General features: G+C 52.6%; 2 protein-coding genes and 3 long non-coding RNA genes across 5 annotated transcripts in view; 3 read left to right on the top strand and 2 right to left on the bottom strand.

Annotated features, from left to right (window-relative positions):
* The first annotated feature begins 4,737 nt into the window (after positions 1-4,737).
* Positions 4,738-6,136, top strand: FOXE3 (forkhead box E3). Its single transcript, XM_039219771.1, has 2 exons — positions 4,738-4,808; positions 5,164-6,136. Exons 1-2 carry the CDS (start codon positions 4,738-4,740, stop codon positions 6,134-6,136), a joined length of 1,044 nt encoding a protein of 347 aa, XP_039075702.1.
* A 2,890-nt stretch (positions 6,137-9,026) lies between these two features.
* Positions 9,027-24,618, bottom strand: LOC120222085. The gene is made up of 3 exons (XR_005525959.1): positions 23,726-24,618; positions 13,137-13,417; positions 9,027-9,802 (listed from the first exon to the last, which is right to left on the bottom strand). It is a non-coding gene; the product is annotated as an uncharacterized LOC120222085 (long non-coding RNA).
* A 476-nt stretch (positions 24,619-25,094) lies between these two features.
* Positions 25,095-26,819, top strand: FOXD2 (forkhead box D2). The gene has a single exon (XM_039219785.1). It carries the CDS (start codon positions 25,095-25,097, stop codon positions 26,592-26,594), a length of 1,500 nt encoding a protein of 499 aa, XP_039075716.1. The 3' UTR covers positions 26,595-26,819.
* A 3,143-nt stretch (positions 26,820-29,962) lies between these two features.
* On the bottom strand, positions 29,963-31,650 carry LOC120222091. Its single transcript, XR_005525961.1, has 3 exons — positions 31,288-31,650; positions 31,088-31,168; positions 29,963-30,078 (listed from the first exon to the last, which is right to left on the bottom strand). It is a non-coding gene; the product is annotated as an uncharacterized LOC120222091 (long non-coding RNA).
* Positions 31,651-51,346: 19,696 nt separating this feature from the next.
* Positions 51,347-69,378, top strand: part of LOC120222087 — a 42,756-nt gene continuing 24,724 nt past the window's right edge. Inside the window, exon 1 of the long non-coding RNA XR_005525960.1 lies at positions 51,347-51,458. This is a non-coding gene — a long non-coding RNA (uncharacterized LOC120222087). The remainder of the gene's footprint in view (positions 51,459-69,378) is intronic.

Here is a 69,378-nt window from a genome sequence, read left to right as displayed (position 1 = left end):
AGAACTTTACATATATTCGCTCATGTAATTCTTAGTAGAAAAACATGGCAAGCCTTGGACTTCCCGGAATGGACCATATTCTTGCCTTCAGATCTTCACCTTCAGTTTTCTTGTTCTGGCATCCAGCCATCCCTCCAGCCATGTGATAGGTATTTACGGACCATCAGCTTATGCCAGGCCCTGAACTAAGTGCCTGGGATCCCAGTATGAGTAAGATGTGTACCTCTCCTTAATAGGTACAGTCTAGCGTGGGAGACAGAAACATGAAGAGTCAAGGTTAAGTGCAAAGTGATAGAGAGGATGGGGGCAGAGAATGAGCCCTAATCCAGACTGGGGGTGCCAATCTGGCCCACTGCTGCTTTACCCCATCCCGGAAGCCTTCCCGACTTTGCCAAGCTGGGTGAGGCTCCTCTTCTGTGCCCCTACAGTCCCTTCTCCTCCTGTACCTCAAACTGCCCACCGTGTATGGGAAGTGTCTGTGTGGCTGCCTCCTCCTGAGCCAGAGAAGGCAGAGGACAGTCTGACTCACCACTGCCATAGCACCTGAGGCAGCTGGACACGGGTCCTTATGATGTGCTGAACAGAAGTGCTTGCAGGATAAAGAGCCACAAAGAGGGGCATCCTCCACTTGCGCTGTTCCCTGGTGCTCTCCCCATGGTCAGGCCTGACCTGATTTCCTTTACTGAGCCCGGCTCAGGCCCCTCAACCCGGAGGGCACCCCACAGGGATCAGGCCCCGTGGGTAAGGGTGGGGCTGCTGCTTTCGTGAACTAGTCCAGGAGCAGCCTGGCTAGCAAAGGCCACACCAGAATGGGGGCCCAATGTACCCCCAGACAGATTGGAAGCATCTGGCCTGGGCTCCTGAGGAAGAAGCAGTATCCTGGGCAGCTCTAGTCTTGGGGGTAAGAGGGAGGAGGCCCCACAGCAGCCCTCAGGATCCCCTGGTGGTTGGGGTGGAGGTGGGGTGTCTCTGACCATTCCTTTGGTTCCTGAGCCCTTTTTGCAGCCTCTGGGCTATGGGATCCGTGGACGCTGTGATGAAGGGCGTCAGGGATATGTGACGCTAGAGTGGTCTCTAGGGGTATTTGCAGAATATTCCAAGTCTGGTGACAGCTCAGGCTGGCCCCTTGGACTCTCATTGGGGTAACACAGCTCTTTCTGCCCAGAGCTCTGGAGTAGCAATCACGGGCCCTCCTAGAGGGGCTGTGAATCGTGGGGCAAGGACCTGGAAGGACTCTCCCAGGCAGAGTGGTTGGGAAGCTCTGGCCCCTACCCTCTGCTCCTTGCCTCGAAGCCCATCTTGGCTCCTGGTGCCTCTGTAGGGGTGGGGGCTGGGGGCAGGGAGCCTTGGGGGCTGATGCTAACAGCTTTGGACAGGGTGGGAATTTCCATTCCTATCTAGGGAGCCATCAACGCCGTGTGCCCTGACCTGGGCCTTTGGCCTCCAAAGGGCAGTGGGAAGGCCGGCCCCAGGGCCAATCCCTGGCCATTAATCCCTCCTGCCAGCCTGAATATCCACCCAGCGTGGTCAGACAAAGGACTGCCCAGCCCAGCCACTGTGTTCCTCCCGCCCCAGGGGCTCCACTCAGACGCTGGGCCGCCTGGAATCCAGGCCCATGAGAAAGGGGCCGCCTTCACTGGCCATCTTATGCCCGGATGCTCAGCCGCATCCCGTCCGGCCCAGGGCCTGTGAAAAGAGGGCCCAGCCACGCTGAAAACACGGATTAGCCCTTGGGCCACCCCCTGACACCGGCCTGCTCGGCTCCGGGAAGCAGGCCCAATGGAGGGGGCCGGGCAGGCACAGAGAACTGGAAAAGTCTGGGTTCTCACCCCTTTGGCCCCGTTCCCTGCCCCCACCCTCCCCAGGATTAGCGTAGCCAAGTGCACATTCAGTATCATTTAGTGAACATGTACTATGTTCCAGGCTCTACACATGGATTGGAAAATTGAAAGTAAAGAAAATTGCTGTCTTCCATGGGAGGTAATAAAAGCCACTCTCCATAACCACCTTCTGCCTTCTGACGTGAGCATACACACACGAACCATATCTGTAGGTGTGAGACAGAGGCTGTGGTGGGGTTTTCAGGGCAGCCTTAGGCTCCAAGGGAAGGTGGGGAAGATGGTGGCTCTGATCTGGGCCTGAGTTCAGCTGCAGGGTTATGCTGCACCTGAGTGAAAATATGCGGGCTCTGAGATCACTTCTCTGGCTCTGACTCCTTCCTCCCCTTCCTGGTTTAATACTGGAAATGCCAACTGGGGAGTAGAAAGAAGAATCTCATGTTACCAAGTGCCATTGTGGGCTAAGCACCTCTCCTACATGATCTCATCTGAATCTCATGACAATGCTGACAAGGTTCATTTGGCAGGTGAGGAAACTGAGGCTCAAACAAGCACTGGCTCCAGGTGGCTCCTCTCGCCCAGCTAGATTCCCTGCGGCTGTAGTTGCTTGTCTTGTCTTACGTGAGCTGTTTGTTGTGCCTGTACCATCTTGTGTTCTGTAAGGCCTGGGCTCGGGCCATAGGGTGCAGTTCGGAGAGGGTACTGAGGGGGAAACTGTGCACATAAACCAGGCTGGCTCTTCATGGTTGTAGGGTTGGGGGGTCGTCTCCAGATCTCTGAGTGCCACCTTCTCCTTCCCTCTCTGCTTCTACAGCCCTCTCTGCCCACCTGTCTCATAGCTGTCATTGTCTGTGTGTCCACCTCGCCACCAGATCGAGAGCCTCTTTCTGTCTTCCCTGAGCACTGGCAGAGGGCCTGGCACAGAAGTGCTCAGTGAGTGATGTGAGCTAAACTGTGGCCAGGAGACCTCAAGGTGGGGTGGGTTTGTTGTCCACATGGAACTGACAGCACTTGCAGATGGTGGAGTTGTGAGGAGTGATGGGGGAAGGAGGAGCCCAAGATGGTGTTCATTATTTCTGCTCCCGGGGGATGAGGGGGCAGGAGGGCTGAGATCTGGAGGGCAGAAAGGGGAGCAGGATGGGTTGGGGTGCACTGGGTTGAGGCTGATGTCCAGTGGACACTGGAAATGCTGACCTGGAGGTCAGGAGAGAGGCTAGGCATCAACTCTGCAGCGAACATTGGGAGAGCCAGAAGAACTCCAGAGGAAGTCATTTCTACACTCCCAGCTTTAACATACGGTGTTTGTGGACGAGCCCTGATGCTGGAGTTGTGGGCTCTGGAGTTGATTCCAGCCCTGCCACTTACTAGCTGGGTGAAGTTAGGTAGGCCCCTTAACCTCTCAGAGCCCCAGTTTCCTTATCTGCAAAGCAGAGATCATGGAACAGCACTGACCTCACGAGGTGTTTGCCCTGAACTGAGATAATGCATGTGACTTGTGTGCCACAGACAAAGGCTCAGGAATGGTGGCTGTCACACTATCAGCTGAGACTGGAGCTGGGAGAGTGGGGCCCTCCAGCTTCAAGTTTGGATTTGGAAGCCCTAGACCACAGGCCTGTAGTTGCTAGCTCTGGTCATCTCCACCCCAGGGGCCCAGGACTAGGATCAGGCAACTGGGGCCCCCAATTTAAGGAGGCCCTGGCTCTCAAGTGCCGACCCTGCACTTACAGCACCTTGAAACTGAGTGCCCCCCCTTTTAAAAAATTTTTAATGTTTATTTATTTTTGAGAGAGATAGAGCATGAGTAGGGGAGGGGCAGAGAGAGAGGGAGACACAGATTCCAAAGCAGGCTCCAGGCTCTGAGCTGTCAGTACAGAGCCTGATGTGGGGCTCAAACCCATGAACTGTGAGATCATGACCTGAGTTGAAGTCGGATGCTTAACTGACTGAGCCACCCAGGTGCCCTGAAACTCAGTGCCCCCTTAAATTTAAGCCTTGGGCATTTCACTTACCTCACTTACCCCCAGCCCTGTTCCCTTGATCTCACCTCTCCCCCAGGACAAGCCTCTGAAAGGCCAGGCTTCTGCACTTTTTGGTTCCCTTCAAGCCAGGGCTGGCTGTCCTGTCACTTTGGAGAGATTTCTTGAAACTAGGCTGAGGGTGACATTACTTCTGGATGGTGGTGGTAGGTGGTATTTCCCAGAGTGAGTTTTTAATAAAAACCACTAAGATACCCCTCTCCACACACACACACCCTCAGGGAGATGTGAGTTTGGCATTTCTGGGCTAGTAAGCACTTTTCTCAGACCTCCAGTCTGTGGAAGCACTTAGGGAGTCTCTCTCTGGCCCAGCAACTGGTCCTTGGAACTTTGGGCTCTGTTGGCCTGTGTTGGTTGTGTTTTGTGCTTCTTCCCAGTGTGCATGCTGTGGGGGAGGGGGGGAAGGGGGAGGAGGGAGAGGGGAGAGGGGGGAGGAAGAAAAGGAGCTCTTGCTCTAGAACAGAAGGAGCACCGAGAAGAAGAGAAGAGGCAGCCAGAAAGGCAACTCTATGTTATGGACTTTCTGGGGGCCCTTGATTTAAAGCAGCCAATCCTCTGGTCCCCAAATGTGCTAGTTGGACCACTTTTCAGGATTTTGTTTTTTCAAAGGATGCTCACAAATGGCTTGGACAGGACAGGGTTGTGCAGGAGGTGTAGAGAGAGGAGATGGTGACCCTGGAACCACCCAACACGGTCCTCCCACACAAAGCTGGTCTTCTCGCTCTGCCATTGCCCCCACCCTACCATTTTAACGTCCAAGACCAGCATGGTGTCAGGACACTGAAGGCTGGCAAGGTGGTCCTGGGTGGCTCTCATTTCGGCCCCAGCTGGGGTAGGAAGGACCTAGAGGAGGCTAGGGGAGAATGATGAAGAGGCAGGACCAGGAGGAGCAGAATAGGGAAGGGGCCCCAAAGAGCACTGAAGGGATGGATTGGTGATTAGCATGGGCCCAAAGAGGAGGGGGTTGAGGGAGAGGCAGAAAGGGGGACGGGGCCAGGACCAGGACCGCACTGACCCAATGGACGTGAGGAAGGGATGAAGCTGGGTCTGGAAGGACTGACCCAAAGAGACAAGACCAAGGGAAGAGCGACATGTAGGTGGCGGGAGGGAAGAGGGGGGCCGTGAGCCTATTAAGGGGATTGGGGCAGCAAATCAGGGAGGAGGCGCTGGCCGGCGGCAGGGAATATCCGAGCCCTCTCCCCTGCCTGGGGGGTGGACGGGGGGAGGGGAAGGGGAGGGGGGCAGCGTCCATATAAGGCGGGTCGGCGGCCCCTGCTCTCTCCGAGCAGCGCGGGCAGGGGCGGCCGCATCCCCGTGACCGGGCGCAGCGACATGGAGCCGCCCGCCGCGTTCTCCGGCTTCCCGGCCCTGCCCTCGGTCGCGCCGTCGGGGCCGCCGCCGTCGCCGCTCGCCGCGGCCGAGCCGGGGCCGGAGCCCGAGGAGGCGGCCGCGGGCCGCGGGGAGCCGGAGCCCGCCCCCGCGCCCGGCCCGGGGCGGCGGCGGCGGCGGCCCCTGCAGCGCGGGAAGCCGCCCTACTCGTACATCGCGCTCATCGCCATGGCGCTGGCGCACGCCCCGGGCCGCCGCCTCACGCTGGCCGCCATCTACCGCTTCATCACCGAGCGCTTCGCCTTCTACCGCGACAGCCCGCGCAAGTGGCAGAACAGCATCCGCCACAACCTGACGCTCAACGACTGTTTCGTCAAGGTGCCGCGTGAGCCGGGCAACCCGGGCAAGGGCAACTACTGGACGCTCGACCCCGCGGCCGCCGACATGTTCGACAACGGCAGCTTCCTGCGGCGCCGCAAGCGCTTCAAGCGCGCCGAGCTGCCCGCGCTGCCCGCCGCCGGCCCGCCGCCGTTCCCCTACGCGCCCTACGCGCCCGCGCCCGGGCCCGCGCTGCTCGCGCCGCCGCCCCCCGCCGCGCCCGGGCCCGCGCCGCCCGCGCGCCTCTTCAGCGTCGACAGCCTGGTGAGCCTGCAGCCCGAGCTGGCGGGGCTGGGCGCCCCCGAGCCGCCCTGCTGCGCCGCGCCCGACGCCGGCGCCGCCTTCCCGCCCTGCCCGGCCGCCGCCTCGCCGCCGCTCTACCCGCCCGCCGCCGAGCGCCTGGGGCTGCCCGCGCCGCGCCCCGGCCCCGGCCCGCTCCCCGCCGAGCCCCTGCTGGCCCTGGCCGGGCCCGCCGCCGCGCTCGGCCCGCTCGGCCCCGGGGAGGCCTACCTGAGGCAGCCGGGCTACGCGCCCGGCCTCGAGCGCTACCTGTGAGCCTCCGCGGCGGCACGCGCGCCCCGTCTCTGCCCCGCGCGGCTCCGAGAGCGCCTCGGGGACGGAGCGCGCCTGCGACACCTGCCGCCGCCTAGCCCGCGAACGCTCCCTCCCGCCCGTGAGCCCCCTCGGGCCCCCCCCCCCCCCCCCCCCCCCTCGACCCATCCTCCCCAAGGACGGGACGCGCGCCGGCCCGCGGGGCGCGGACCGGCCCCCCCCCCCCCCCCCCCGGCGCTGGATCGGGTTCCAAGTCCCAGAGCGGGAGCGCCACCAGCGAGGGAGCCCCGAGCCTGAGCCTTCGGAAGCCTGACCTTCGCTGTCAAGCCGCCTCCTCGACTGGCTGCTAACTTCTTCCGCCTTCCCTCGAGTTTTCCCAACACATTAGAGGTCAGACTCCTGGGTTCATGACTCCATTGCTGTCTTGCCTCCGTCTCCCCACAAGTTTGCCCCCACCCCCACTTACCTGTCTGTCTGCATTTTTTTTTTTTTTTTAAACTGGGACAGAGAGCCCCTTCCACGACACCTGTCTGTTTCAGTCCTGGAGATTTCTGAACAAGCCTTGCCAGGGGCTCTTGACTGAAAGGGGTGTTAGTGGGCTGCCCCACCATCTGGAAAACGTAGGACTTACTGGGTTATTTTTTTAATTAAAGTTGGTTTGATTAAAAAGAAAGAAGAAAACTTCTTCTGGGCTCGGTGTGCTGGCTGGTGACTTGGGAGAGTGGTCTGGGGAGACAGGGGTCAGCTTCGTTCAGGGTCTTGGGTTGCCCCGGGGTGAGCACCTTGTCCGTTATCAGGCAAAAGTTCACGAAATAGGATTAGGATGTGATTAGGCCATAGCTGTGCACATAGTGGGGCTAGTAAAAGGCCACCACCTGCCACATCCCAGATGAGATGGGGTGTGCGCTTGACTGTGTTTGGTGGTTTTGTCTGCTGTGTGAGATTACTCCCAGCTCCTGTGGATGAGGGAGCATTGGCTACTTAGCTATCAAAGACTTCTAGAATGTGCCAAGCACTGTTTAGGCACTGGAAATACATCATTAAGCAGATGGGCAAGTTCCCTGCCTTATGGAGGTTATGGATCTGTGGGGGAGAGACATTACCTATTAGTCCTCAGAGAAACGAGATACCTTCTCTAGAGCCTTGCTCTCAAACTATGGTCCACGGATCTTCAATTTTAGTATATGTGCTGCCGAAGCGAGCACGGTCCAGGGACCTTCGACATCACTCAGGAGCTTGTTAGAAGTGCAGAAGCTCAGGCTCCACCTCAGACCCACCGAGTCATCAGATTCTGCATTTTAACTAAACTGCCAGGTGATTAGTATGCACAGTATTCTGAAGGAAAGGCTCAGAATCAAGGCTGGGGGCTTGATTTAAAAGGCTAACGCTCCCTACTCTAAGGAGGGGGATCATGAGCCGCACGTCCCCCCACCAAACTTCTGGAGCCGGACTCTGCGTCATCATCTATACCTCCTGTTCTACCTACCCTGCTAGATGTGAACTGGGGCAGCGGCCACCTGCGCTGGTTACCGACTGTCCCCAGCACCACGGACAGGGCAGCTCAGAGGAGAAACTCTGAAGCTGCAGTTTGAGGGAGTTGGCCTTTGAGCCTGTCCTGCTCCCTGGTGCGGACCCAAATGCTAACCATCAGGCTTTTCCAAGCTCCCCTGCCCCAGGACTGCCAGTCTAGTGGGACCTGGATGGGGGTCTGGGAAGGGGATCACGTGTCCAGTCCAGGGTGAATGTGATTTGCATGATGGATGCTGGGCGTGCCTGATGCACCTCTTCTTGACAAGGATTTAAAGCCCTGGAGGGTTTTTAAAGTGCTGGAGAGTGAGGGTGGAGACTCCGTGCAGCTCATAGGGGAGAAAGGGCGGGAAATCTGAGAAGGCAGGGAAGGCCCTCTTTGGTGATAAGACACTAGGTAAGGACTGTCTGGTATGAAATGCCCCACCTTCAGCTATTAACCCCTTTGAGCAAGAGTCAGACCTAAGTTGTCTGAAGCATAGGAGCCCTTCACTTCATGTTTGCTGACTGACTGAAGGACTCCCTAGTGTCTGTAGTTGTGCCTGACTTGATGAATAATGACTGGGCTGACAGTACCTTGGCACCTTCTTATCCATTCCTACTTGCAGTCCTTGCAGTGACCTGCAAAAGAGGCGGAAGTGGGAGCTATTTGTCACATGGGAAAATTGCCCCTCCCTGGAGCCCAGCAGGTAGCAAAGATCCAGCCGGTCTGTTCTCTAAGGAGCAGAGCTCCACAAACATAAAAATATAAACTTTCTTGTGTTTCAAATCATGTTACAGCCCCTCCTCCTGCCTCAGAGCACTCAATAAAATCTTTCCAAATCCAAGACCTTTCCAGGGAAGGGGAGAACCCTTCTCAGTCTGTGGAGAGCTCTGATTTCGATTCTTGCCACCGGCCTGCAGTTCTCTGTCTTGGAACCCTGGGATCTTGGAACTCTGAGGACAATTGGGAAATGTCTGTACAGGAATACTAGAAAGGTTACTGCTAAACTGGAAAATCAGAGGGATTTGTTTTTAATGCCTCTTTAATTTTCCTTTATTCAACAGTGCCGAAGGCCTGCTATGTGCCGGGCCCTGTGTTGGGCTCTGAGGCCAGAACAGAATCAGATTTGAGACTGCTTATGCCCTCACAGAATACGCTAAATGTCATAGATGCCCTAAGTATTTTGACACTTTGGTAGATGTTGAACAAACAAAAACAAAAGCCCTAATTCAACTCTTGCCTTTAAAAGCACCAATCACTTATCTAGAAGTAAGATTACGTTTGGAGAAAATAATCTGAAGAGAGCCTTTAGGAACCTTAAGTAAATACTCCCCCTTTCATTCTTGTAGAAAACTAGAAGTCACCATTAATCTGAAGACACAGTTTTGAGACTTAATTTTTGTTTTTATTAAACTGAAACAAGCATATAATCTAACAAGTCAAACCGCAAAGGCCTGGGAGAGCGGCTTGCCTACTCTCAGGATCCCTGTTTTGTTCCCTAGAAGCATCTACTTTGAATTCCTATTTGTCTCTTTTGGAATATACTTCCACATTTCTGTTTTCTTCAAACAGTAATGATTAACTTCCCATTACAATAATTGCCTACCTCTAAAATCGTTATTTCTTTCCATCCCTGCCCAAACCATCAGCTTTTAGCATTTACATTTTATTACTATATATTGTTTTTCAGATAAGCTGGTAGTGCACCATGACTACAGTTTTTTTGTTTTGTTTTGTTTTGTTTTTTGGTGCAACTTCTAACTTTTCCTGGAGTCAATGCCTTATTTTTTTCACTTGCCTAGCTTTTTTTGTCCCTATGGCTGAATCTTCCTGTATCTTCCAAAGTCAGTGGGGTATGCTTTTTCACAAGGTCTCACTTATCAGGAAATCTGTCATTGCTTTTGCTGGTTGTATTCTTCTTTTCCTGGGAGCATTTCTCCTAGAATTCTGTCTTCTAGACCCAGTCTGAGCTGATTGCTCTCCATGCCTGCTGCACAGATATGGACCTGAAACTTCCCATCAGTGTAATCCTTGGGATTCCTTGGAATCCCTCCATTTCTATCCGGGGCTGACTTCTCTGCTTTCTGGATTCCACATCTTTTTTCTTGGCTTATTTCTTTGTTTCAGTTGAGGTAAATTGTCAAGGAAATTTTGCACATCTGAAATTAAGATAATTATTTTAGTATGGGAAGCTAACTGTGAACTTTGACAATGAAAAGGTTGGGTCAAAGCTCTATCTGTGCAGACTTTTATTTGGGGGGGAGTTGAGGAAGATTGGAAAGGGAAATTGTTTCATGGGTTCAGCATGCACTATGAATGGGGAAGCTGGGAAGGTGGCTCAATGCTATGGAAATTAGGGGTGCCTGTTTTGGCAGGAAGATATGGCAGGGGACAGTTCTGAGTTCCTATAGGAATATATAGGTGAGCTGAGGGGGCTGCTTCCTAACCTGGGGGACTTGGAACACTGGATGGATGGCTTTGGGCCCCAGATGGTGCTGAGCTGGTTAGAAGGTCTGTTGGACCCAGTTCAAGAAAGTGGCCAACATCACCCTGGAATGGTGAAAACTGGGTACTTAGGAAAATGACATCCTTGAAGGGACATAGGTAAGCAGATCAACAGAAAGCCTCCTTCGTGTGACTTTTAGGGCCATGGACTTCACTTGGGAAGGCAGAGGGAAAAATGCACAACATGGACAAGCCTCTACTGTCAGTGACTGGATTGATTTTTAAGCTCATGTGAAGAACCTCTTTGGGAGATCTGAAAGTATGAGGTTGGGGGAGGATTTGCAAGATACAGGAGGCTAAAGTGGTCTTCTTTTAAACAAAACATTTCTGTGGATCCCCAGTATTGACCTTAACTTTTTTTTAAAAGTTTATTTATTTATTTTGAGAGGGAGAGAAGGAGAGAGGGAGAGAGAGGGAGAGAGGGAGAGGGAGGGCATAAGCAAATGGGAGAGGGGCAGAGAGAGAGAGGGAGAGAGAGAGTCCCAAGCAGCCTTCCCTGCTCTCAGTGCAGAGTCCATCTTGGGGCTTGGTCCCACAAATTAGAAGATCATGACATGAGCTGAAATCAAGAGCCGGATGTTCAACTGACTGGGCCACCCAGGCACCTCGACCTTAACTTTTTATTATAATGTCATTTAGTATGTGCAGATATAAAATCCTTAGACTTGTATCTTGTATGCAACTATAAAACACAAATTGAATTCACAAATTGAATTCAAACAGAGCTACAAAATAGAAATTCATTTTCATAACATTAAGGAAATGTAAGAGAAGATATTGTTTTGCTGAAACTAAATAAATTACTTGCACCATAATCATGGCCTTGACTGCTCCATTACGGTCTTTTGGGTTTGGTGTGCCTTGAGCTACGATGACTAAATCCATCCGCCATCATCTTCTTTTGAATGAAATATAAGCATTCCTTCATATAGCAGGCCATGCCACCAGCTGGCCCAAACAGGATTTACTTATAAAGTCTATATTATTTTTTGCCTCATCTCAAGATTAAAGTAGTACTACTTGGGGTCCCTGGGTGGCTCAGTTGGTCAAGTGTCTGCTCAGGTCATGATCTCACAATGTGTGAGATCAAGCCCCGCATCAGGCTCCATGCTGACAGTGCAGAGCCTGCTTGGGATTCTCTCTCTCTCCCTCTCTCTCTCTGCACCTCCCCACTCATGCACACACACACACACACACACACACACACACTCTCTCTCTCTCTCTCTCAAAATAAGTAAACATTAAAAAAATAAAATAGTACTACTTGACAACAAATGCAAATGAACACTCTAAATATCAGGTCTCTGATATTTATATCAGGAGGTCATGTAAATGGTCAATTATATGCTTATATAAATGTGTTTATGTGAATGTGAGATGAAAACACACATTCAAAAATGGTCATAAATTCCTACATGTATAAGAATATGTTCTTGGGCCACATTTTGAATTAAGCCCTTGAAAATTAAAAATGCTTATCTAGGGGCACCTGTGTGGCTCAGTTGGTTGAGCATCCAACTTCAGCTCAGGTCATGATCTTGCACTTCATGAGTTCAAGCCCCATATTGGGCTCTGTGCTGACAGCTCAGGGCCTGGAGCCTGCTTTGGCTTCTGTGTTTCCCTCTCTCTCTTCCCCTCGCCCACTCATGCTCTGTTGCTCTTTCAAAAATAAATAAACGTTAAAAAAATGCTTATCTAAATAACTCTCAGGTTAGAGGAAAATTATATAAATTAATGAAGATGAAAACAGTACATATTAATCCATAGGATATAGTCAAACCTGTGCTCAGAGGAAATTTCATAGCCCTAAATATCGATTAGAGAAGATCTGGGGTAGGGTGTGGTGGGGAGACCAATGAAAAGGCTACTGCAGTATCCAGGCAGAGAATGATGGTAGCTTGGTGGAGGCAGCAGTGGCAATGGAGGGAAACAGGTATACAAAGGTATAGATAACGATCAACCATTTGGCTGAATCTTTTTATTCCACAGAGGTTACAAACGTTTCCATTTAATCGTAGCCTCATGCCAACCCTGAAAGCTCGGGGTGGTCATTTGACTGGTACACAACCTGGTCTGGCTTGACTGATTTAAGGAGTGACTAATCTCAACAAACCGATTAGTACAGAAGAAATGGAAAACACTGTCAGAAGCTGTTCCTCCATTGCTCCCACAGACAGCACCTAGACTAGCTGATTTTACCCATGAATTCTGTCAAACTATTAAGGAACCTATTTTCTATAAATTATTTAAATTTAAATTAAATTTAAAATTAAATTTAAATAATTATTTTAAAATTAATATATTTAATAAAATAAAACTTATTCTATATAAACCTAGTTTATATAAATTGTTCTAGAACACCGAAGAAACCGAAGTCATTCCAATTCTATTTAATTACATTGTCAAAGCCTGATAAAGAAGGGGTGAGAATGCAAAATATAGCCATTCTCGCATCTTAAAGCAGATGCAGAGTCCCTCAATGAAATATCAGCAAGTTGAATCTAGTAGTGTATTACAAAAAAATGCATGATCAAGCACAGTTTATTCCTGGAACACAGGGTGACATTATTAGAATTATCAGAGCCAACTTACAGGATATGAAATTGGGGCTCATAAAGGTTAAGTGACTCACCCGGGTCAAGCTGCAAAGTCACTGACTTAGAACTTGACTCTAGGTACACCTGACTCCAAAGTCATTCTCTGACTCTGAGGAAGAGGCAAGTGGAGGTGGAAACTTGGCTCAAAAGCCCCCCCAAATCCCTCCATTCATCCTGTTTTCTGCCCCGCCCCTCTACGGTCCTAATTTTGAAAGGTCCCTTCCAAGGCAAATGACGAGTTTTAGGCTCCTTTTTCTTTCTGTTTTCTACTTCCTTCCCTTCTGAGCTCCCTTCTCTCTGACTCCTTTCCCTGTACTCCAGTCCTCCCTCCCTCTCCCCTTATCAATTTGGTGGAGACAAGAGCGCCACCTATTGGCCACCTTTTATGTACCTGATTTGAGCAGGAAACCTGGGGAAGGAAGCCAGGATCCATCTGGATGCTATTTTGGGCTGGGAGGGGCTTCTGGTGGCTGAAAGTCACTTGCTCCAGTGGGGAACCCAGTTGCTTAGCGTAGAAGAGGAAATCTTGCTGCAGTTACCACCTCTCCTGGAAAGTGCTCCCAGGTCTCCCGTCCTCCTCCGTTCTTGGCAGCTCTTGGTAGCTGCCCCATTGTAGGGGGGCTTGGAATGGAGTTGTGATGGGCAGTCCCAGCTGCTAAGAGCTGATCTGCTCTGTGAGGGGGAAAAAGAGGAAAGTGTGCTGAGGTCTGGAAATCTGAGGTCTGGTCAAGCACTTAGGCACACCCTTTCTATTCTCTGTCCTTCACAGTGACTCTCAATGCTCTCTAAGTCCCATGATTGTGTTCTCCTCCCCAGCTGAGGACTCACATGAATCAGACACTGCCCCTGCTCAGAGGTGTCACATACAGGTGGGAGACAATATAGTGTGCAGTGTGCTGACAAGATGTGGGGGCTTGTAGGTCACCTTGGTCACTCACCAGTTAGAGCCTCTGCCTTGAGCTCAGCCTCAGTCTCTGAAAAAGGGAGAATGTGCCCTGCCCTCTCTGCCAGGGTGCGATGGGTTTTCTAACTGCTAAGGCCATTGTGATGGTGGGTGAGGATATTCTACCCTGTCTCCCTCATTGGGCAGCTTCACCAGGCTGGGCTCTGGGCTGAGATACTCCTTGTCTTGAGGCTGGGCTTGAGGTTTGGGCGGTGAAGGAAAAGTAGAGACAAGAGGGTTCCACCCTTGAGCATCAGACTGGCTCCCTAAATTGTGTAGGGGCTGGGGCTTGGCGGGCTTCACAAGGAAGTCTTCTGGAGGAGGTGAGCTCTGGTTTGGGGTCTTGAAGGAAAAGAGAAGGTCTGCTATTCCGGTTTCTATAAAACCCCCTTTCCTCCATCCTAATCCCTGTCTGGCCTGGCAGACTGAAAAAGTCTGACTACTTCCAAAGCAATTTAGGTGGGACCAAGACAGGAGGCAGAGACAGAGGGATGGGAAGAGAAGAGCAAAGGGTAAGGTAGAAAGTTTGGGGTCCTAGCGAACAGACTCACCTACTTCCCTACCTGATGGGTGACAGGCCAGCGCCCGCAGGCATCCACTAGATCTGGCTTCTGTGTTCCTGTCTTCAACATTAGCCACCAACTATATTTTCAGGTTGGGGCCCACAGAAAGTATTTAGCACATAGTTACAGTTTTTTTTACTCACGTGTTCTACACACTTAGCCTTATTCATTAGGATGACTCCATTGTTTGCTTTAAAGTATTTATTCAATTGTCAAATAGGCTATACATTTACTTGGCTTTTAAAATAATAAAAAAAAGTATAAAAAATAAGTATATAAAAAAGTATAAAATAATAAAAAAGTAATAAAAAAATAATATAAAATAATAAAAAAAAGCGAAAAGCCTCTTCCATTTTTGTTTGCCATTTATTTGCCCCAACAGATAATCAGTTATTAGTTTTTTATTCATTGTTCTAGATATTTTTGTTGTATATACAAACCAAAACAAATATACATTATTTTCTCCTTGGAAAAACAAAATTGGAAGCATAATGTTTACACTCTTAAGTATCTTGAATTTTTTTCACTCAATATCTTGGGCTCTTTCCAGATCAATAGATACAGAACTTCTGTATTCTATTTGACACACCATACTATTTCCTCATATAGAAGTGCCATTATTTGTCCCCCATCAATGGACATTTACATTGTTTCCAAGCTTTCAGCATTCCCAAACCAGCTGCAATGAGGCCTTGTACATATATCATGCGTGCGAGTGTACTTGCAGGAAAAAATTCTGGAAATGCATCTCCATGCAGTCCTTGTCAGGACACCGAGCTCCCTGTGGCCACACTGGCTCTTCTGGCAACTGTCCACTTTTATTTCTCAAAGGGACCCTTGGTGACCATGGTCAGAATTCCACTTTCTTAAACCTCACTGCCCTCTCCCCAGTGACCTTCCCAACAGAATCTCTCACTAGGGCCCTCACTACATGTTTTGGGGTCTGAATCTGGGAAGCCTGGGCACTTGTCACCTCCACCCTGGGGGATGGGGGTCTGTGTCCTGGCCATCAATCTGTCTAGAGTAATAGGCTCCTTTTTCCCTTCCAGTCCCCAAACCCTGGGCATGAGTGGCAGGTGTATGAAGCTCGCTCTTTGGACCTCCATTGATCAGGCCTCCCCCCCTCCTGCCAATGCTGCCATCTCCCTTCTCTGCCATCCCCCATCTCCACTTGTGATTCCCTTCTTCTCATCACAGGGCAATGTTCCTCTCTGGCCTTGGCTCTCCCATTTCATTGGGAGCGGCCCCAGCTTTGTGGGAGAAGTGGATGAGGGAGGAGCCGGCAGCAGGCCTCCTGTGAGAGGCATGCATGTGAGTCAGGGGGAGCCCTCAGCAGCCTGGGAGTGTCTGGGTTGGCCCAGACCTGTGATGTCAGTTCATGTAGCAGACGGCACTCTTCTGGCTGACCTAGGCCAGGAAGAGCAGGAGCCTGGGCAGGTCAAGGCCATGCAGAAGCAGGGTGATTATTATTGCTGTGGATGGCAGTCACTCACAGTTGGAACTGTACATAAGGCATGGCCTTTAAGAGCGCTGATTCTTGATCAAGACTGTTTAAAAAAGGGGATTCACTTCTTACATGTCAGATAAGGGAACAGAGGACCTGGGAGGGGCAGGGACATGTTTGAGATTATACAGGCAGGCAGTGCAGGGATGGGAGTAGATCTCAGCCCCCCACCCCAGGCTCCTCTGCTCCTCTTGTCACAAGAACATATCAGGGGGAGGTGCATTCTGCTAGAAGCCTGGAGCAAGCATCCTCAAAACTGTCAAGGTTGGAGAGGCCAGCAAGGATCCGCACGGAGGCATTCTGACCCATAGTTGGCTCTAGGTAGAGTACTAGGGGTCAGGAGTCCCTGTGGGTGGCATTCTAGGGACTTCTCCTGGTTTCTGTCTCCAACCCAGCTATCTGGATCGTCACAAATGAGGAAACTGGGGCTTTGGAAGGTTATTTGCAGGAGACAAGTATGTGGTGGGGGCATAGTTTGAACCCATCTCTAAGACTTGTAGTCTGTCTGTTGTGTCTCGATGCCTCTAAGATGCCTATCCACTGAAGGGCGCCTGGGTGGCTCAGTCTGATAAGTGTCTGACTCTTGATGTCAGCTCAGGTCATGATCTTATGGTTTGTGTGACCAGTGTTGGGCTCTGCACTAACAGCTCAAAGCCTGCTCTGGATCCTCTCTCTCCTCTCTCTCTGCTCTTCCCTGGCTCATGCTAGTGCTTGCGCTCTCTTTCTCTATCTCTCAAAATAAATAAATAAACTAAAAAAAATTCCTATCTAGTGATTACCCAGCCTCTGCTCACACATTTCCAGTGATGGGAGCTCACCACCATCAACGTAGCCTATCGCACCTCTGAGGGACAGCTCTATTGGAATGCTTTCCTTTCATGGCGTCATGGATATTGAGTCTCCTGACAACCTTCAGGCTCCCTTTTGCCTAGGTCTCTGTGCTCCAGGTCAACCCCTGGAGATTTGAAGATGAGGGCTGTGCCAACCCTGAGCCCTTTATTCTCCAGGCTAATGACCCTAGACTGGTCCTTTGTGTCTTTGGGCACCCATCCCCTCCTGCATTAATTAGGGTTAACTTCAGTTGTAACAGAATCCTCTCCACCCCCAAAGAAAATTCCACAAAGGTGGCTTAACCGATATTGAAATGTGTTTTCTTTTCACATAAGCCTGTGCAGGTGGTTCAGGGTGGTATAGCACCTCAAAGGTTTCAGGGACCCACAATTCTTCTCTCTTGTGACTCTGCTGTTGGTGAAGTTCAACTCAAACTAGCAGAACTTCATTTAACTTAGTTTAAGAAAAGGGAGAATATCTTTAGAATGTCTGGAAAGTCTAATAAGAGTTCTAATTTCACAAAGAGCAAGGGGATTCAGCACTGCTGTTAAGCTGTCTCTCTCTTTAGGCTGTTTCCCTCTGTGTACAGGCTTCAGTGTCAAACAGCATTGTCCATGTGACCTTCTGGTATGAAAGGAAATGTATCCCTCCTGAAATCCCAGAGTCCATATACTCCAGAGCCCCAGAATCGATATAGCCTGCAGTCCCAGAGTCCATTTATCAAATCTTGTCAAAGGAGAGATGGGCTCAGCTTAGAGCACTTACTCCTGCCTAGACCAGCCACTGGGCCTTGGATCATGCTGGGTTGCCTGTTTGCTCTTCGAGGTAAGTGTGAAGGACACAGAGATTGGACAGTCCCATCAGGACTATGTGGACTATGGGACAGGAAGCTTTACCCAGCAGATAGCTGGGACACCCGAAAACTGTAAATGTGCTCAGTGCATCATGGTAAGAGATGGAAGTTTGTCTTATAGGCAGTGGGGAGCCCCTGGAAGATTGTGGCAGGATTTGGCTGGTTCTAGTGGTCACAACCATTTTAAAAGAAGGAAACTGAGGCAGAGAACACAAGAGAGAAATCCAGTAAGTGCTGGGGCCAGGGACCATGGAAAAACTCTCTCACAGGGGGACATGGTCTCTCTTCAGTGGGGACTGATGGAGGAGAAAGTCTGTCTTCAGAGAAAACATATTTCCACTCAGGATGTCAGCTATCTTTCTGGGGAGTCCCGGACAAGAGGGAGAAATATGTCACACCATTCATTCATTCACCCGTTCAGTCCTGTATCCACATGTCTAACATTCACTGAATACCTACTATGTGTTGGGTTTTGTTCCTGGCAGGAGGCAGAGTGATTGAGAATGATAAGGAGCATTTAATGAGCTCTTACAAAGTTTCAGGTACTGAGCTGAGTGCTCTAGATGCATTATCTCATTTGATGCTCACAACAACTCGATGAGGTGGGTACAGTTATCGTCCCCACTTTGTAGAGGAGGAAGAATGAGGATGCACCACAGAGCGTTCTCAAGGAGCTCACAGTCTACAGAGGGCGACAGACTGGAAAACCAATCATGACAATGGAGGGAGTTAAGTGCTTTGGGGGCACACAGGCAGGAGCCCCTCAGAGCCTGGCCAGTGTGAGATGTTGTCAGGGGAAGCATTGCATAAAGCCTGACGTTTGAAATGGGCAGAGGGTTAGGAGGACTGGGCCAGGAAGGAGTGAGCGGAGTGCAAAGGTACAGAGGTGAGAAAGGGAGTGCAGTTGTGAGTGGAGTGCAGGGGTTACAGGGGAGGCTGGACAAGCAGGCAGGGGCCAGGCCACCTGGTAACCTGTGCAAATGAGCAGATTTGGGGCAGACATCACTGGGGCCTCATGGAATTGCATGAAAATCACCTTCCTAGCTTCTCCTTTAACTTTCTAATTGCAAGCACCAGAAGGCCTCCGACTGGGGCTCTGAGGTCTCAGCAGCACCCCCTGGGTGTGTATTAGCAGCAGGGGTTTCGCATCCTGGGTCTCCCCTCCCAGGACAGAGAGGAGCGTGGTATTCGCCTGAATTGAGGCTGTGCTCAGCCTCCAGTCCACCCATCTCCTGATGTAGGGACACTTAGCCAACCCCTGAAATGTATTAGAATCCTTCAGAGTAGCTCCATGTGGGCTGGGGTTGAGGAAAGGAAGAGTCTGACTTTCCAGGGAAACTGTTCTCACTTTCCTCCTTCCTGCCCCACCCTGGAGTAGTGACCACCCCACACCCCATTCCAGCCTGTGATTCCCCTCTCCTGTGTCAAAACTCCCCCAACCAGGCCTCACCCCTCAACATAAGCCCTTCCCCACATCCAGGTGAAATGGATGAAACGGCTTGGCTTGGGAAATGAGAGGTTAGGGATCTAGTTCCGCCTCTGCTACCAATTTGCTGTGTGACCTTGGGCAAGTCAGCCCTCCCTCTGGGTCTCAGTTTCCCCCTCTGGGAAACGAACTTTGAAATCTTACAGTCCAATTTGGGGATAAACGACTTCAGTCTTTATTTACTGGAGGGAAAGAAAAACAGCACACCCAGTATGCAATGCAAAGGGTGGGTGGAGTATATGGATTAACGGTCTTTTGGGGAAGGGCGAGGCAGGAAGCAGTTCGGCTGTACAGCGCGGTGTGCGAGGGCTGGAGTCAAGGGTACAGCTTTCAGTTCTGAGCTCAGAACAGGAAGACGGCAAGATGCTTTGGGCTCTCGAGAAGGCTTCCTTCTCCAGGAAGCGGGATTTGAGCAAGGATTTGAGTACCGGTTGGGAAGGGACGCAAGCATGCGCAAAGAGGAGTCCTGAGGTTATGAGGCCCTGGATGACTTTGCCAAAGGGGTGGGGCGGAGAAAGGGCGCTTTGGTCCTAGACCCGGTCGTCTAGCTCCTGACTCTCTGCGTGGACGCGCCGCTCCTCCAGAGGTCGCTGTTCCCCAGGAATCGGTCACCTGCATCTACGGGGCGAGGCCGAGACGCCCTCTGGTCTCCTCGCTCTGCTTCTGTGGGGCTGACGCGGCTCGGCACGGGCTCCGGAGCCGTCAGGCAACCGGCTTATGTCTCCAGCCGCGCAGGGACTTACGGTCTCACCAGCTACCCTGCTTGGGTCTCCGAAAGGCTAAAGGCGACGGCAGGTGTGCATTGGTCACCTGGTTGGGACGGCTGGGCTCCCTCCTCCCTTCCCTCCTGTCTCGCCCCACTTTAGGGCTACGGAATTGCGTCGGGCCCGAGGTCTTGCTGCTCCAGCGGGCCACCTGCGATGGGAGGCTTCTAGCCTCCCTGGCTCTCCGCAGGGCCGTGCTCGCACGCTCTCCTCTCTGGCCCGGCCTTGTCCCAAACCCGCACCCAGGTCTGCACCCACACATCCTCCTTCCCCGCCAGGGTCACGCGGTGGGACCGGAGTGGGTTCGCAACCCCGACCAGGTCGCGCCGCTTCGGGCTCTGGGGCAGAGCTGCGGGCCTGGATGGCGAGGCTTCCACCGCAGAGCGCAGTCCCCGCAATCGTGCGGATGGCGGGGAGCACTCGGGACAGGCGCCAGAGATACACAGAGCCGTCGCCGTCCTGAGGGCGCACACAGGCGCACAGAGAAACAGACCCTCGGACCCAGAAACCCAGGGCGCACTTAGACAGTAGGGGCACTTACCCCTGAGGCTGACGCTCCGACACACCTGGAAGTGTCCCTGCCCCCAGCTCGGCTGTCTCCCCACCAAGCGGGAGCCTGTAAAGCCAGAGCCCCAGGTCCGGCGGCTGCGGAGCCGCGCTGCTTTCACCCTCGCCTGGGCCCGCAACCCTCTTCCCACGAACCAGACTCGACCGGCTCCGCAGCTCGCCCAGGTCTCCGCCGCCGCCGCCGCCGCGCAGTGCTGGGGCCGTAGAGGGCTCAAGGGTGCCCCCCACTACGAAGTCCCAGGATTGAGGCGCTGGGGGGCGACCGTGGTCAAGCAGGGTGAAAGGAGAGACAGACATTTCCTCCGAGAGGTGGAGGGTACGCGGAGATTTGGGCAACAGTGGGCGGGCAGGTGGTCCGCGGGCGCGAAGGCGCACACGCTGGGAGCTCTGCATTTCTGTGCAAGCCGTGGGTCGGGCCTCTCCCTGAACTCTGACCCGGAGCCCCGCCGCCTGAGGTTCGTCCCTGCAGGTCTCCGGGGCCGGAGCCTCCCGCCTGGGCCCGGGAAACCAATCGCTCAGGAGCTGGGGGACATGGGGCGGAGGAAGAGATCCGGAGACGGCCGGGCTTCGGCCAAACAACTGTCTCGCCCCAGAGCCGTCGCGGGATGGAGGAGCGGGAAGTGCGGGCGGCTGCGCAGGCTCCACCGCTCTGCCCTAGGCTGGCAAGGTTTGTGAATACGACTAGAGAAGAGTGCAGACGGGGTGTCCCCCTCTCCGGATCAGGCCAAGCTCGGCTCGCAGAACTCACAAGGAGGCAAGGCCGCGTGAGGTCGTGCCTTGCAGCGTCCCGGCCTCTTGCTAGCTGCGCGCCTCTCTTCACCACCACTTTCGGGATGACTGCATCGTATTCTCATAACCATCTCATAGCTCTTGTTTTCCCCTAGTAGAGAACAGCGCGGCTACAGCGACCACGAGAAGGCAAGGGAGGAGCCATATACGGAGGGAGGGACGGCCACCAAGAGCTAGCAACACATCACAATAAACATGCAACAACTCCCCGCTTGTCGAAACGCTCCGGAGTGGATCCTCCTGTTTCCCTGCCCAGCCCCCACTCCCCGAAACGGGCGCCCCCAAACGCCTCCTTCCAGTTGTTTCTTGGCTGCTCAAGGGAGGTGGCCAAACAGTAAGGCAGAGGAAGAAGGCCGCAGGACCCTACTTGTGACGCTGTAACCAAGACCCACAGAGCCTGTTGCCTCCTGTTTCTTGAAGGCTTCAAGCATGGGGGCTGAAGGTTTTCCCTGGAGGAAGTGACAGACTCACCCCAGATGGCGAATGCCACTGGAAGACAGAGAAGAGGCCGAGCCCATAGTGGGAACGCCAGTGCCAGGGCACAAGTGCAGAAAACGGAATGCATGCCACATGTGCTGCCACCCTTCTCCCAGCCCCCAGCTCACCTACTCCTGGCATTGTTCAAGACAAAGTGGCCCTTCTAGATTTACGTTAGAACCTTGGGAGGGATGAGAGACTCCCAGAAACAGCCCTCCCCAGGCAAGAGTGGAGCTTGGTCAGGGGCTAAGCAGACCTATCTGGATAAGTAAAGGAGCTCTGGCCTGAGAGTCTTGACACTTGGGTCCAAGCCAAGCCTGGGAGTAGGATGAGGGGCTTTAAAAGCCTGGCAAAGTCACATGATCTCCCGAGCCTGTTTCCACTTCTGTAAAAGTGTATGTGGTTTTGAAGGGTCCGGATGATTCCTTAAGATCATGTTCCACCACCACACTGCAGAATAGGGGCTAGGCACCCAGCATCCCTTTTCCCTACCCTAGGGCTCAGCAGTGTACAGCACACGGCTGAGCCACGCCGAGGCTGGGGTGGCAGCTGCAGCTGCCCATACAGTTTTGCCTGGAACATCGGAACCCAGGATACCCGGACAGCACATGCCTCAGCCGGTCTTCCCCTGAAGCTGGGCAGGAGGGCTGGAGCCTGGAGACCCTGAGAGTGCTAGTAAGGAAGGGAGTTACTGATTCATGCCTGCCACTTTAGAAATGAGGACATTCTGATGGTGAGATGTAGTAAGACGATGCCAATGTTGGTTTTCTATTTCCTTAGATACTGGCAGAGAGAGCTGGGCTGCAGCTGATACTGGTACACAGTGTGGGGTATCTGTGAGTGTGAGAGAGTCTCCACGAAGTAAAACGGAAGCTTAGGGTAGGTGTAGGGTTGCCAGATAAAATAAATCTGCTAAATCCAGCAACCCTAGGTATGTGAGCTTATTTGGGCTGATGCAAAAAATTTCTTCCCAAAGCCCCTCCATCTTATTTTTCCTTTTTTCCCCCTGGAGGGCCTTATCTTTTAGAGAATTCCAATCCCCCGGGCCTCTAGTCCCTGCCCAATATCTTGTCCCTGGTTGGAGACTGGCCCTCTTCTCTTCTTAGCCGGGAGTCTGTGTATGCACACCCAGCACACTAGCTGGGTCCCCTCAGTCTGAGGGGTGTGGGTGTGGGAGGGACAGGAGGACTTTCTCTCCCAGGATCAGAGCAGCCAGACCTGCTTCCACTCGCCTCTGCTCTTAGCCAGATGGCGTGGGAGGATGGAGACCTCTATCATGAAGATTAAGTGACAAGCACCCAGCCCTGCTCTATCTTGTAGGAGCCTAGGTGAGTCCCTTCCCCCTTTTGGGCGTCTGTTGCCCCACCCGTGGATTGGGAGAGTTAGATTTACACGAGATTATTCCATAGACTGGAGACTGTTAGATAAAAGAGAGAATGTATCCCCTCTCATATCAACTGTGCTCAGATACAGCCTGCAGGGGCTGCAGCCCCCACCCTGCTCCCAGCACTTATCTAAAGGGGACTTTTCAGTACAGTGACCCTAGAGGCTTAGATAACCCGGTTATCCCAGCAGGGGTAACCCAGTCAGGGGCTAGACCAGAGCTTGGATCAGGGTGGGAGACTACAGCACTTCCACCCGCTTTCTCTCTCCCCAAGAGTCTGCAAAGTGCTCTCGATACCCTCTTCATAAGTAGCCTAGAATGATACAACTATTTTAAGGTATGAGCATGAAGGGGTGCTTTTTAAAGCTCATTTTTATAGAGATACAAACAACACAAAGAGTTCAAGAAATTTACCCAAGGTGACAGAACTGGTAAATAATAAAGCCTGGACCACAATCCCAGCAGCCTAATTTCAGGGTCCCTGCTCTTAACTACTAGGCAAAGGAGGAAACTGAGGCTGGGCAGGGGAAGTAGCCTGCTGATTGTCATGCAGCCTTGTGACGGCTGAGGGTGGCTGGGTCTCAGGCCTCGCGTGCCGGAGCTTTGACCACTGCGCGGCGCTGGCGGGGCAGCAGCGAGTCCATGCCGACGACCAGTGCCATCACCTCTGTCGCACCCCCCCCCCCCCCGCCGCCTCCCGGGTTGAGCCGGGCCCAGTCTGAGCTGGAGCTACTGGTTGCTGGGTTCCTGGCACGGGGGAAAGGGGCTAAATGGGACGGGCAGAAACCCGGCTGGTGAGAAGAAGGGCGCAGGACCAACCTTGTGTGCACAGGATCCTGAGATGAGGCAACGCTGGCCCAGGGCTGAGGTCAGGGTTCACTGAGGAAGGTCTCTGTGGGAGTCCTGCTGCTGGTCCGTAGAGCCTGCGGGTCCGGGGCCGGCCAGAAAGGGGGAGCAGCCCTGCAGTGCGACTAGGAGTGGGGGAAATCGAACGAGGGATTCTCGGACCCCTAGAGACCCCCAGACAAACGCAGGGTTTCCACTGGAAACGGAGGCAGAGATTCACTGAAGGCGAGAGACAGAGTCACTGGGCCCAAGACAAACGGATACAGAGACGGAAAAGGGCGGAGTACAGGCAAACTCAGGGCGATGGCTCGGTCCGGGCTCCGGGAGTGCGGCCAGAGCGCCGCAGAGAAGCGTCGGGGAGAGCGCGACCGGCGGCGACGCGCTCCCGGGTCTTCCCGCACACACTCCCGCGTCCGGAGTCCCGGGGCGCGGAAAGACGACGTGTGGCGGTATCTCGGCCTTGGAAGGGAGGAGAGGGGCGCAGCCGGAATCTCTCACCTCTCCGAGGCCGGAGGCTGAGAGCGCCAAGTTTGCTCCTCGCGATCACTCAAGTGCGTCTCCCTTTGGGCCGGAAGCCGCTCGAGCTGCGGCGGGTCCCCCGCTGGCTGCTTAGGTCAGGGCGTCTCAGGCTCCCGCTCGAGCTCCAACCGCCCTTCGGTCTTGGCGGCCCCCGGGCGCAGCCTTGGGAAGATGATGGGTGGGGGCGCCGCTGCTTCTCCCGGCAGCGGTCGGCGCCCGCGCGAACCTTAACATCCAGGGTCTGAGCGCACTGAAGGCAGCGGCTCCGGAGAGCGGAGAGTTTGCGGGGTCTGCGGAAAGAGAAGGACCTGCCTCCAGCCACCAGAACGAGCTCCCGCCGCGGCGGCTGTTTGTTCCCGCCGGGCCCCTCCGCGGAGGCACTCCGCCCGCCCCCTCCCGCCCCGCCCCACCCCGTCCGGGGAGCTCCGCCCCGGGTTCGCGCTCTTCCGCCTTAGGCAGCCGCGAGGCGGGAGGGACTAATCCCCCTACCCCCCATCCCGGGGAGGGGGGACCGGGGGCCGAGACCGGCCAGGGTCAGGGGAAGCCTCAGCTTCTTCCGCCCGCTCCCCGAGTGCAGGCGCCCTGCTGGGGCTCCCGGGGCAGCGGAGGGAGCAGCCAGTCGGGGGCTCGCCGAGAGGTGAGAGCGGCTAGTTGGGCCACGAGGGGGCGCTGCGGAGCTGGGGACACCCCTCCCTACCCGCCTCAGTCCCCCGCCCCTCCCCGCCCGCGCGCAAAACACACTCGCCCCAGAGGCAGCGCGGCGGAGCCCGAGCCGCGGCCGGAGCGGAGCCGGGAGAACGGCGGCGGCGGCGGCGGCGGCACCATGACCCTGGGCAGCTGCTGCTGCGAGATCATGTCCTCCGAGAGCTCCCCGGCCGCGCTGTCCGAGGCCGACGCAGACATAGACGTGGTGGGCGGCGGCGGCGGCGGCGGCAGCGGTGGGGGGGAACTCCCTGCCCGCTCCGGGCCCCGCGCCCCCCGGGACGTGCTCCCCCACGGCCCCGAGCCTACCCCGGAGGAAGCCGAGGCGGACGCAGCAGAGGACGAAGAGGAGTCCGGCGGCTGCTCGGACGGCGAGCCCCGAGCCTTAGCGTCCCGGGGGGCGGCGGCCGCCGCAGCGGGAAGCCCCGGGCCAGGCGCGGCGGCGGCCCGGGGCGCGGCGGGGCCCGGGCCGGGACCGCCGTCGGGGGGCGCGGCGACGCGGAGCCCGCTGGTGAAGCCGCCCTACTCGTATATCGCGCTCATCACCATGGCCATCCTGCAGAGCCCCAAGAAGCGCCTGACGCTCAGCGAGATCTGCGAGTTCATCAGCGGCCGCTTCCCCTACTATCGGGAGAAGTTCCCTGCTTGGCAGAACAGCATCCGCCACAACCTCTCGCTCAACGACTGCTTCGTCAAGATTCCCCGCGAGCCGGGCAATCCGGGCAAAGGCAACTACTGGACGCTCGACCCAGAGTCGGCCGACATGTTCGACAACGGCAGCTTCCTGCGGCGCCGCAAGCGCTTCAAGCGGCAGCCGCTGCCGCCGCCGCATCCACACACGCACCCTCATCCGGAGCTGCTGTTGCGTGGCGGGGCTGCGGCGGCGGGGGACCCTGGCGCCTTCCTGCCGGGCTTCGCCGCTTACGGCGCCTACGGCTACGGCTACGGCTTGGCGCTCCCGGCCTACGGCGCACCCCCGCCGGGCCCGGCCCCGCACCCGCACCCGCACCCGCACCCGCACGCCTTCGCTTTCGCCGCCGCCGCGCCTTGTCAGCTGTCGGTCCCCACAGGCCGCGCCGCTGCTCCTCCACCCGGACCTCCGACGGCCTCGGTGTTCGCGGGCGCAGCCTCGGCCCCGGCCCCTGCGCCCGCCCCGGGCACGGGGTCAGGCCCTGGCTCCGCAGGCCTGCCCGCCTTCCTTGGCGCGGAGCTGGGCTGTGCCAAAGCCTTCTACCCTGCGTCGCTGAGCCCTCCCGCAGCCGGCACCGCGGCCGGTCTGTCCACCGCACTCCTGCGCCAGGGCCTCAAGACGGACGCGGGTGGTGGTGCGGGCGGCGGGGGCGCCGCGGCCGGCCAGAGGCCTTCCTTCTCTATAGACCACATCATGGGCCACGGTGGCGGCGGCGCAGCACCCCCGGGCGGAGGCGAGGGCTCCCCGGGATCGCCATTCGCGGCGGCGGCGGGTCCTGGGGGTCAAGCCCAGGTCTTGGCCATGCTGACTGCCCCAGCCCTAGCTCCAGTCGCCGGCCACATCCGCCTCTCGCATCCCGGGGACGCGCTCCTGTCCTCAGGGCCCCCGTTTGGCAGCAAAATCGCCGGCCTCAGTGGCTGCCACTTCTGACCACGTCGAGCTCAGGGCCAGTGAGGCCCGCACTCGTCAGCCTCTCCCGGGAGCTCCTGCGGCCCCAGCGGAACTCAGGGAGTCTATTTATGAAGAGTCTCCAGACCTTGGGTTGGCGCGCGTGACTTGGCACTTCAGGCTCCATGCTCAGAATCTTGCCGATAGTTGGGGACGACGCGGGCTCCATCGCTCAGGGAGAGGCCAAGGTCTACGCGATGGAGTCGCAAGCCATGATCCCATTCCAGTTTGAGCAGTTAAAGGGGCGGGGGGAGCCTTCGCTTTTTCCCAGCCTCTGCGCCTCTCAGAGGCCCCGGAGGAATGCTTTCCTGGAGAGATGTCTGCCCAGGCCGTGCGGATTCCGCCAGAAACACCCAACTGCGCAGAGAGGGCTCCCTTTCTGCCTCTCCCTTACTCCTTCCCCAACTTTGAGGCCCTGCTTGTCCAATATTATAATTTAAAGACACCTATTATCCGCTTTGTGCTTAAAAGAAAATTTCAACTTTTTTTTCTTGCTGTTTTCCAAGAAGTTCATTTTTTCTGAAGCCTAAAGCAGTGTCTACACAGGCAAAGTTGGACGGAGAGGTTAAGAGAGGGGTCTCCACAATCCCTGCAGAAGCCCTGTACCCACTACACTAAGGAACATCCTCGTCTTTTGTGTCGGGGCGCTTTTGAAGGAACTTTTCCCCTTTCCCATGGCCGGCGGGGTCCAGCCATCCAGGGCCAGCAGCCCTCACAGCATTCTGCTCTGTCCCAGGCCCTGGGATATTTATTGTAGCTAAAGGCAATGAGGTTGGGGTGGGAGAGGAGGGTCTGGGTCAAGAACTGGAGAGATGGGGGTGGGGTGGGCAAGGGCACATCCTGTGGCAGGGGGTCCTGTAATTATGTGTAAATATCTGTACAGCGGGCTGCTATCTGCGTTCTCTGTCCACTGGGTGTGCATTGATTTAGACTTCTCCACTGTGGGGAGACTCTGAAATCGTCTGCTGGTTTGTGTGGAAGAAAAGAAAAATCTGTCTCTCCTCTCCCCCCGCCCCCCACTTCCCCATTGGTGTCAGTTGAATAAAGGTATGTGAATTCAGCAGTCACCAGTTCTCTCTGCTTGCCTGCTCTCCCCTTTGCCAGTTGGGGCTCTCCCAGACCCCTAGCTCCTGGGCAGAGAGGGAGTGAGGAAAGGCCCTGGACAGCCCAGACAGGTAAAGGAGGGCTGGGGCTTATAGGATACAGGAGATATTGTGGCCTTGGCCTTTGGCTGTTAATGGGGCCAGGACTCTGGGAAGCCTGGGACCCCTCTAGCACTTTCATTTTCACTCTTGTCCTAAATGTCCACCTGGGGTTCTGCAGAAAGGTTTTGTTTCAAATGCACCTGGGGACTCTCATCTTTTCGTTTAGACTTTAGTGTGGCCTGGGCTTATTGGGTGCCTAGTGCTCATGGCCATTATACCCATGAAGCACAGTTTCCGTGAATGTGTCTTGATGCATATTCTCTGCGCCTGTGTGTGTGGAGGCTTTCGTGGAGTTTGTGATTCCTGTTTGTGTTTCTGAGGGTCATCACATATCCTTGCTTATTGTCCTTTGGGCGGGGGAGGTGAGCTGTATTTTAGGATAGCTGTGTTTTTATTTCTCTGCAAGTTCATGAATGTGTCTGTTTGTGATTCTCTGTCACTGTCTTTTTTCTGAGTCCCTAAGAGGAGAGAGATTTCTCTTTAGCCACTAGTAGATTTGTCTTGGGATTACCCCTCACCCTCAGCACCGTGGACTGGTCAGAGTGAAAAGCTTTAACTGGAGACTATGGAACCCCTCTCTCCTCCAGCCTGCGAGAGTTAAAAGTGCACTATGAACCGAAGGAGAGAGTCAGTGCAGTCCTCTTACTCTGTGAAAGCAAACCTCCGAAACCTTAAGCCTTGCTCAGAGCCAGAATCTATTGCCAGAATGCAAAACCATCGGTCTGGCTGGACTTTTCCGTAAGTCCATTGGGCTGCCCAGCTTGCTGGGACTCCAGGTGGCCAGCCTTGCAAGCATGTTAGGCGAGAGGCGATGCTTTGGGGGAAACAAAGATGGTTAGTTAGCTCTTTCTCTGTACATTCAACGGAGGAAATAGAGAAGGAGAAATACAGAGGTGCACAAAGAGGCAGTTCAGCCTTCACAGAAAATAGATACATGCTGAGGGCGAGTGTTGGGCGACCGTGACAGAAAGAGGAAGACAGGGTCAGGGAGTCAGTTGTAGAGAACGTGAGAGGGCAAGCAGGGAGAAGCCCCAAAGACCTCTCGAGCCAGATTCCTGGGCATTAGCAACTGGAGGAAAGGAAGAGGAGGAGGTAGAGGACAGAGTGCCATATAGAAGGAGGGTCAGAACCAGGATCAGGGTAGGAAGACCACACCAGGGCTGAGGAACATTTGCTGAGACTCCTAAGTCTCTCAGCCCATTCCCCAGCAGAGAAGAGACAAGGTTGGCAGTGTGTGTAGTCAATGCAGCCTCTTCGCCAGAGGTGAGGTGCCTTTTCCATCTGGTGGAGAGACTGTGGGCGGGTGGGGAGGTAGAATGCAGTGGGCCACCTACCCATGGTTTTATCAAACAGCCCGCAAGAGTAAGGTTAGAGTCCGAGGTCAAAAGAGGGAAATGCCTGCTGATACTGGGATAATGGCTCTGGCTGGCTGCTTGGTTGACTTCCGTTGCTGAGTTTGATTTCATTTCTTTTCAATGGAGACCGGTTGGACGTGACCATGTGTGTGTTTGTCCTCAATAAAGCATTTTGTAGCTTACATGATCTCATTTACCGTGCGTATGTCACTCCCAGATACTAGGTTGGAGCTGCAAGAAAAAGATGTATCAGTTGGTTTTTCCTCTTTAGAAAAAATTAAGTCAGCCAGAATTCATATCTGATGGTGGATAGATAGATAACTGCCTCAACTGCTACTTCCAGGAGAAGCAAATCCTTCTGGACTCCACAGTGTGTGATTGTGAAAATAAGTGTGTGTGTGTGTGTGTGTGTGTGTGAATTCATCTGAGCATGTTGCTTGTTTCTATCTATATGTACATCAGAGGGTCCGTAGTAGGAAAAGGTAGAAATAAGAGGACTGGGGAAGAGTGAGATGCACCCTTCCAGGGGCTTCTAAGAAACTTGAGACCCCAGACCCAGTTTCCCCATGGGTCAAGAAGGCCAGATCTGGCTCAGATTATGGCTGAGGACGGGGGGCCAGAAAGAAGCCACAGATGCCCAACTAGCTTTGAAAAATACCAGAAAAAGAATTGCTGAGAGATCTGCACTACTGAAGGCAGGGGAGAAGGGAGGGTGTTTAGAATTGGGGTCCATTGGGTTGTGTGGGCCCCAGAACCTGTAAATTAGGAACTGGCAAGGACCCACCTGAGACCTAGCGAAGAGCAGGAAGAAGGAGGAGGGAATTGAAGATTTGTAAGGTAGAGCTCTCTGTTTTGTTCCTCCTAACCGACAGACCAGAGGGACTCTGTAAATGGCTCCTTACCACCCTGTGGGTGCAAAGGGTGGGTGTTCAGTGTAAGGTGGCTTACTTAGGAGATCAGGCTCTTGGGAGGAGAAAATAGGCCATCCCATCTGAAGCAGCTTCTGTGGGTTCCCTCCCAGTCGGGGTGGAGACAATCGAGCTTCTACCCCCGCAGGCCCCAACAATCGGCGACAATAAGAAAATATCCAGGGCACACCTTCATCTCTCGAGGTGAGAAAAAAAATGCTAAGAAATCGGCCTGGGGTTCAGAGAGTGCTGTTGAGAGCGGGCAGTTTAAAGGGGAAGAAAATTGGCGAATTTCACTGGTCAATTTCACTTCATTTCGTTCAATTTCGTTCAATTTCATTCCTTTTCATCCGGCGCCGGGAGGCCCGAGGCCACAAGGAGGGGGAGGGGTCTTTCCGGACAGAATTTACCCCATCTTGCAGATTTACTTTCTACGGCTGAGAACAGCCTTGATGCTCAAACTTTGACATACGTCTTTCAGCCACGGCTAGGGGCAGGCATTTTATTTTAATTTATTGAAGGGCATTAGGTTTGGGCGATCGAGGCACATCGGTGAACCTCTCCCCGCTTCTCTCCTGCAGCCCAATTAAACTGGTTAATTCTTTTCACCGCCGATTCCTCCCCATCTTTCTTTTCTCCTGGGGCTCCCCGGACCACCCAGGAGCGGGAGTTGAGGTGGGGGCGGACACTTCCCCTCCATATCCAATTTGTTCTCGCCACAGCGGGCGCGTCTTCGTGGTTACAAAGCGCTTTTCCCCTGATGACTTTTTTCCCCTTTTCAAAAACACTTCTCTCTCTCCCCTTCAACTAGCAACCCTCCCCAGGCCAGGCCCACCCCTCCTCCCTCTCCGCTCGGGTTTATTTAAACTTCGCCTCCTCCAGAGCCGCCGTAGCGCGCACTTAATGAAGTTGAAGGCTCGGTGAGCCCGGGTGAAGAGGGTTTGGAATCCGTTGAAAGGGGCGTTTTTGTGACACTGATTGGGGCGGGGGTGGGGGCGGTCGCGGACCAGACAATGACGGATCAGGCGGGTTTTCCTTCGCATAGGGTCAGGCGAATAAAGGCGCCGACGCTGTTTAAACGAGGGACCCTGCAAGAGAAAAGGAGAAAAGATTTTGAGTGTGGAGCGTGCCTCGTAGGATTTCGAGCGGTTGGAGCAGGCAGCTCACGTAGGGTCTTTACGGACCGGATTCGGAACTGAATTCGTACCCTGCGCATCCAGCCACAGAGAAGAGAGGCGAGTTTGGGTTTGTGCCTAAATTATTATGATGCGTGGTTGCAAAGGTTGTCTAGGCTCAGGACTGGAGCTGTGTCCCAGAGGACCAGCCGGAATGAGGAGACCCAGCTCACGTTTGTCCTTGGGGCTGGCGCTCTGGGATTTATGGAGAAACGGCGAAAGGGAACTTGAGGTGGGCGAAGGTCGTGCAGGATAACTCAGCCTCCTAAACGTTTCGTCCGCCAGGGTATTTGAGAGCAAAACAAACGTTCATTGGACTTTTGGAGCGTGATTATTTTGTTCTTTAAGGTCGGCGTAGACGCGTACCAACCTAGAAAGCCGTAGGGAGGCTAGCGATTCCTAGCTCGAGTCGTCGGCAACGAATTCGTCGGCGAGCGAGTGGGCGCGGCGCCGCGCGGGGCGGAGCGGGCACCGCCTCCTTTCGTAGCGGCGCGAGCGGTGCGGCCCGAGGCTGCGGCCGCGCAGGAGGCCGAGGGGCGTCGGGCCGCTGCGAAGCGGGGCGGTCTCCTCCCGCGCCTGCGCCCCCGCGGTGCACTGGGCGCCCCCCTCTTCGGGATTGTTTCCCCGCCGCGCTCGGCTCCTCGCTCCGAGTCGCGGGAATCCGCAAAGCGCTGTTTTCGTTCCACCCGGACTCAGAGCGGAAGTCGCTCGCCGTCTGCGTCTTCGCGTTTCTCCTCGCGGCGGGGGTCCAGGCCAGGTGCCCGCCTCCCGGCCGCCGACCGCCTTCCCGCCGCAGTGTCAAACTCCTGGAGGGGATGGGCGGGGTCCGCGTTTTCACCTCCGCCCTGCAGTTACTCGGAGATGCGTGGCTCCCGGGGCGGGCGCAGCGGACCCCGCAGGCGCCGCTCGGGAGATGCGTACAGTTAGCGCTACACGGGTCCTGCGCGTTTCGCCTTGGGAAGCCGGGACCTTGTAGGTCTGTGCTCCGTTTCCCCGGTGTTGGAAAATCGCCGTAGACTGGTCTTGCCTCCGGGACATTTCTGTCTACGCAGGCAGAAGTACCGTTGGAATTGCGGTTGCATGGATTTTAGGACAGGAAAAGACAAACTATAGGGGGAACAATACATGTAAATCTGTTCCTTCGATTCTGTCCCTTCCTAAAGATCACCACTGCCTTGAAAAGCATATTTCAAATGAATTGTGTAGACGCTGCAGAACAGTGTCTGTGTGGAGGAGTGGGGGCCGCTGAGGGTACAGGAGAGGGGCTTATTGTCCAAGTTCATTCCTGCCGCTTACAGGGTGCCCCCGTTTTGCGTCCCTCTATCCCAGCAGGTGTCGGTGCTGCTGGGACTCCCTGACTTAGATGCTCCATCGCATTCAGATGCAGATGTGTCGGGTCCCCGCTGAGTGTGTGTGTGGGGGGGTGATCCCTACCCTCTGCCGCCCATCTTGGTCCTTCCCTTCCCTCGGAGGCGCCTCTTGTCCTGGGCCCAGTGGGCTCACGTCTCAAGTGCAGAGTCCCATGCAAATGTTTCAGTCTTTTTGGGTCAGTTCTCACTTCCTCGAGTCACCCTAGTCAAAGAGGGCCGCTGGTGAGGTTACCACTTAAATTAGCCTCAGACCCAGATGGCAGGAGCCACTTTCCGCACTAGAGCAGAAGGGACCAGGCCGAGATCGCACCGCGGATCAGTTTCGGAGCGCGGGAGTGGATCCAAAGACCCGGGCTCCCAGTACAAGGAGTCGGATCCCGGGGCTTGGACGACTGGCTTTTCGCCCAGTTCCCACGTCCTGGCGGCTCTGGCCAGTCACGCTTTGTGGAGCCCCAGGCGAGAGGGAGGATTGAGGATCGAGGATCGTTCTGAGTGTCCTTTGCAAACCCAAGGGTCTAAAATAACAGCAGTGCGAAGGCAGACGGACTGCTAGGCCGCTTCCGGGTTCTGCTGCACTCTGGGCAGCAGCTCTGGCCTCTGATCTGCGCACCCTGCACCCCAGTGCCTGGGTTCCTCTGTTGATCATCTGAAGATTGTGAGTGAGGTCTACCTCAGGGCTCAGTCTGTGTCCAAGAGCAGTTTTCCCGTCTGAGAAGTTACCTGATGAGGATCAAACACAGGCAGTTTAATTTGCCTCCAGTCGTGGAGATCTCTTTCCTGTCTGGCTTCTTTCTTCTTTCCTCAAATATTTATTGAGCACCTACAGTGTGCTGGGTATTGTGCCAGAGATACAAGCAGCAAACATCTGCCTAGTGTCATCAAAGGCAATCTAACTTGGGTAGTTGAGAACCAAAGGAAAGGCAAGGCAAGTGATTATCACCATATTTGAGGTAAAAAAAAAAATTGGTGTTTTAAGACTTAAGGATGGTAGATTTCCATTTTATGATGATGGTTCCAGGTATCACAGCCGGGAGGTGTGTATGTCCTTTTTGGATATTTGGGGTCTGTAACTGTGTATATGTTTGTGCATGTGCATACATACAGTTATCAGTGTATCTGGATGACCGTGTATGGGGAGAAATAGTTGTGAGTGACTCTGTATGTGCTGTATTTGTGACTGTATCAGTGTGAGTCCAGGAGTGTGGCTCCCCTCGTTGGATGGCTGAAGCAGAGGCTGGAGGGATGTGGGTGTGGAGGACTGGGGTGAAAGGGTTAGGAATGGGTGTCTGTAGGGTTGTAGAGGGGAAGGGCTGAATTTTGTGCCTCTTCCCCTATTCTTCCAGCAAAGCCTGGGGCCTGTCTTCTTCCTACTCCCTTCCTGACTGCAGACAAGGCTCAGAATGCAGAGCACCCAGTGAGGGTGCTGAGGGGCACAGTGACTTGACCAGCAGTGGAGCAGGCTGGTTTCCTCCTGAAGCTCCTGCTCCCTCCCTTTTCTGGTGGTGTCTAACCCTCGAAGCCTGCCTTTGATCTAGCCAGGGTACCCAAGGGGCTCCATTGTCTGGCCTCTGACCCGCTCTCACTCCGCTGCTGGCTGCTCCAGCCTGTGCAGAGGGACTAGGTCTGGGATCCTGGGGAATTCTGGAGCCTACCCTTCCATTCCAGGAAACTGTCCTCCAGCAGCAAGGGGGTGGGTGCAATTTGTGGAGCCAGTAACACCAGAGTTTGCAAGGTTTCCAGGGCTCACATTGAGCTGATGGGCAAATAGGTCTGGAGGAAGAGTAAGGGTGGGAATTTGCCCAAAGTTGTTCGGCATGCTGTAGCTTGCAGCCTCTTATGCACCCGCATTGAATTTTAAAGCGCTGGGCTAGATATTTTGAGGAAATAAAAATCCAGCACCTCCCTTTGTACTCTAGGGAAATCTCAAGTGTTTTCTGGGCTATGGATGCTTCTGAATCTCCTTCCTTCCCAGAGGCAGGATGTGAACAAACTCGAGATCAAGGTGTGAGAGAGCAGTCAATTATCCAGGGAAACGAGGGCCTGAAATCAGTTGCCCTGAGGTGAACAGAGTGCTGGCAGCAGTCAGCAGGAGAGTGGGGGAGCAACAGCATCCAGTGCTCTGCCATACTCTGGGTTGTTCCGGGGCTGGGGAAGGCAGCTGAGTCCTTCCCCAGCCCCAGACCGTGCAGAAGGCTGGGCACCAGCTTGGCTGCGGGAAGGGGTTGGGGGGGTGGTGATCGGAGTTTTCCAGTCAATCACCTCTTTTCCTCCAATTTTCCCAGGCAGTAGCATCCCTCTCCCTATTTCTGAGTCTGTTGGAGAATCTGTCAGCCAGTCCACCCACCTGGCTATTCCAAGCCTTGCTTCCTTTGCCCTAAGTGACTCCAGACCTTTTAGACAGTGGTGAACATGCAAAGAAAATCCGGGCCATCTAGGTCCCAGGCTACCCTGGCTGGAGCCATTCCTTCCTGGTTGGGAGGTGTTGGCTGAGCCTCAGGGCTCTGAGAGGTAGAGGTCTGGGGGAGTGTTGGCGTGTGTGTGTGTGTGTGTGTGTGTGTGTGTGTGTGTGTGTGTTGGGGTGGGGGGAGAGCACATCTGAGCATGTGCGCATGTGCTAGGCAGGCAGCGATAAAGATTCTGAAGTATACTTATGTACGAACCAGAGATCTGATGCCTCTTTCCCCCTCGTTCTCAGTCTTCATTGAAGATGGTTAATTGTCTAATACTGGTGGCTGAGAAGGGGAGAGGAGAAAGGATTCATGATTCCAGCCAGGGTGCTGACTCTGTGACCTTGGGCCCGTAGTTCTCACCCTTACCGAGACTCAGTTTCTCTGTCTGAGAAATGGAGTTGGAACACATTAGCCCGGACTCGCCTTGCAAGTCTGTGGTCAATAGCTTCTCCCAGGTGCTCCTTCTAGTCTGCGGAAGAATTCTCACTCCTCCTTCAGCTCTCCCTCTGCAGCTTAGCTTGCCTCAGGTTGGGCTGGGGCTCTGGGGGCACAGAACGGGTGGCTGCCTCGGGGCTTCCACTACAAGAGGGGCAGAGGAAGGACTTGGCTCCCTCCTTTCTGGACCCGAGGGGCTTCTACCCTAGACCCAGGGATTTTCCCTCCTATGGCAGGGCCAGAGAGAGGTGGCCAAGTGTCCGGGGATGCCTCGGTTCCTCTGTTCTGAATGCAGCTGCCTCCTTCAGGAAGATGAGGAGTGAATGTGAGGGCGAGTCACCACCGGGCAGCCCATTGAGCTCTCAGCCCTGTCCCTTGAGTGTCTGCACTTGGCATTGAGATAGGGTGGCATGAAGTAGAAGGCTGGCCCCAACGGTGAAAGGGAGCCTCTACCCCAGCTCCTTTTACTTCTGTCTCTATACACCCTGAACCCCCCTTTCTGGGAAACACTGGGGGAGTGTGTGAGTGTTTAGGGGGAGGCAAGAGAGCAAGAGAGGCGGGGCACTTCATGGGAGCCGGAGAGCTGGACCCTGTGCAGGTGCTGGTGGAGCTGTGGGGAAGGGGCCGTGGCTCTGCCGCCTCCCCAGTGTCCCTGTCCAAGGCCAAAGCTGGAGAACTTAAGCTTTTGTGGGGTTGTGGCCAAAGCCCCCAAATCCTGAGGGTGGGTAACCTGGCGGGCAAGACGGCTACTCCCAGAGACAAGTCCTAAGAGTGGGTGTCGGCAGAGACCTAGGCGAATGGGCGCGGCCGGCCGGAGGGGCAGGGCGGGGCTCCGTGTTTGCTTCCCCCGGAGCTGGGGTGACTTTCGCGTGACTTGTCCCCTCTGCGCTTGCATTTAGGATTCTTGCTCTCAGAAGCGCTCGCGCACCCACTTGCATTCTGTGAGCAGAAGGAGCCCCCAAAGATGCTTGCAAAGAATATTCAGAAGCAGAAGTAACTCCTGAAAGGCGAAGCGAGTCCGCGAGGCTCCCTGAAAGAGGGTGAGAGGAGCGAGGTTCCTGAATCGCTCCCCGACCCGGACCTGGAGCGCCGGCGGGGCCCTGCCACCTGGGGGCGCCGCTGGCCCCAAAGTACCCGGAGAGTCCCGGGCGCCAACCGAGGTGACCCCGCCCCGCCCCCGTCAGGGTCTGACCCTCCCTTAGAAGCCGGTTCTGCAAACCGGGACGCTTTTGCTCCGAGGCGAGAGCAGACCTAGGGCTAAAAGGGACGACCCCGCGCCCCGCGGGGCAGCTCAGCTCGGAGCGGGCCGGCCTCTGAGCTCCAGGCCTGACCCTAAACTGCCAGGGGTCGATCTCGTGCTTGCGGACGTGCTTGGGCTCTGCTCGGGGTAGGTGCCACAGCTGTCACGTCCTTGTTGTAGGTCCCCTAGCTGTGGCTCCGAAGCAAGAGCCCCTCCCCCACCTCCTCCCCTGGACACTGCTCCATTCCTCCTACCTCCCTGGCCCTTTAGGCCAGTTCTGCGACTTCCGTTTGAAAGGAAGCCTGTGCCTGTTTTGCAGCCCTGGGACAAGGAGTTTACAAGTCCAAGAAGATGGCTGAGGGTGGGGAAGCAGCGTTCCTAAAGGGAACTGATTCTGAGCAGACCCAGGCATTTTGGGGGCCAGGGCTGTTCCTTTCTGTGTCTGTGTTTGCACCCCAGTAACAGGCCTGGCTGCACCCCACCACCTCCAGATACATTGGCAGCTTTGTCTTGGGGCAGCTCCACCCTCTTCCTGGCCCGGTGCCCCTGTTGGTGAAATGAAATGAGCTCATCACCAGGCTGCCCTCATCTGCCGGAATGTCCTTCCACATCCACCCATCAGTCTTCATTCATTTCAACAAGTCTTTTAAGAAGCTTTGTGCCCATCTCTGCCCTGCGCTGAGGATACAGTAGTGAACAAAACAGACGTTGTTCCTGGCCTCAGGGTGGTGGTGATCTAGCGGAGGAGAGGAAGAAACACACCAATGTATATCTAACTAAAATGTACTCTGGGCTCTGAGGGAAGAATAGCTAGGGCTTTGGTGGAGGAGAGCTCAAGAACGTATTGTGGAGGTGAATTGCTCCTCGACTCTCTGGGCTGGAAACTGTTGGGGACAGCAGCCATCTCCCAGAACTCTGTCCTGCTCAACTCTGACTCCAGTGAACAGTGCTCTGACCATTGGGATTGCCAGTCACTGGAGCTGCACAGAGCCAGGCTTCCCTGCCCTTGTCCATCCCAGAGAGTTCCTTGAACATGGCCAGGAGGGGTTCCCCCTGCATCCTGACACCCTGGGTGTCTTCAGACTTCTCCTCTCCCCAGGGGCTTGGATTTGAAAGAGGCAGTCTGCCTCTCAAGAGTAGGGTATGGAAGCCAGGCTGACTTTGGGATATGAGATCCTTTCCATTCTGAGGTCTTTCTCCCCAGCGTGGCATCTGGTACAATAAACAGCTGTTCATTAAAAGAATGATTGGAGCAGTCTAGGAGCCTACCCTTTGATAAGCCCACGAGCCAACGGTTCTCTGTTTCATGCATCTTACTGTCCCTTCTTTTCCTTTCTACTCGGTTCACTCCCAACTCAGGTGTCCCCTCCTTCAGGAAACCTTCCTTCTCCTCTGCCCCCTAGTCCCCAAGCCTGGGCTTAGATCCTGTTCCCTGGGCTCCTATCACCGCTGGTGCGTTCCAAGAGCTTGTCGTGGTGTATGATTTTCTGGTCACAGCTCCATCTCCCTCACCAGACTGGGAGCTCCTTGAGGGCAGGAGTTGAATCCGTTGCATCACACTGGCCCCAGCACACGGCACACGGCCTGGCATGTGAGTAGATGCATCCACCATGGGTCTCTGGCGGCGCTTCGAAGGTGTGTTGCATTCCTAGAGACGAACAGAGATAATATTCAGAGGTTTGATCCTTAATGGAGCAGGAATGGTGTCTGGTGCCCAGCGTGGCAGGGAGAGGGGGTAGGCACAGCTGTACCCAGGACAGGACCTGGGGGGCCCAGAGCCCCACTGCAGCAAGATAACCCGAAGGAGAGAGGGACCATTACTCCAGGTCAGTTCATCTCCATTCTCACCTCCATTCCAGAAGGGTCTTGGGCTGTTTGGTACCCTCCCCTGCCTCCCCCCACTCTCCCACAGTGCAGCAGCTGTCCAGGGAGCAAGACTGGGTTTCCAGAGCTGCACAGAGTGCTCCCAGCCCAAGGGCAGAGGCTGCAAATGCTTGTTGGGGGTGGGGCAGGCTGGGAGAGGAAGAGGGGTGGGCAGAGGGAGTGGCTTTCAAGGGTGTGGACAAAGAGCTGACTCAGCTGGGACCCACCAGAGGTATCTTTCTGTGGGGTTGGAGAGGATTCGCCTTGTTTTTAACTCCTTCCTGACTTCTATTCTCATCTGGCTACCCAACGACAGAGACCTGGGGAATAAAATCTTTCGGTGTAAAATCCAGATTGGGCAGAACTAGTGTCTGAGGAGGGAACTTGTGGTCCCAATGTGGGAAAGCACTAGCTGTCTGCCCCCCTGCCTCATCATCGCATATTTTCCTTGAACACGCATACTCTCTGTGGGCGTGGGCCAGGCTGAGAGAAGAGAGATGAATCAGACAGAAGTTCCCCGACCACCCACCTGCCTCCCATGAAGCAAAAATTTACTGGCCCTACTGTGGCTAAGCCTCCTTGGACTGGGCTCATTGTAGGGGTGGGGTATATGTTGGGGAACAGGGAGGGAATTTATCCAACTATCTACCCCCCCAGGGAAGCTCATAGTCTGACGTTGCTGGCTCTTGGTGCTTCACATCAGGTCTAGTAAGTCCTTTGAGAGGAAAGGAGGTGCAGAAGACTTCCTGGAGGAAGTGGAATTTGAGCTGGCCTTGAAGGTTTGGAAGAATTGTGATAGTAGAAGATTGGGTATGAGGGAAAGGCATCCTGGGAATTCATCCTTTGTGAATAAGGGCATTTAGGCGAGCTAAGAGTGAGTCCACAGTGAGCTTAAGCTGAGAGGTGTACCCCTACTCCTACCCTGGTCACAAGGTCTCCCCTCTGTATTATAAGTGGTTCTCAAGGTCTTAGTAGTTTTAGTAGTTAATAAATAAAGACCTTTTTTTTTATCCATCTCATTATCCAAATGTTGGTGGTGGTAGTGGGTGGGGGATACTTTGTTCCACATAGTCATTCAGAGACCCAGAACCTTTTATCTTTGGGCTCCACAATTTTCTAGGGGAGGAGTCCCCATGGATTCCCTTAGGAAGATTAATGAGGCCTGTGGACCCCTAAGATTAAGGGTTTGTCAATGGATAAAATCCAGTTCACAGGACTATAAAAGAAATCAATCGTATTGAAGTTCAAATATAAAATATTTTTTAAATTTTGTAATGTAATAGTATGTGTGATAAAACAATAGAATAAATGTTTAATATAATAATAACAAGTTAAATTTAAAAAGCAATGGGATTAACAGTACAATTTCTAAGTGTTCTCAGTATAAGTGGCCTTTTGATACTTCTGCAACAACTTAACCTGATGTAGAAAAATACCTGCATTTCTGTGGGTGGCAAAATTACAGGTATGGAGAATACTACTATGGTTTTTCCCTCCATAATTGAATAAAATGCTGAATTTCAGTTCAGTGATATGTCAAAATAAAGATAAAAATTTTCCCATCCAAATTTATGGAACTCCTTCATAACCGATTCTACCACTGACCCCTTGTGGGTTGGGGGCCCCAGTTCTAGGTCCTTGGCATTCTCCATGGGATCTTCTAAACTCAGAGGAAGAGAGAGATCAGAAATTTCTGGGGGAGATTAAGAACATTTTTTTAGCGTTTATTTATTTTTTAGACACAGAGCCCAAGCGGAGAAAGAGCAGGTAGGGAGGGAGACAAGGAATCCAAAGCAGGCTCCAGGCCCCAAGCTGTCAGCACAGAGCCTGAATCTGGGCTTACGCTCACTGAACCATGAGATCAAGACTTAGCTGAAGTCAGATGCTCAACCGACTGAGCCACCCATGTGCCTGATGGAGGAGATTGTGTTTTAAAGGGCCAGGTCTGCAGGTCGCAGATATCGCTTACTTCTGACTGCTTTCCTTGGCCAGAACCCAGGCATATGGCTCCATCGGACTGCAAGGGACCCTGGGAAAGACTCTCTGGCTGTGTGTGCAGGAGGAAAGGAAGAGGGAAAGGGATAAACCCACATTTGCCATGCTTCTATCCCGGGGTAAAGTCACCTGAAGCAAAACAGAGCAGATGCGTAGTAAATACATGTGGAATTGAGCATCTGAATGGAGGACTTTTCTTTCCCTGAAGGTGTCTTACCCTCTTCCTGCCTGTCTTCATTCCTCTGTTCACCGATCTGTCCTGTGGTCGGTCTGTCAGGGATTTTTCTTCCCCAGTCAGCTCAAATCTGTGGGATGAGGCAAGACATAGAAGTATATGTAAGTATTAATGATGAAATCTCCACGTTGGCAGATAACGGCTCACTGTCATCTCCACCCCGGGTCGGTGACATTCCCCCTGCTGGCAATCGTGAAAAGTGAGGAGGCTCACAGACCTCCCTGGAAAGCCTTTCCACTCCCTCAGTCTTGTTTAGTCCTCACAGGGCCTTGGGATGGGTGTTTGCAGTCTCTGTTTGCAGGGTTGTAACCATAAACAGCGGTAGGACCTGAACTCCCATCTTCTCACTCCGTGGGGCCTTCTTCTCCCTTGCTCTCAGGTTTTCTTTTCCTTCTCTCCCACTGGCTTCCTGCTTCTCCCTGAGTCCACAGTCAGGTCCTGCTGCAGGGGCCGCTGAGGAAGGTACGCTCCCTGCGCCCCAGCCCCAGGGAGGTGTCCTTGAGGACTGGCAGCAGCTTAGAGGCACACCGGGCAGGACCCGCTTTTCCTCAGTGGATTACAAAGGCTGCGGGAGCGACCCTGGTCCTGGGGCCTTACCTGGCTTGTGCTGCAAGAGTGCCTGTCGCTAAAGCTCCAGCGCAGGCTGGGCTCCTGTGGGCTCAGCTGTCTCACCCCTTGGACTCAGACATCCTTTCTCCCCTCTCCCGTTCTTCCCTGTCTTTCCCTTGGCCTTTGTCTGTGGCCAGTGTGGAATCCATAAGAAGCCAGCTCTGCTGAGCCCCACTAGCTCAGGCTTACCCTGTCGTCTACACCCATGGGGACTCCCAGGTGCTCCAACCTCAGAACCTCCAGGGGAAGGGCTAAGGCTGATCCCTGTCCTCATAGACACGGTGACCCAGAAGGCCTCTGAGGGGCTGGGAATGTGTGTCCTCCTCCGACCCTCCATCAGTCACCTCCCACTGCCTGGGCCGTCTCCTTGGTGATGGCAGATGAGCACATATTCCCGAATCTATTCCCCCTTGGGCTGATGGGCCCCAGTTTCTTCCTCTGCTCTCACAGTCCTAAACCCCCCCATTTCCCTGCCTTATCCCCTGCTCCCTTGCCTCTTTCACAACCACCCTGCTCTCGTTGTTACATTAATGGCGGGTGGCGTGGGGACCTGGTTTCGGTCGTGCGTTTGCTCTCAGCTAGTTAAGTGGAGGGCAGCCCCACGCTGCAAAGGCTCTCTGGGGAGAGGGCCGGCAACAGAGCCAAAGTGCTGGGTCTGCTTTGTGCAAATGCACTGCCCTCAACCCCTGCCCTACACCTTATCACACACAGACGCCGGGCACAGATGGAGAGTCAGGGGATAAGGTACACGCATCAGGGTGAACAATTTCAAACATGTGCAGAAGCAGAGAGAACAATGAATTCCCCTATCTACACTCCCCGCCCCCCCCCCCCCCACCTAGGTAAAGAGCGATCAGATGCAGGCACATCCTGGTGACAGTGGCATTTAAGCCACTGATGCAAATGGAGATCTATCTTCAGTATTTTTCTGGTTACCCTGATGCAGAGTTGAGCATGTGGATAGTTTCCCCATAAACAATTATGTGGCGAGAACATATTTCGTGGGAATCTACATGGGCTAGGGACCAGCAGCTGCTCCCTGCCCACTCTGCTTTACACGGAACGGCCTCAGCTGTTATCTTCGCAGTGTCTCGGGTGTGGGTGACAGGAGGATGTGCATGGGGGGGGGGGCCTGGGAGCCTGTATGGCACATCATGTGTGTTGGGGCTGCGTTCTGAACAGTGAATGCGGACCATTTCCTGGTGAAAATCGAGTGTGAGGAGTTGTCCATGTGTGATGGCATAGTTGGCATGTGTGCACACCCAGGGCCAGCAGGAGAGGTGTGCAAGCGTCAGGAGCAGCCAAGACGCAGCCAGCCTGGCTCTTGGGAGAGACACTCATGTATGAAGAGCTCAGTGCTCAAAAGCGGCTGGTTAACAACTTGAGCATCAAATTATAGGCCACGTGGCCAGAGGTGGCGGCGGTCGCTGGTTGCTGTAAATACTCCACTGCAATTGACAACAGCTTGTGGAGGGCTAAGTGAGATGGGGAGGGGGCAGCGGGAGGGGCAGGGCCTCCTGAGGGGACCCTCGGCCCCACAGTCCTGTCTCTGCTGGATCTAGTGTGCTGGTGGGGTGGGGGGGGTACGGGGCATGGAGCAGGGGCTCTGCGATGGGGTGGGCTGCGGAGCCAGACCAGTTCTGCTCATCCCTCATTTACAGCTGGGTAACCTTGGGCAAAATGACTTACCTACTCTGTGCCTCAGTTTCTCTATCTGAAAAAACCCCAACCAATAGAGGTCGTAAGGAATTATAGGGACTTCTTTCACCTGGAAGCACTTGTTGTGGCTGTACTGGCGTTAGCTTTCGTTGCCTTGTGCAGGATAATGCACGGAAGTTAACACAATGCCTCTCACGTAGGAAGCCCTCAGTAAATGTTAGCGAATGTCGTTAGCCTATTGCTATTGTCTTCATAAGCCTGGACCCATCGCTGGAGATACCGCAGCCCTTTCCAAATACGCATGGAAAAAAGGCTTCCTAGAGGGAAGCCAGTGGGTCTTTGTGGGTTTTCAGAGAAGATGTTTTTAGTCTCCAGTCTTTCAGAGAATCCTGCTGGACAGGATCTGAGAGAGTCTGCCCAGGGAGCTCTCTCTGTAGATCTGCCTGCCTTCATTAGTGCTTTGGCTGCTGCGTTCTTGAAAAGTCATGTGTAAATGGGTTTCTGTAAACTCAATCCCGTTTAAAATGCACTAGCAGGGCTGAGGGCTTAAAGGGCCCCTGTGGTGAATTCTTTTGTAAAGCATAGAATTTCCTGAATGTATCTATTTTGTAAAGGGCATATCTTTATAAAGTAGTCATAGTGAGAATTTCTTGAGCGCCTACTATGTGCCAAGTACTCAACATCTGTTATTTAATTATAACTTCATAATTAATAATTCATAAGCCTGTGGGGGAGACAGTATCCTGATTTTCCAAAAGCAAATTATAGATGCACGGAGAGTACCTCACACTTATCCACAGTCACACAGCCAGAGTGTGGAGGAGCTGGGAGAGGAACTTGATCGGGCTCCTGGGAAAGCTCATGCCCGGGGTCCTCGGCGCCTTCCCCTTCTTTGCCCTGCCCTGCCCTTCCCTGTCTCCTTTTCCCCTCACCTTCCTGACCTCTCTCCCTTCCCTCCTTTTCCTGCAGCCACACAAGAATTTTTATTTTGCATATACAAAATATGAACCTTTTTGAACATAGGCAGAATTAGAGAGAACAACAAACTCTAGCCATACTAACCGTTGGCAGCTATCAGCACTTGACTTTGTCCAGCCTCTACTTCTTCTGAGATCTTGTTTTAATTTAGGGAGAGAGGGATTGATACATTATCTGCACTGGTGGTATCTGATCACTCACTGAACTGAGTGCACCCTTGCAGGTGTTTGTTTTTATTCAGGAGAACTAATGTGTTATCATACATTGTAAGCTATTTGTCTGCATCTCTGTGGCAAGTTATAGCAGAGATTCTTCTAGGCTTTGTGATTGTATTGCTTTTATTGATGGCATCCTCCTGCACTGTGTGAAGTGTTTCCCATTCCCACTGAAGGAAGGAGGTTCCCAGAGATGGAAGGGACCAAGTTCCCTGGCAGCCCATTCTCCATGGATGAGCACATTTGATGGTCTACAGACTATTTGCTTTTTTCTGTGAGGATGCAGTGAATCTCTTTGTTCCTTCTCCTCAAGTCAATAATCATGAGAATAATTAATAATAACTGTTGCCTTCTACAGCTTTCCATTCTCCAGAAGGACCTCTTTTTTTTTTAATGTTTATTTCTTTTTGAGATAGAGAGAGAGAGAGAGAGAGAGAGAGAGACAGAATGTGAGCAGGAGACAGGCTGTCAGCACAGAGCCTGATATGGGGCTCGAACTCACCGAGTGCAAGAACTTCACCTGAGCTGAAGTCAGGCACTTAACCGACTGAGCCACCCAGGCGCTCCTCTTTCTTAATGTTCTATGAGTGGTCCTACTTGTCTTCCAATTATTGGCTTTTGTATTTTTTTAAACATTTATTTATTTTTGAGCGGGGGAGGGGGGAGAGGGAGGGAGAGCGGGAGGGGCAGAGAGGAAGACAGAATCTGAAGCAGGCTCCAGGCTCTGAGCTGTCATGACAGCAGAGCCCAACGCAGGGCTCAAACTCACGAACTGCGAGATCATGATCTGGGCAGAGATCAGACACATAACCAACTGAGCCACCCAGGAGCCTCTTGGCTTTTGTATTTTGACTCCCCCTGTGAAAGGTCCTGCCTGTGGTGCCGGTACCTGGGGCAGGTGCTTGGCTGGTAGCAGCAGGAGGGAGTCCTTCCATCTTAGAGCAAGCCTTGGCTTCTAGGTGTGTTCTGCTCCTCCGTGACAGCTGGGCCTTCGGTTGCAGGTCCTTTGGATGATTTTTGAGCACTCTCTGCCTGTAGATATGGGTGTGGAGGGTTCCAGACACAAGTCTACTGAGGGAAGGGCGTCCTCAGACCACGAGACCTGCCCTTCTGAAGTGGGATCAAGTGCTCTTCTACCTGGAGCACTGGCTTTTTCTTCTTTTTCCACTGGCATTCATCCTCATCCAACTTTACTTATTTGTTTATGTTAAAATTTTTATTTAAATCCAAGCTAGTTAACATATAGTGTAACAATGGTTTCAGGAGTAGAATTTAGTGATTCATCACTTACATGTAACACCCAGTGCTCGTCCCAACAAGTGCCCCCCTTAATGCTCATCACCCCTTCAGCCCTTCCCCCCCACCCAGCACCCCACCAATAACCCTCAGTTTGTTGTGTGTATTTTAGGAGTCTCTTTGCCTCCCTCTCTGTTTTTATCTTATGTTTATCTGTTGTGTTTCTTAAATTCCACATATGAGTGAAATCATGTGATATTTATCTTTGACTGACTTATTTCGCTTAGCCTAATATACTGTAGTTCCATCCACATTGTTGCAAATGGCAAGATTTCATTCTTTTTGATTGCCGAGTAATATTCCATTGTGTATATATATTCACCATATCTTATTTTTATAAAATTTTTTAAATGTTATAAGACATTTTATAAGGAGGGAGCATGAGCAGGGGAGGGACAGAGAGAGGGAGACACGGAATCCAAAGCAGGCTCCGGGCTCTGAGCTGTTGGCACAGAGCCTGACGCGGGGCTCCAACTCACAAGCCGTGAGACGGTGATCCAAGCTGAAGTTGGCTGCTTAACTGACTGAGCCACCCAGGCGCCTCTGTACCATATCTTCTTTATCTACTGGTCAGTCGATGGACATGTGGGCTCTTTCATAATTTGGCTATTGTTGATAGTGCTGCTAAAACATGGGGTGCATGTGCCCCTTCGAATCAGCATTTTTGTATCCTTTGGACAAATACCTAGTAGTGCAATTGCTGGGTCTTCAGGCAGTTCTATTCTCGAGGAACCTCCATACTGTCCCTCAGACAGGTTGCACCAGTTTGTGTTCCCACCGGCAGTGGGCACCGGCCTCCACAGCGGCTGGCTGAGTGGGCCGATGGCCTCAGCGTGGCGGATGGCTGCCCGGCACACCTCCCGGCGGCTGCCCAGTGGGCACCTCGTGGGATCACCGAGGGCAGCATGGTGGGCTGGCAGCAACGCTATGCTGCCACTTCATTCAGCGGCAACGCCGTCTCTACCCCTCACTCCTCACGCGCCCATCCACTCTTTAACACAGGGCTGCGTGGTGACTCCTCTGACAGGCTAACACCCCAGGAAAAGGGAACTGTTTCTTAAAAGGATTTTGAGGCATGGTGGCGTCTTGGACTCAATTCTCATTATCTTTGTGAGGTACTGTCTCCTCCTCAGTGCTTGGCATAATCACAGAATTTGATTTAGCTTTTTCCTGCTTTTACTCTAGAATGAACACTGCCTTACCTCCATTTGGCCGTTTCCTGAGTGTACCTTGTCCTACCAAATTACCTTCCAACAACCATCATTAATGAAAACATTTTCATTGTTCCAATTCTGGAATAATTTTGGGTACAGGAAATGGCAGGATGATTTTCTCTGGCTGGAGCTGTGTCTGTTCAGTGTTTTGTCTGTTGAGCAACCCACTTACAAATTATTACAAAGATATCAAAAAGCTACCTAGGAGTGGGAGAGGGGGTGAGCTAAATGGGTAAGGGGTGTTAAGGAGTCTACTCCTGAAATCATTATTGCACTATCTGCTAACTAACTTGGATGTAAACAAACAAAAAAAATAAACAGATTTAAAGAAGCTACCTAAGATAATAATTTTGAGCAAAATTTAAAAATAAAAAATGATCCGACCTTCACCCTAAGAATGACACTGCTCGGCCCAGACTTCTGGGTCTGCGCAGTTAACATTGCGACGTTTAACATAGCAACATCAGACAGGCCCTATAGGCATCATGGCTTCACTGTGACCCCATCACAACACGGCGCGCACAGAGCATCGTGGTCTCCGAGCGGCACGGTGGGGTACGTGGGAAGGGGTGCGGTCAGAGGCCCCGGGGCTGCGGGATCAGGGAGGACATCCACTGTGCCAGTGGACTGATGAGATCTGGAACAGGGCTGCCCATGGAGGGGGACCACCAAAGCCAGCAATGGGGGCACGTTCCGAGGCAGTAATTGCATTCGGACTGGGGATTCTGGAAGGTTCCCCAGAAGAGGTGGGCACTAGTTGAAAACCATAAAGATTTAAGAGAGTGTCATAAATGGAGATGGTGGTGGAAGGGAGAGACCCACATTATTACCGGGTGCTGCCGGACAATGGCGGTGGCCCCCTAGGCAGAGAGGGTGTGGAGAGAGGCGAAACAGAAAAGCTTTTCACCGTTTGTAATTGTGTAATTTCTTTTTCATGACTTCTTTTGAGGGCAGCAAACCTACCTGCCTTCTTCATCACGGTGACCCCAGCATTGCAGCACATACTAGGTACTAGTCAGGCTTGACTAGCCCTTGTCTCCAGCAGGGCCTCGAAGGACGGTAGATTTGGATGCGGGGGGAGGAAAGGGAGGGCGGTCCTGGAGGGGAAGCGGTGTGGGCAGAGGCACCGAGGTAGGAAAGCATGAAACATGTGTTGAGATCAATGAGGAGCCTGGTTTGTCTGGAAAAAAGGGTTGGTGCCAGGGAGTTGTGGGCGATGAGGTTGGAAGGTGGGCAGGAATGCTTCATTTTCCAGGTTGGGTTTGAGGCCGCGACAGTAATTCTCTGCAGAAGGGCAGGGGAAGGGACGGGGCAGCAGAGAGCTTTGCTGTGTGGCGCAGGGCAGGCTGGGGTGGGTGGGCAGGAGGCTGTGGCCACCTCCTTGAGTTTCTGTCCAGCCCCTCGTCTCTTCCGGTGTTATGCAACTGGAGTTGAGGAAAGTGCCAAAAATGTCTTTTTTTTTCCCTACGGGCAGACAGACGCGCGCGCGCGCGCACACACACAGACGCGCGCGCGCGCGCGCACACACACACACACATGTATCAGTCCTCAGAATGATTTCGTTTTCCGTTTGTCAAGAGCCAGAAAAGGGCTGAAGGTATAAAGTTCAGAACTGGCAGGGCCAGAGGGCCGACAGGAGAAGGAATGAGGATCTTTAAGTTTCCCAAACTGTGGCAAGAGCTGGGAGCTGGGAAGAGAAGAGAGTTTCCACGAAGCGTCCGGTGGCCGGTGGAAGGCCGTGCTGTTTCTGGAGGAGGGTGCGCTCTCTCTCGGAGGCCGCGGCCACACGGGGGTGGGGTAGGCGTCTATACCCACCAAACGCCTCCTGGGGCTTGGAAGATGAGGCCCTGCATGCTGAGGCTGGATGCCCCACTGCCTGGATTCAAATCCTGACCCCACGGCCTGCCAGCCCTGTGACCTTGAGCACGTTACTGAAACTCTGGTGCCTCCCCTTGTCTATAAAGCAGGAGTAATAACGACATCCACCTCCCTGGGGTCGGACAATGACATGAGTTGATGTGTAGAACTATGCATGTGGTAAGTGCTCAATCAATATTAGTTATTCTGATTGTTATTGGGAAAATGGAAGTCAGAGAAGAAAGGGACCTGAGGGGGTTATGTACACTCAGGTACAGCTAGGATAGAATGGCTTTCCTTAGGCATCAAGAAAGGGCTAAATCACTTAACATATGTTCTGTTTAAGAAGTCAGGGAGGGGGCGTCTGGGTGGCTCAGCTGGTTGAGCATTGGACTCTTGAATCTGGCTCAGGTCATGATCTCACAGTCATGAGATTGAGCCCTGAGTCGGGCTCCATGCTGGGTGTGGAGCCTGCTTCAGATTTTCTCTCTCTCAAGGGGACACTTGGGTGGTTCAGTCAGTTAAGCATCTGACTTTGGCTCAGGTCATGATCTCCCAGTTTATGAGTCTGAGCCCAGCATGGGGCTCTGTGCTGGTGGCTCAGATCCTGGAGCCTGCTTGGATTCTGTGTCTCCCTCTATCTCTGCCCCTTCCCTGCTCACCCTCTGTCTCTCGAAAATACTATTTTTATTTAAAACATTAAAAAATTTAAAAAATATTTTCTCTGTCTCTCTCTCTCTTCCCTTCTCCCTTCCCCTGCTTGCTACTCTCTCTCGCACACGCACACAAAAACATTAAAAAAAAAAAAAAAGAAGTTAGGGAGGAGTATCATCTTTCTATAGGACAATTTCTTTTTTTTTTTAAATTTTTAATGCTTATTTTTGAGAGAGAGATAGAGCATGAGTGGGGGAGGGGCAGAGAGAGAGGGAGACACAGAATTTGAAGCAGGCTCCAGGCTCTGAGCTACCAGCACAGAACCCAATGCGGGGCTCGAACCCACGAACTGTGAGATCATGACCTGAGCCTAAGTCTGACGCCTAACCAACTGAGCCACCGAGGCTTCCCATCTAGAGGACAATTCCTAAGAAAGATCTAAAGATGTTTAAAAAGTTGATACTTAAGTTTGTAGCTATTCAGAAACTCAGGCACCTGGATTCATGTGTTAATCAAGGGTCCTACATGGCTCAGGCTTCACTGCATATACAGTTCCATATGCGGCAGCCGGATACATGTGATCATTAAAAATTGAATGTAAGCACGTTCAACACCAGGAAGATGTCCTACAGAAGTATGTTTGTTCCTTGATGTGAAGACCACTAGGCAGTGGCTCGTGGGTGACGGGCCACATGTGTCAGGGACAGTTACCTAGTGTTCCTGAGTGTCACCTTCCCCACCTGTGAAATGAGGCTGAGGGTCCACACTCAGGGATGATGACGGTAACAGTAATGATCCCTGTGGAAGAGAATCCTTAATGGGAACTAGCAGAACAGGAAATGCCCCTATCTGATTTTAAAATACTGGATGTCTCTCAATTCCTGAGTATATTTTTTTCAAACTTTAGTTTTCTGACCTTATTAAATAAGTAATTCTTATTCACTGTAAAAACATTAAAAACTACCACGAGCGAAGAGAAGAAAATGAAGAATCAGCTTAATGTAATTATGTCATATTTGGTTTCTACTGAAACCAAAAACCTGTGTACACAGTAGGTGACAGTTTGCATCGTTTCATTCTCACTAGAGTGCTCTGAGGTGGGCGGGGCTGGGGTTATTAAATTTGTTCTATATGCAAGGAAATCGAGGCCCAGAGAGGTTCCTGGCTTGACTGAGGTCACGCAGCTACCTTGTTCCTTCTGGATGGAGGAGACCTGTCTCTCTTCCAATCAGGCCAGGAAAGCTGGGGAATGTGGGCAGCAGAGCACGCTGATGGGGAAGCCTGGGGAAGAGGAAGAGGGGACAGTGGCCAAGCTGGCCCAGGACATGTGGAAAGGCACGTAAGCTCTGGCGGGAGCTGTGGTGCGGGTGAAGCCTCCTGCCTCCACCTGTGGGTGTGCCTTTCCAGAACATGGTCCCTGGTCGCCCCTCAGCAGCTCATCCTCACCCTTGGAAGGATGGGAAGAGTTTCAGATAGACGGAGTAGATGGAAGGAAGGGGATGAGGGCAGGCCTGTCAGATGGCTGGAACGGCACAAACAGAAGTACAGACAGGGCGACCTCAAAATCAGTTGGTCCCTAACTGAATATATAATTTTCCAGCTCCACGTGCCCTCAGCCTCTTCCACCTCTCGCACCAAACTGCTTCTCCTCTGATGTGCTTCTCTCAGCAAAAGGCAGCATCCTTCACCTAAGCTTAGGTGTTACCTCCTCCAGGAAGCCCCCCCCCCCAGTTCACTCTGCCAAGCTCTGGTTGCATCAGACTTGCCTGGACTGGTGCCCCGGTGTGTGTGTCCCCCAACTTGTCCTTTCGTGTACTCTCATCACTCACTTTGTCCTCCTTCCTTCCACCTGATTCAAAGGGAGCCTGTGTTTCAGACTTCCGCTAACACTGACAGGTTGTGGACTGGAGCCACACTGACAGCCACTCCCACTCCCAGATGCTCTGGGGCACACTGTGACACGTGTCCCATTCTATTGTCACGTGGTTCCCTAGAGCCGGAGTTAGCCGGCTGTGCTGTGTCTCAGTTCAGGACTCCTGTCCCTATGGTGTCACAGCCTCCAGGTGACGCAGTGAACGGTGCCACACCTGGGCTTACCAGCTGTGACAAATTCCAGTGAAACAAAGCAAATAGGTAGGCATTCTTCACAAATATCAGTTCTCTTTATTTTATTTTATTTCTTTCATAGTTTATTGTCAAGTTGGTTTCCATACAACACCAGTGCTCATCCCAACAAGTGCCCCCCTCCATCCCCCTCACCCCCTTTCTCCTCTCCCCTCCATCTGCCCTCAGTTTGTTCTCAGTATTCCAGAGTCTCTCATGGTTTGCCTCCCTCCCTCTCCCCAACTATTTCCCCCCTTCTTCTCCTCCATGGTCCTCCATTAAGTTCCTCCTAATCCACCTATACGTGCAAACATATGGTATTTGTCCTTCTCTGCCTGACTTACTTTGCTCAGCATAACACCCTCAGGTTCCATCCATGTTGCTACACATGGCCAGATTTCATTTTCTCAGTGCCATGTAGTATTCCATTGTATAGATAAACCACATCTTCTTGATCCATTCGTCCGTTGATGGACACTTAGGCTCTTTCCATGTTTTGGCTATTGTGGAGAGTGCTGCTATGAACATTGTGGTCCATGTGCCCCTATGCATCAGCACTCCTGCATCCCTTGGGTAAATTCCTAGCAGTGCTATTGCTGGGTCATAGGCTAGTTCCATCGTTAGCTTTTTGAGGAACCTCCACACTGTTTTCCAAAGGGGCTGCACCAGTTTACATTCCCACCAACAGTGTAGGAGGGTGCCCGTTTCTCCACATCCTTGCCAGCATCTATAGTCTCCTGATTTGTTCATTTTAGCCACTCTGACCAGCGTAGGTGGTATCTCAGTGTAGTTTCGATTTGTATTTCCCTGATGATGAGGGACACTGAGCATTGTTTCATGTGTCTGTTGGCCATCTGGATGTCCTTTTTGGAGAAGTGTCTGTTCATATCTTCTGCCCATTTCATCACTGGATTATTTGTTATTTGAGTGTGGAGTTTGGTTAGTTTCTTATAGATTTTGGATACTACCCCTTTATCTGATATCCATTTGCAACTATCCTTTCCCATTCTGTTGGTTGCCTATTAGTTTTATTGATTGTTTCCTCTTGCCATGCAGAAGCTTTTAATCTTGATGAGGTCCCAATAGCTCATTTTTGCTCTTGATTCCCTTGCCTTTGGGGATGTGTCAAGTAAGAAATTGCTGTGGTGGAGGTCAAGGAGGTTATTTCCTGCTTTCTCCTCTGGGGTTTTGATGGTTGCCTGTCTCACATTCAGGTCCTTCATCCATTTTGAGTTTATTTTTGTGTATGGTGTAAGAAAGTGGTCTAGTTTCATTCTTCTGTACATTGCTGTCCAGTTCTCCCAGCACCATCTGTTAAAGAGGCTGTCTTTTTTCCATTGGATACTCCTTCTTGCTTTGTCAAAGATTAGTTGGCCATACATTTGTGGGTCCAATTCTGAGTTCTCTATTCTATTCTATTGGTCTATTTGTCTGTTTTTGTGCCAATACCATACTGTCTTGATGATGACAGCTTTGTAGTAGAGGCTAAAGTCTGGGATTGTGGGGGCGCCTGGGTGGCTCAGTCAGTTAAGTGGCTGACTTCAGCTCAGGTCATGATCTCGTGGTTTGTGAGTTCGAGCCCCATGTCAGGCTCTGGGCTGACAGCTTAGAGCTTGGAGCCTGCTTTGGATTCTGTGTCTCCCTCTCCCTCTACCCTACTCTGCTCATGCTCTACCTGTCTCTCAAAAATGAATAATCGTTAAAAATTTTTTTAAAAAATATAAATAAAGTCTGGGACTGTGATGCCTCACGTTTTGGTTTTCTTCTTCAATCTTACTTTGGATATGCAGGGTCTTTTGTGGTTCCATACAAATTTTAGGATAGTTTGTTCTAGTTTTGAGAATTCTGGTGCAATTTTGATTGGGATTGCATTGAATGTGTAGATTGCTTTGGGTAGTAATGACATTTTAACAATATCTATTCTTCTGATTCATGAGCATGGAATATTTTTCCATTTCTTTCCATTTCTTCAATTTCCTTCATAAGTTTTCTGTAGTTTTCTTCATACAGATCTCATATCTTTGGTTAGGTTTATTCCTAGGTATTTTATGTTTTTTGGGCAATTGTGAATGGGAGAAATGGACAAATTCTTAAACACGCACACGCTACCAAAATTCACATGGGAAGAGATTGAAAATCTGAAGAGACCCATAACTAGTGAAGAAATTGAATCAGTTATCAAAAATCTCCCAACAAATAAGAGCCCTGGGCCAGGTGGCTTCCCTTGGGAATTCTACCAGACATTTAAATCAGTTAATACCCATTCTTCTCAAGCTATTCCAAAAAATAGAACTGGAAGGAAAACTTCCAGACTCATTCTATGAAGCCAGCATTAGTTTAATTCCCAAGCCAGACAGAAACCCAGCAAAAAAAGAGCACTACAGGCCAATATCCTTGATGAATACAGATGCAAAATTCTTCAACAAGATACTCTTAAATTGAATCCAGCAGCATATAAAAAGAATTATCCACCATGATCAAGTGGGATTCATTCTTGGGTTACAGGGCTGATTCAATATTTGCAAATCAATCAATGTGATACATCACATTAACAAAAGAAAAGATAAAAACCATATGATCCTGTCGATAGATGCAGAAAAAACATTTGACAAAATACAGCTTTGCTTCTTAATAAAGACCCTCGAGAAAGTCAGGATAGAAGGAACTTACTTAAACATCATAAAAGCCATTTATGAGAAGCCCTCAGCTAACATCATCCTCAATGGGGAAAACAGAGAGCTTTCCCCTTGAGATCAGGGACACGGCAGGGATGTCCACTCTCATCACTGTTGTTTAACATAGTGCTGGAAGTCCTAGCATCAGCCATCAGACAACAAAAGGAAATGAAAGGCATCAGAATTGGCAAAGAAGAAGTCAAGGTTCCACTTTTTGCAGATGACGTGATACTCTACATAGAAAACCCGACAGGCTCCACCAAAAGCCTACTAGAACTGATCCATGAATTCAGCAAAGTCGTAGTGTACAAAATCAATGTATAGAAATCAGTTGCATTTTTATACACCAATAATGAAGCAACAGAAAGAAATCCAGAGTTCTCTTTAAAGAGGAACATTCACCGTTTCCACCACTATCATTAATAGGGCCTCTATATCTCCCTCGAGGTGAGAAATTTTCTTTTTGATCAATCTGTACTCCTCCTAAGTTCCCTTATAGACGAGTAGGCTCTTCTGCTCCCAAGCCTTCCATTCGCCCATATTCAGCTCCTCAGGCAGCCGTTCAGCCTTTCTTTCTCCTCCCTTCCCTCCTTTCTTCCACCATCTATGCTCATCTATCTACCAACAACCAGCTGTTCCCCAATTTAATTCACCCAATGTTTATCAAGATGACGTGCTAGATAATAAATTGAACTTTCCATCTGTCTATCCATCCATCCATCCATTCATCCATCCATTAACTCATTATTTATCATATCATTTCTTATATCATTTCTTGCCCTCAGCCACCCCATTTCCCTGAGTGGCCTCCCCAGTCTCCCAGCCTTCCCCTTTAGCTATGTCCCTTTGAAACTATAGGTAGCTTCTTCAAAGCATCTGTAACCTTTTAAAGCTCCGAGGATGTTTTTCTGGACTCTTCGGGTTGTTCTTCCACTGGGGACCTCCTGGGCCTGGTTTGCTTTCCAAGTTTCAGTCTTAATGTCTGTTTCTTGAATTCTCCCTCAGCCTGGCCTTTTTGTATTTTATCCACTCCATCATGCCTTGTCTCAGATCATTTTCTCTGCCTAGAGCACTCTCCTGTGCTCCCTCTTCTGCTGGTGACCTTCTGTGTATCCTTCAGGACATGCCATTCAAATGTGTCTCTTTTGTGACACCATCTCTTCCATGTCTTCCCACTTCACCCTTCCTAGCTGAATTAATATTCCCTTCCTCTGTGCTTCTGCAACAATTGTATGTCTCCCTAACACGGTGCTCACCACTCTGAATTTTAATTAATTGCTTGCTTGTCTGTCTCACTGGCTGGAGGAAGCTTGCTTAACCCATCACTGCATTCCTGGTACCTGGCCCAGAGCTGGGTGAGTAGTAGTGTCTGCCTGTCCACCTGCCCTCATCATCGCTTCTCCATCATTTATAATCTGCATATCTATTATCTATCATTTTCTGTTTAGCAATCGTTTATCATCTATCTCTCCCCGTCTATCATGTATATGTCTTTGTCATCATCGTCATCTATCCATCCATCTCATTTGCAGAATGAGAAACTAAATCCTGCTGTGTGTGGGTGATTTCTGTCCCTCACCATGGTCTCCGTTTACCTTTCCACGTCCTACTTTTCCTTGAAAGCTTAGCTCAACCACTTGCTTCATGGAATCTTCCTGGAGTTTGCTCCCCTAGTCAGAATTTCCACTCTGTTTTTTAATGCCCTGGTGATCTGTTGAAGGGGCAATGGAGGGGGTGGGAAGAGGAGGCACGTGGACACCAGCAGTCACCTCTCCTTCCCTTCCTCCTCTCCTTGGGCACTGTCATAGCTATGTGTCCTCACACGGGACCCTGGCCAGTCTGGCACGCTTGATCCTTGGGGACCTGGCCCCCCAACCCATTCCCCAGGTGACTTAGGCAGGCTAAGAGAGGAGCCTTCAGAGGGGTTGAAATGAGGCTGGTATTTTCCAGGACAGGACAGACCTAGAGAACTGCCCAAGAGAAGGCCCAGGCTAAGGGGTTTATGTAAATCAGAAGCAAATTGAATGCAAATATTATGCAAATACACATGTGGTTCTCCTGATTGCTTCTTTCAGTGGGAGGGGGGCCTTGGCAAGCCTTTTGCCTGGGTCACTGGGAACAAGACAAGCAGGGGCCTTCCCCCACCCTTTCTCCCCTTCCCCCGGTTCTCCCCCCCCACCCCCCGCAAGGCCACCTCTCCGTGACTACAGCTACAACCACTGCTGCTCCGTAGTGAGTGTAGGGCTAGGGCTTCCTGTCACCCTCTCCTTAGAGGTGGGCTGACTTGCATCTCCCCTGTCAGACTGGGGGCTCCCCAAGGCAGGGATGCTCAGGTTGGCTTATCTTCTGGCTTACAGCTGAGGCCTGTGAGGATGCCTATGGGAAGGGGACTTTCTCCATGGTTGTCTCAGCAAGCACCAGTGTCAGGCTAGGGAAGGATCTCTATCTGCTCAGTGAGGTCAAATAGTAGGGCCAGCTGTGTGAAGCAGGAAGGTGAGGGCAGGGAGGTGGAGGGGGAGGGATGTCCCTGTCCTTAGAAAGAACAAGATGGTGAGTATCTAGGAGAGCAGAAGTGATTCTGGTCACACAGAAAGTCTGTTTTTAAGGTTAAGAGAATATATTATAGTAAAGCAGAATGGAGAGTTTCCAGTCAAGACTTTTTAATAAAGAGATTAAAAATTGGTCACTCCTGGATGACCAGTGGTTCACTGGGGTGAGGGCGCTGAAGTTTACTTCTAGTACGCCACTCATCATCCATCCATCCATCCATCCATCCATGCATTCAGTCTTATTGAATACTGAGTCTGGCATTTGCTATCTGCTAGGTGTCACTTTACCAACCTTGACTCCGCTGTAATTCTAGTAAAGCAACTGATTAAAGCCTGACACATAGAATTCATGGGCATTTCTTAACTCAACATACGAACTCATGAAACTCACTTCATATTTTCCTTATTTTGCTCTGAAAATGTTGAGCTTCACTTGCTTTCTGTCCTGAGCACTGGGGAGACGCTGACAAGACCCAGGGTAAGATGCACCATCAGAAGAGGGTCAGACACTGTGCTGGGATAGCAACCACCCTGGGCTCTGCTGGAGCAGGTGGTGGTGAGGACCCTGCCCCACCCTGGGCGTCGGGATGGTTTCCTGGAGGAGGCAGTGGCCCTCAGATGCATCTCCGAAGGCTTATGGGGGTCATGCAAGTGAGGAGAAGGGAAGAGGACATTCCTGGCTGAGGGAATAGCATGTGGAAAGGCAAAAGAAGGGTGGCAGCAAGGAACGGGGGAGCCACAGAACAGAGGTGGGTTGCTAGGGCATAAAGTGTGATGGCATCATCAGGAGGTGCAGAGATGGCCATGGACCCCGTCGGGCCACGTAAGTGGTCTTCTCTCCTTCTTCAAGGCTGTGGGGGAGGCACTGGCTCACGAGTTAGGGGGAGATCTGCTCAGACTTGGGTTTGAGCCCAGCCCCCTTGCCATGGTGTGAAGGATGCCTGGGAGAGCAAGGGCGATGTGCAGGCGTGCATCTAGAAGCCACTGCAGTGCCACGGCAAAGTTGCCTGGGCTGGGGTGACCTTGTGTGTGTGTGGGAGGGAAAGGATGGATCTCTGAGTTCCCTGGAATTTGAGTCTACAGGACTTGGGGACCCACTGGGTGTTTGGTGTAAGGGAGAGGACGGGCTGGGAGAAGGCCAGGGTGTCCGGCCGGAATGATTGGTGGGATGGCAGGGAACCCTGAGGGGCACATGACATGTTCAGTGCTAATGTGAAGGGCTTGAGGTGTTTTGGGACATCCAGAGGGGCTCCCGGAGGCTGGAGTTGAAGGCGTCTTATCTGGGCCTCTCTAGACCAGAAGGGGGCAGGATACCATGGAGCTGAAGCATTGTGGGTGTCTGAGGCAGTGGGCCTTGGGAGTGGGGCGGATTTCTATCCATCTTGACCCACCGTCTTCTGGAACATCTCAGGGGCGTCTAGTTATGGGAGCTGCAGCCTTACCTGAGGAATCCTGTCCGTTTATGTCCCATTGTCCCCTTAGCCCATAGCCCCAGAGAGGAGGGAAGCCCAGGGAAGGAAATAGAATGAGACTTGAACTCTTTGGTGTGGAGCATATAGCAATCCTGTTTTGTTTATTACACACACACACACACACACACACACGCACGCAAAGAAAAAAAGATGATTGTTTTTCCTGAGAGGAGAAAAGCTCAAGCCGTTTCCATAACAAGGTCCACCTCGTGCCCAGAGCTGGAGGGAAGGCTCCTGGGCCCCGCCTGGCTCACGGTCCGAGTGTAACTGAGTCAGTCCCCGCTGGCTCCCTCCAAAATCCAGGGCATGTCTTTAATTAAGGGGACAATTGCTTTGGCTCAGGGGCTGGTGTTTCCAGCCAACAGGTCCACCCCCTGGCAGATCCATGATGTCCTGTAAGTCTCTTCCCAGCCTGGCTGAGAGTGAGCCCTCTTTCTTTTTCTTACCAGAAAGGACAAGATGTGGGCACCCCAGAACAAGAGAGATGGGGGGGCACTTCTATCATCCTGTCGGCCACTGGTGAGTGCGTCTCTAAGAAGCTGGGGGTGATAACTGTCAGGCTGCACCAGAGCCCTTGACACGTGAATCATTCAGTTCTAGGGAGGTGTGGGGGCAGCCCCTCAACTCACAGGGGCCCAGGGAGGGAAGGCTCTTCTTAAGGTGACATAGGAAGCCAGTGACAGAACTCAGATGCCCGAATTCTGATTTGGGTTGAGCCGTAAGTTCATTGGCTTCTTTGTGCAGTGGGCATCCATCTGAGCAACAAACGGGTAGATGAGGAGATACAGGGCTCAGAACTTAGCAGGTGACTTCCCCGCAGTTGTGTTCACACCGGTAGAATACTTTCTTTTCCTCCTATGTCTACACTGGGCTGCCTGTGTAGATAATATCTGCCTGTTGTTCACTACCGCTGGTTCTCCTGCCTCCTGGAAGCAGAGTCCTAGAAAGCCTTTGTCGTCTAAAAAGGCCACTGGTGTTGGAGCTGGTGTTTGGGGTTCCCGGGGACCCCCCAAGTCTGGGAGAGAGGCTGAGGCTGAGAGAGGATGGCTGTGAGGTCTGCGCACTGGATGGAGGGAGGACAGGGCGTCTCATGGGCCTGCTGGGTCCTAGATGGTCCCTAGAGAAGAAGAGCAGGGCCCAGACACCCAGCATCTGCAGGGAAAGGTGGGGCTGAGAGGCCGGCAGCACTCCTGGCAGGGCCGAGTCTCCTCACTTTTACTCCCCCAGGACCGCTGAAAGCTAGGATGCATGCCTGCTGGCTGCAGGGAGGGTCGTGGCCCCGTACATCTGCTTGCCTGCAACTCAGCCAGGACCAGGGTGCCTTCTAAAGGGTGACAGATGGACTATGGTGAGGTCTGGTGTGTAGAGGTTAAGTTTAAGGGCTTAAGATCTGGAGCTAGACTACCCAGGTTCAGATCCTGGCTCTGCCACTTACCAGTTGTATGATCTTGGGCAAGTCACACCACCTCGGCGCGTCTCAGTTTCTTCATCAGTGAAATGGGAGTGACCTTCCTTATAGGGTTGCTCTGAGGACTGAATTCACGAGAACTCCAGCACCTAGTAAGAGTCTAATAAGTGCTCATTCTCATTTGTATTGTCTATGCAATACTTCCTACTGGTCTGTCTTATGAGTCTTAGGTCTGGGGTGAGCAGCGGCTCCACAAACGTTCCCTGGTCTCATTGCTTTCAGAGGAGATCCAGATCTGGGGCCAGATCATCCAGCAGAGTAGGTCCTGGCTTACGCAGCCAGGCAGACCTAAGTTCAAAACTACTTATGAGGCATGTGACCTTAGTTAAACGACCTCACATCTCTGCGCCTCAGTTTTCCCATCTGTAAAATGGGGACAAATCTTATCTCCTAGAGAAATTGTGGGAATCAGATGAGAGAATGTGTGGAAGCTCCTGGCTTACCATCTGTCTGGCATAGCCTCCCGGTGATCAGTGTTCTATTGTTCCTTCTTACAGTTCAGAATGGCCACGATGGGATAGAATCTTCACTCAACCTATTTTTCTTTAACTGCAGTGACTGTTTGGATGGCAGTCATAATAAAGCCAATAATAGTCATACCCACTATGTCTACTAGTGTGTCAATCACACACTGTTCATATATATCATCACCTGTCTGTCATCACATGTGAGGGCAGGTTGTGAAGTATGTGACCTCATTACCCTGACTTTATTTAAAAAAAATGTTTTTTAGGGGCCTGGCTAGCTTAGTCAGTTAAGCATCCGACTTTGCCTCAGGTCATGGGCTCATGTTTGTGAGTTCGAGCCCTGCATCGGGCTCTGTGCTGACAGCTCAGGGAGCGTGGAGCCTGCTTCAGATTCTGTGTCTCTCTCTCTCTCTGTCCTCTCCCCCACTTGCACTCTGTCTCTCTTTCAAAAATAAAAAAGGCATTGAAAGTTTTGTTTTTTTTTTAGAGAGAGAGAGTGCAAGTGGGGGAGAGGGGCAGAGAGAGAGAGAGAGAGAGAGCGAGAGAGAGAGAAAATCCCAAGGAGTCTCCACACTTAGCGCAGAACTAGACACAGGACTCAATTCCATGACCCTGGGGATTATGAGCTGAGCCGAAATTAAGAGTCAGATGCTCAACCTCTTGAACCACCCAGGCACCCGTTACCCTCACTTTAAAGATGAGGAAGTCCAACCTTGAGATAAGGCACCAGGCAGGTTCTGCAGAGGGAGAGCCTCTCCGGCTAGCTAGCAGGGGCTTGGCTCCCTTGGCCCTGGGGGCCTCGGTGCTTTTGCAAATAGATGAGTGCTAATCGCTTTGCTAATAGAAAACACTTGGGGAGATAGGATCTGCAGCAAAGCAGAAAGGCCTTCCTGAAAAGCAGAGCTGTGAGAAGCCGAGAAAAACCTGGGAAGATGATAAGGTACTGCCCTGAGAACTTCTACGTGCGGGGTGCGGGGCACAGTGAGCCCAAGGGAGGTTGGGATGTGTGTAGTTAACTTGGGCCCACAGTGTGGACAGCAGGATTCCACCTTCTGGCCCAGGCCTGCTTGCCAGCCAGCCTAGACAACTCTGAAACCCCTCCTCTTTGCTTTGCCCTGTACTGGGTCTTGATGTCACCTTCTGAAGAGTTCAGTACAGGAGCACCTGCGCTCTAGAGCCAGATTGCCTGGGTTCAAATCCAGTTTATGCCAGTTACTTGCTGTGTGATCTTGGGCAAGTTACTCAACCTCTCTGTGCTGCAATTTCCTCATCTGTAAACAGGGTATGCTCTATGTTAGTAATGATGTTGTAGTGAGGAGTAGGTAAATTAATCCATGTAGGGTGCTTAGAAGAGAGGCTAAGACATAACAAGTACTGGGTAAGTGACAGATCTCTTTGTTAGTATTATATTATGATTCTAGAGAGGTAATAAAATTTCTCAAGTCCTTCCCTTGCTTAAACTCTTTCTCGATAGTGTGCCATTGGCCCTCAGGGTCAAGAGCGTTCTCTGTGCTGTGCTGTGCATCTGGTCCTTCCTCATGCTCCAGCTTTGTCATTCCTGATCCACTGCCCTTTGGTCACCCAAGTGACCTGTGTTGTCTTGAATGTACCACACTCTTACCTCTGGGCCTTTGCATACTTGGCTTACTTGGTTTAGAATTCCCCCTTCCAAAGGGTGTACCCCGCCCCCCACTGTGTGTTCAGCTGTCGCCAAAGCAGCTGTATTTCTGATGCCCATCGGGTTTTGACGCCCGCATCTGGGTCCTCATGGCCTCCTGTGTCCCACTGTCCCAGCACTTACCACCCTGTTGTGATGGTTCAGGACGTGTTGTCCCCTGGGCTGCGTTGCCTTTCTGTGCCCAGTTGTGCAGAGTGAGTCCTGACCCGGAGGAGATTTAACAAAGAGTATTTGTTGAATGAATCTGGATGGGGACACAGACAAGCACACCACACTGTCTGTCCCGGGTCCTGTGAGCTTCTGCAGAAGAGGCAATGCAATCTGAGAATGTGGAAGTTTGATAGGCAGTGGAGGGGGGTGGTTGCCAGAATGGGCCCTCGAAGCCAATACACCGAGGTTAGAATCTTGGCTCCATCACCTGTGAACGGTGCGACTAGGGGCAAATTGTGTCGCCTGCCGAAACTTCAATGTCTTCCTTGGTAAGCAGCAATAATAATAGACAAGCGAGCACGAAATGAAATGATGTAAAGTGCTTTGTACGATGTCTGGCACACAGTACAGGCCATTAGCCGGTGACCATCCACTGCACCATCACGGTGATCCATGCCTGAGGCTGCCCACGCATGCGCTGCCTTGACAGCTGCCACCTCTGGCCCGGGGACAGAAGCTGATGCAGCGGACTGCCTCCTGAGGTAGCAGATCATCTCTGGGCACTGCCTCTCACACTGTCATCGAGGAGAAGCCACCTGGAAATTGGTGGAGGAGACAGGGCCACCTGGAAATTGGTGGAGGAGACAGGGCCCCCTGGGAATTGGTAGTGGAGACAGACAGGGCCACCTGGGTGAGCAGACAACTAGCTGTCTGCCCTGTAGGGACAAGCCAACCATTTCCAGAGATCTCGTCTGGCGTTTGGATTCTGAGGGTTGGTCCCATGACTTCTAGAATTCTGCCTCACTCTGTCTAGGATTCTACCATATGATGGAAGCCACCTTGTGTACAGACAAGTGCTGGCATTCATTCATTCACCACGTGCTGAGTGCGCGCTCTGGGGCTGTGGTTAGAGACAATACCAAGACCGATTGCTCTAGAAGGCCGCCCTCGAACGGCTCACAGCTGGAGAGGCAGGCAGGGACGTAACCAGGAAAGCAGAGAGCCAGGTGTCAGGGACTGTGAAGGGGTCCAGGGCCGTGGCAGCACTGACCCAGATACCTGCGACTCTTGAGGCCTTTCATGTCTCGGATGCTGCGCACAGGGGTCTCCATGTGGAATGCTACTTCCCTGGCCCTCACCAGACCCCTGTGGGGAGATACTAGCGTTGGACTCATCTGCATTCCTTTCCTCTTGCTGCTGTCACAACAAATAGGTTTGCTTGGTAATCCACAAATTTAGTGGCTTAAAACAACACACAGTTATTAGCTTACAGTTCTGGAGTCCAAAACCAGTTTCGCTGGACTGAGGTCAAGGCGTTGGCTGTGCTGGTCCTTAACAGAGGCCACGGGGGTGGAATCCATTCCCCTCCGTTTTCGCTTCTCGAGGCTGCCTGCATTTCCCTGCTCCTGGCGCTTGCCTCGCTCCAGTCTCCGCTTCTGCCCTTCTGCCGCCACATCTACTCTGAGCCTCCTTCGCCCTCTTCTAGGGATCCTTGCACCGCATTGGGCCCGCCCACATAATCCGGGATAATCTCCCCACCTCAAAATCCTTCAGTTAATCACACCCACAACGTCCCTTTTACCACGTAAGAGTGACACAGGTCCCAGGGATTAGGATGTGGACACGGACATCTTCACGGGGAGCGCGGCATTCAGCCCACCAGCCCGTGTCACGGATGAGAAAACTAGGGTTGGCGGAGGTTAAGGGGTTTGCCTAGATCACTCAGCCAGTGACTGGCGGATCCAGCACTCCCGGGGGGCAGGCCTCAAGCTCTTAATCCCCAAACAAGAGATTGTCTGGCGGAGGTGGACCTCGAACCCGGTTTTGAAGAATGCATCGGAGTGCAAAGGTGTGTCAGGTAGAGGAATGGTGTGTGCAAAAGCACAGAGGTGAAAATAAGCATGGTGCTGGTGTGTTTTGGGGCCACACGCCGCTCCCACTGGCTGGGGCGAGAGGGGACAGGTCAGTGGGGTCTGGAGCACGGAGAGCCCAGGCTAAGATGTCTGCAGTTCAGTCTGAAAGAGGGGAAGACCCACTGGGGTGGAGGCCACCTGGCTGGCCTGACTCTCATCCCCTCCCCTCTCTGAACCTTTCTTTCCAGGCAAGGGGAGTGGTGGGCCGGCTTTTCTGCTGTCACTGTGAGTCTGCCTTGGCCACCCACCCTCCCCTGCCCCCTGGCCTTCTGCCCCCTCGCTGCTTGGCTGGGTCCCATCCATCCCTGGGCGGAATCGAGGGCTGGATGAACCGCCCCTCCCCCCACATCCAGGACAGCGACGGTTTCCAAATATCTGTCTGTTGAAATAATGTTCTCCGGGTGCTGGGCCTCCCTCCCTCACATTCCTGGGCGAGCCTGCCTGTTTGGCTTGCTCGGACAAATATTGACTTTCTCTGTCCTTCTCACTCTGGGTCTGTTTAAAAGGCATCAATCTTTGCCGGGGTGTGAGCTCCCTCTCCGTAACCTGTGGCCTCTGAGGTCCTGTCTAGGCAGGGAGTGGTGGGGAGGGGCTCCCAGGCCCTAGGGCCACCCCTTTCTTGCTTGGCCGCATAGAGAGGCTTTCAGTAGAATGCTGGTAGTGGTCAGGTGCCTTCCGTCCGTCCTCACAGTCCCAGTTATTGCATGTCTGCTCCCTCTACTCCAGGGGGCCGGGCCTGGGGCAGTATGGCAGAGGCAGTGACACCCTCCATGCACACCTTTCTCCAGACTTCACGATACCCAGGCAAGATAGCTGTACGATCCTCTGTCGGAAACCCTGTAGACTCTGCCTTCAAAGCTGTCTTCATAATCCACTCACTTCTCAGCTTCTACTGCTGCCATCTGGGTCCAACACACCATCGTCTTGCTCCCGATTCTTAAATTGCCCTCCTACCTGGTCTCTCTGCCCCTGCTCCCGCTCCCTCAGTCTGGCCTCAACATTGGAGCCAGAAAGATCCGTTAAAATGGTTGTCAGATTATTCCTGTGCCCCCAGCCCTCCAATAGCCTCCCAGCCACTGCGAGTAAAAGTAGGATTCTTACGGGGGCTTCAAAGTCCTCTGTCCCACACCCCCGCCCTGACCTCCCCTCCTCCTCACTCAGTGGATGCTCTGCTGGCTACACTGGCTTCCTGGTTGTGCCTCAGGCCGAGAAACCTAGCACCTACTGTTCCTTCTGCCTGGAACAGTTGCTCCAGGGTCTGACAGACCCCCCTCCTATACCTCTTTGTTGTTTCTGCTCATAGCTTCCCTTTTCAGGGAGCCCTTTCCTGTACAGCCCTCCATGGCCCCCATCTCCCCGCTCTGCCTTCGCCTCCTCCGAAGCGCTCCTCCCGTCTAGCCCGTCTCGTGCATTGTCGATGTCCACCAGGGTCTTGCCTGTGGTCTGTCTCTCCTGAGGGCAGGGCCTTCTCGCTGTTTTACTTGCAGCTGCCTCCCTGGAGCCCAGAACAACACAGGTGCACAGCAAAGGGCCCGAGGGACCACGGCATCCCTGCTCCGCAGGCGCGGGGTAGTGGGTGGTTAGGGTAATAGCTGACGTCGACTGTGTGCTCTACGAGCCACCACGTCCACTCACTCACTAATGCTCACGGCAACCATCCCTAAGGTGGGTACAGCTGCTGTCCCTCTTTGACAGATGAAGGCACCAAGTGGGGTAGGGTGGGTCCTGGCTGCACTGCCTCGCCACGCTGCGTCCAACCGGAGCTCCTTGGTGGTAGGGATGAGCTGGTGTTCAAGCCCACGAGGCTTCGCCACTCCCTGCCCTCCTGGCCCCTCCACCTGTCACCAGGGCTCACCTGCGCGTGAGCGGGTGGACCCCGCTTGGCCTGTCTCATCCCGTGGCGTTCGGTCAGGACTCTTTTCCTCTCGGTTCCTCCCTTCTTCCAGCCCCTCTGTCTGTCTGCCTCTCTGTCCCTGTCTTGCTCTGTGTCTCCCAGAAGCACCCGACCCCATCCTGCTGCCCTGCGAGTCGCCCTTAGACCTCATCTCCCTCCTCTCCTTTGCTCGGAGCTCTCGGATGGTGGCTAACCTCCTTTCTGGATCTCAAAGCCCTATGCTGTCTAGCTCAGGAAACCCCCCGCCACTCACTCCCATACTCCCTCAATGAAGGCTGAGTACCTTCCCCACTCACCCTGTAGTCACACCCACCCCTGCTTTGGGGATGACTTCTCCTATTTTCTCAGTCTAGCCAAATCCCTACCCCTGTTTCATTTTGAAAAATTGTGAAGAACAGAGAAGTTGTAAGAATCATCAACAAACTTACCTATATCTTCCCGTAGGTTCACCTGTCAAGGTATCTTCTCGCCTTCCCTCCCTCCTCCCCTCTCTTCTTCCCTCCCTCCTCTCCTCTCTCCCTCCCCCACTGGTTGTGAGTAAATAACAGCTCTCACCCCTCAGACTTCAGTGTGTAACTCTTAAAAAAAAAAGGACATTCTCCTACATGACCACAATATAAATATTGCTCTGAAATTTTAACCTTGATACTATACTATTATCTAATACTGAGACCACATTCACATTTTCCCAATTTTCTAAATGATGTCTTCTGGAACATTTTATTTTAGTTGTCATGTCTCTTCAGCCTCCTCTAATCTAGAATAGTTTCCCAGCCTTCTTTCTTGTCATCTTGTGTGACATTGACATTTTTTGAGGAGTCCAGATCCATGTCTAGCGACATGTCGCCTGCGTTGGATGTGCCTGTGTTTCCTTATGATTAGGATCAGGTTCTCCACTGGCATGGGTACTCTCATCCCTGCCCCTAGCCCCTCCCTCTCTGTCTCTGTCTGTCTGTCTCTCCCCCACCTTTTGCCCTGGACCCTCCCACCCACACTGCTGCCCCATGTTGTGCCCTCGACCTCACCAAATCCTGCCAGCATTTCTCCACCCAGCCCAGCCCCACCTACCAGGTCAGTAAGAAGTTCTGCTCTGGCACCAAAGAATGGCAAGAGAGGAGCGGGGAGGCCACCCTGCCTTGCCTGCCAGGAAGATGAGGGAACCGGGGACTGTTTCCCTTGGAGAGGCTCAGGAGCGGATGGTTTGCTCCTCAGATAGGTTTTCACACCAGAATCTTCTGTTCAGACACATGGAAAAGCCAGGGAGACCGGCCCTGCTCTTACTGAAGGAGGCATGCGTATGTGCACATGTGTGTGCATGTGTGTGCGCGTGTCTGTGTACGTACACAACTATGTTCTTGGGCTTGAGTTTTGAAGCTCGAGCCACCCAGGCTCCCTCTTGCCCCAGAATACCCCCTGGAGATTTTATTGAGCCTTTGGGGCCCCACTGATCCGAGGAAACTGAGCCCCACAAATATCCATGAGATTTACTGTGTATTGAGCCTGGTGCTAGACCCAAGGGAGGAAGGATTGAAGGTGGTATGAACACACTGGCTTTGGGGTCATGTACATCCAGTCTCCAGTCCCTGCCCTGTTTCTTTCTGGCTGTGTGGTCCTGGGAAAGTTACTCGACCTCTTGAAGCCTTGGTTTCCTAATCTGCAAAATGGGCATAATCATATATCTAGCTCTGGACATTTCTTGTGGAAATGAAATGCAAAAATGCCCTTGCAGGCCTGGCACACAGTAAGTGGATGCCTCTGAGTGGAGTGAGTAGCTGCGAGGGGTTCCTGGGGCCGGGATGCTGAGTCCCCCCACCCAGCAGGTTGAGGACCTAATTGTCAGAACAGTTGTTTCTGATACACAGAAGGCTCATTGCTTTCCCCTACAAGCCTGTCATTCTGTGGTGGGTAATCAAGTGGGGCTTTGATGGGAGCTGCAGTGGATTAGGGCTGGGGGATTTCCAGGCCCGGCGCTTGGCAGTGACTTTGGCAGGAGAGGCTGTCAGTGCGAGGGAAGGAGCAGGGAGGCAGGGAGCTGTAATTCACAGCAGCCTCTGCCTTGGACCTCACCCCACCCTGGGCTTGGAGACCACGCCAGCTTGTCCAGATGTGGGAGAGGGACTGGTCCCATGGCTCAGCAGTTAGGAGTCTGAGTTCTAGTCCTGGCTCAACCACCAACTCTGTGTAAACTGGGGTGTCACTTCCTGACTCCCAGAATATTTTTCTCATCTGTGTGTGTGTGTGTGTGTGTGTGTGTATTGAGTTCATTTATTCATTCATCAATTTTAGTTGAGCACCTACTCTGTACTTGGTGCTGGAAATAGTGATGAACAGAAGAGACAAGGCCCTAGCCCTTACAGAAGTTACATTCTGGTGGGAGAGAGACACAGTAAGTACAGGTGGCCCTTGAAGTGTGGGTGTGAACTGCACGGGTCCACTTATGGATTTTTTCCCCCATATAGTACAGTACTATAAACGTGTTTTATCTTCCTTATGGTTTTGTTAATAACATTTTTTCTCTAGCTTCCTTTACTGTAAGAATACAGTACATAATACATATAATACACAAAATAGGTGTTAATCGACTGTTTATGTTATTGCTAAGGGTTCTGGTCAATAGTAGGCTATCAGTTAAATTCTGAGAGAGTCAAGAGTTATATTGGAATTTTTGACTACGGGCGAGGGAATGGGGTGTCAGCACCCCTCACCTCTGCATTGTTCAAGGGTCACCTGCACCAAGAACTGTGATGAACGCCGCACAGGAGAGGTACAGAGTGCTCTAACAGTGACCAGTTGTGGGGGGTGAGGGGTGGGGGGAGAGTCAAGGAAGCCATTCCTGAGGAAGCAATGTCTATGTGGGGCCTGGAGGATCTGCAGGAGTTGACTGTGCAAAGGGAAGGAAGAGGTGTGTTGGTAAAGGCAGGAGAGAGCTCCAAGTAGGGGAAACAGTGTGTACAAATGTTTCTTTCTGGGGCAGAAAGAACACAAATGATCTACAAGGTCGTTTCAGTTTTGCCACCTGAGAGTGTTTGACGCTAACCCTCTCCATCTTATTTGATTCATAGGAAATGGCTCTCACGGTAGATGGGATGCTCAGAGCTCACCTTCCTTTCCACTGTTTTCTGTGGCCCCAAAGAGTGGAAGGGACAGGAAGGAAGCAGGAAGAGGGAGGCTCTGTCTTCCCTGTAAGTCTCACCAAAGCGTTTCTTGCATCTTGGGCTCTCTCTTCCACTTCCTCACTCCCATAATGACGCGATGGTTGGGATTTTCTTATTTCTTATTTTTTCTCCTCTACATCTGCCTCTTTCTCTCTACTTCCTACCGATGTCTGTTGGGAGGAGAAAAGCCTAGAGATGTTTGTTTGTTTGCTTGTTTTGTTATCTGTGTTACAGTGACTCATTCTCAGGGCACGTGACCCAGATGTGTGTGCCATGAGGTCCTGGGGAAATCCCGCCCCGTTCTGAGCGTTGATGGGGGAGCCCCAGCAGAGGCAGGAGCTGGTCACAATCAGGAGGCTGGAGGGGAGAAGCCCAGCCATCAGCCCTGCCCAGGCTGTAGACCAGCATGTGGATGGCAGAGGACGGGGTGAGAGGAGGCCCTCCCAACCTTGAAGTCCCCCCCGCCCCCAACAGACATGGCTGTGATTTCGCTCAGGGCTCAGCTGGGAGGGGGGCAGGGTGTTGTCTT

Source organism: Hyaena hyaena, unplaced genomic scaffold, assembly GCF_003009895.1.
Source record: "Hyaena hyaena isolate Hyena2069 unplaced genomic scaffold, ASM300989v1 scaffold_831, whole genome shotgun sequence".
Classification (NCBI taxonomy): domain Eukaryota; kingdom Metazoa; phylum Chordata; class Mammalia; order Carnivora; family Hyaenidae; genus Hyaena; species Hyaena hyaena.
This window is presented reverse-complemented; position numbering and strand designations above follow the sequence as displayed.

Coding starts and splice junctions, on each gene's coding strand:
- FOXD2 (XM_039219785.1), top strand. CDS start 25,095: ATGACCCTGGGCAGCTGCTGCTGCGAGATCATGTCCTCCGAGAGCTCC.
- FOXE3 (XM_039219771.1), top strand. CDS start 4,738: ATGATGAAGAGGCAGGACCAGGAGGAGCAGAATAGGGAAGGGGCCCCA. Junction 4,809..5,163: donor AGCACTGAAGGGATGGATTG/GTGATTAGCATG, acceptor CTCTCCGAGCAG/CGCGGGCAGGGGCGGCCGCA.